The sequence below is a fragment of the Bufo bufo genome, chromosome 2 (genome assembly GCF_905171765.1).
Source record: "Bufo bufo chromosome 2, aBufBuf1.1, whole genome shotgun sequence".
In the NCBI taxonomy this organism is placed as follows: Eukaryota; Metazoa; Chordata; class Amphibia; order Anura; family Bufonidae; genus Bufo; species Bufo bufo.
In genome coordinates, this window is record NC_053390.1 from 122,671,712 (window position 1) to 122,743,800 (window position 72,089).

Below are 72,089 nucleotides of genomic sequence, written 5' to 3' on the forward strand. Positions count from 1 at the left end.
TGGTTCTCCCATGTGCTCATCTTGAAACATAAGTGGTTGGGCAACGGTGCACTCTCAATCTCTTCCACTTCTGGGGGCAGAGCTAGGTGGATGGCCCTGGGAAACCCTGCTAACAGAGTCATCAAAAAGAAGAAGAGACTGCTGCATGACTTGGGGCTCAGACTGCTTGGCTGATTTGCAAGGGGGTGAGGTGAAAGACTGATGGACATCGGCTGCAGGTGCCAACTGTGGTCTTTCAGCAGGAGACTGGGTGGGAGACAATGTGAAGGAACTGGAGGCACTGTCAGCAACCCAATCTACTGTACTTGTTCTGGCCTCACCATTCGTAGAGCCGCATTAGGCCCGACCAAATACCGCTGAAGGTACTGTCGCCTACTCGCACCTGAGAAAGGTGTTTCACTTGTGCTTGTAGCTGGCACAGATCGACCACATCCTCTCCCTGCAACAGGACCTCCACCAGCAGCACCACGACCGGGGCCACGTCCCTTATTTGATGCTCTCCTCATATTTCTCAAATTTAGGATCTTGCCCAAAATGGGTGTTTTTTTTATATAACAGAATAGAACAACAGTATCTAAAGGGTGTATCTCACAATGACATATGCTGCAAAATTAAGATTTTTGCCCTAAATGGGTTTTTTTTTTAATACCAGAATAGCACATCAGTATCTAAAGCGTGTATCGCACACGTACAGAAGTAGACAAGGCCGCAAATTAAGATTTTTGCCCCAAATGTGTGTTTTATTAATACCAGAATAGCACAGCAGTATGTAAAGGGTGTATCTCACAATGACATATGCAGCAAAGGCTGCAAAATTTTGTTTTTTGCCCTAAATTAATGTTTTTTTAATAGTAGAATAGAACAACAGTATCTAAAGGGTGTATCTCACAATGACAGATGCAGCAAAGGCTGCAAATTTAAGATTTTTGCCCTAAATGGGTGTTTTCTTAATACCAGAATAGCACAACATTATCTAAAGGGTGTATCTCACACGTACAGATGCAGACAAGGCCGCAAATTAAGATTTTTGCTCAAATTATTATTATTATTATTTTTTATACCAGAATAGCACAGCAGTATGTAAATGGTGTATCTTACAATGACATATGCAGCAAAGGCTGCAAAATTAAGTTTTTTGCCCTAAATAGGTGTTTTTTTAATACCAGAATAGAACAACAGTATCTAAAGGGTGTATCTCACACGTACAGATGCAGACAAGGCTGCAAAATTAAGATTTCTGCCCAAAATGGGTGTTTTTTTTAATACCAGAATATGACAGCAGTATATAACGCTTGAATTTCACACGTACAGATGCAGACAAGGCCGCAAATTAAGTATTTTGCCCTAAATGGGTGTTTTTTAAAACCCAGAAAATTATAGCTGTATTTCTAGCTTAAATTGCACACTGACTAATGCGGCAGAGACCCCAGATGGGGGGTATTGCCAAAAATTTGTGTTTTTTCAAAGCCAGAAAATTATTGAAGTATTTTAAGCATGTTTTTAACAATCACAGATGCAGCCAAGGCTGCAATATTAAGTATTTTGCTCAAAATGGGTGTTCTTTTTAATAACAGAATATGACAGCAGTATATAACGCTTGAATTTCACACTGACAGATGCAGACAAGGCCAAAAATTAAGTATTTTGCCCAAAATGGGTGTATTTTTACTAACAGAATATGACAGCAGTATATAATGCTTGAATTTCACACATACAGATGCAGCAAGGGCTGTAAAATTTAGTATTTTGCCCAAAAAGGGTGTTTTTTAAAACCCAGAAAATTATAGCTGTATTTCTAGCTTAAATTGCACACTGACTAATGCAGCAGAGGCCCAAGATGGAGGTTATTGCCAAAAATTTGTGTTTTTTCAAAGCCAGAAAATTATTGCAGTATTTCAAGCTTGGATTTTAATGTCACAAAAGCACAGATGCAGTGCTGGTGCACTGAGCTTGCATAAAATGGCCGCGGCCGCCCACCTAGCTAACAAACGGATAAAAGTTATTTTTCTCTGTCACTGGGCTCAGGGCAGGGTAACAAGATTGTGCACTGCACCCACAAAACAAAATCTATGTAGATCGCTGAGTTCAATTGCAGTTCTGATTAAAGTTTCTTTCTATTCTTTCCCTCACAGCAGCAGCATCCTATCCCTACACAGCAGAGTGACGTGCAGCGCTACGTGACTCCAGCTTATATAGAGGCTGGGTCACATGCTGCACTGGCCAATCACAGACATGCCATTAGTAGGCATGGCTGTGATGGCTTCTAAGGGCACAGAGTTAAACGTTTGTTGATTGGCTGCTCTGCAGCCTTTCAAAAAGTGCCATTAACTCGCCGAACACCGACCCCGAACCCAAACTTTTGCTGAAATGTTCGGGTTCGGGTCCGGGGTCCAAAAATCCTAAAGTTCGGTACGAGGACTTTACAGTTCGGGTTCGCTCAACCCTAGTTAGCATCCACAGCCTCTATGACTTGTGTTATTATATCCATTGGTGGATTCGGTCCATAGTGTGCCAATCTTATCTGAATGGCCCGGTCGAAACTCACCTCTTCGGGTGTCCTCTCTGGTTCGACAATCCTTTTGGCTCGATCCACCTCTAGCAATTTGGAAATAATATCCCTCTTTTTGCGGTTACTAGCCGGTCGACCCCGGTTCTCCAGCAAATCCTTGAGGGTAGATCACTTTAGTTGCTCATAGTGTGCCTCCATTTGCTTAGGTCGGCTTGAAGCTGTCCTTCTGGGGTGCTTGCCACCAGTTGTTATGGCACCCTGAGTAGGTAAAGGGGTTAACGCTGCCAAAGCTGTTCTTTTCCCCGAATATGAAGTCAGCTACCGAACATTCCAGAATCATACGAATTTATGAATTATACCTCCCCCCCCCCCCAAGTACGAGAGGAGGCTCTGTATTGAGGGTCAAGCAGGAACTGTTTAATGGGTTACATGTCAGCCTTTTATGCAGGTCTTCCAACAAATGTACACAAACCCCCCCTCTGCCAGTGACACAATTAGCAAACACAATGGGCTCTGCATATGATATAATTAACAAACACAATCAACTAACTTAATCACTCACAGGCAGAAAAACCATTCCCAAAATACAGAAAACCCCAAAAAACCCACATATCCCCATAAACTACACATCCCTGGATAGCTCTGATCTGGGCGAACAACCAGCAACCGCTGAACAAAGAGACGAATACAGTTTTATATAGTAATCCAAAGGCAGAGAGGTCTGCCACAGTCAGCTTCGATTCACTCATCTCTAGTTCTGTTCATTCCCCAGTTAGTGTGAATTAGTTTTTCTTGAACTGGAAGGCTGCTTTAAGTAATCTGCCTGAGGTTACACTAGCCCCATGAATACCAGTGTTCTGCCAGAAAAAGTACCATGCAGTTGCACCGTATCTCATTGTAGTATTGATTGAAAGTTGATAAAAGTCTCTTGTTGCTCTCCCTTTTTTACCCTTAGTGGCAGTAGTCTCTATCCATGGAGTCTTGTAATTCACCTTTAAGACATGCTGTCCTACTTTTTCCGCAGATGGTAAATAAATGGGATGAATAGTCTGTACTCCCTAGTCTAAGGACGGGTTCGAGAGTTACCTTTTGTTATCTGTTCAGCTTTATGTTTCCTTCATTCAGCATTCTTATGTTAGTAATTAATGCGGCTGATAAAAGGCTAAAGAGTTCACATAAACTGTGTAATCTATTTCTGCTGTCTTTGTAGCAATGTACTTGTGTGGAAATGAGCAGCCAGGATTCTCCACAGTACACTCTGACTTGGAGAAAGTACAGGGCAGAGCTGTCACTTGTCCTCATTTGCATCCTGGAGTGGCTTAGCTTGTTTCCTTGACCTAGATGACAAACCTGTATGCTGCGCTGGAAAATGATTAGTGTATCACCACGTCAATGCGATGGGAGGCGACTGCGTTTGGGCGTAATCTGATCGTAAATGTACCACTAATTATTATCACACAGGAGCTGAACAAGCAAAATAAATCATTAAAGTAGTTACACTGCTCACTAATAAAAATTCTCCTCCGGTTTCACTGGTACAGCGTGTTCGTTTAGATGGTGAAAGTACGTTCCTTTTTTTTCTGTGTAGGTGTCATGTAAATGAAAGATACCATAATGTGTTATTACATTGTAAATGATGTATATCAATGACTATTAAAGGGGTATTCCCATCTAACACATGTATGGCATATCCACAGTCTCACCTAGGGAACCCTTGACTATTGAGAGAATGGGGTTCCTGTGACCTCCTTAGCTGATTTACATTTATATATCTGTGTAATTAGTATTAATGTGTGCCCTCTATACATAGATGAGCAGCATCTCCCAGGCACCGCTGATCTCTCCTGGAGTAACCTCTGCCAGGAGGGGTAGGCAGAGGGGCTGTTTATTGTAGCAGACTGTGACTAGCTAGTAATATGGGGGCATTATAGCTGGAAATGGGAGGAATTTTGGCTAGGTTTTAAGGGCACACTGTGTATGTGACTGTACAGGTGAAACTCTAAAAATTAAAATATCGTGCAACTTTGCACGATATTCTAATTTTTTGAGTTTCACCTGTATGTGGGCCCTCACTGGCTGGAAATGTATGGGACTGGCACTAATTGGGGGACATACTGTTAGTTGCACTATGTAGAGGCAAACTGTGTCAAGCTGTACAGGGGACGCATTGTAGCTGGCACTGCATGGGAGTACACTACGATTTGCAGTCTGTGGTGTCCCACTGTGACTGACAGTAGGTTTAAAGGGAACCTGTCACCTCCAAACACCATCCCAAGCTGCCAGCAGTACCTGAGAGTACCCAGCAGCATGTTTCCGAAGATAATTTTCTTCCTGAAGGCCGATGCGGCTAAAGCTCAGAGAACGTTCTTTTATCCCCTGCCGGGGCTCTTCTCTAGACATGCTTGAAGTCAAGGGTGCAGCGGCCTCCTTGCTTCAAGTCAAGATAACTACGCCCCCTTCCCTGCCCCTTCGCTGTGACTGACAGCCGGCAGTTCGGCTGCCTTTGCCGAACTCTCTGCATTAGCCCTGTCAGTCACAGAAAAGGGGCAGGGAAGGGGGCGTAGTTATCTTGACTTGAAGCAAGGAGGTCGCTGTCCCCTTGACTTTAAGCATGACTAGAGAAGAGCGCCGGCAGGGGATAAAATAAAGTTTTCTGAGCTTTAGCTGCATCGGCCTTCAGGAAGAAAATTATCGTCGGAAACATGCTGCTGGCTACTGTCAGGTACTGCTAGTGGCTTGGGATGGTTTTTGGAGGTGACAGGTTCCCTTTAATGGCTTTTTAGGAATTAATGTATGAGAACAAAAGTAAACCAGCTCCATGACACTCCAAAACTCCGGCAGCTCAAACCCTGCTCCAGTCCATCGTGGATAAGTACAAACAATCCAATGCCAGGAATGAAAATTGAAAGCTTTTTTTTAATGCATATTAAAATGTTAAAATGTCCATGGACATTACGCGTTTCGGACGCAGTTTGCCTCCTTAATCATAGTGTGAGTACAGTCAATAAACGGACATAGAAAGCACCAACATAATCTCACACAAGGTTTTGTTTGATTAATAATGATGGTATCCATGGTGCTTTCTAATAGAGTTTTCTGTTTGATGAGCCCATATATGGTACACTATTGTACTTTTTAATATTTGTATATGCGACCATACAATTTGGTACATTTTTACATGCTGTGGTCGCTATATGTGTTTTTTAGTGATTATCACAAAATACTATTGAACCTGTAGAGGTCAGATTACTCAGTAGCCATGTTGTTTCAAGTTGAATGTACCTGAGACATTTTTCACCCTTTTGTTTGGTTTTAGATTGAATAATATGTCCCGGATCTGCCTTGTCTTGCCTAATGGTTGTACCACCCCGAAAATCAGTGGGTGGGGGAGATAATCAATATAATATATTCTAGAAGGGATTGGTGCCTACAACTTTTAATTAAATTGAAAGAACCCTGAGACTTTTATAAAGTCATCCAGGATAAGGTAGTAACAAAAAGTCTGTATCCATGCTGTCATCTTCAATGGACTAGGGATCTTCATATCTTTGATTATATTTATTAAAATAAATGTCTCACAATAATAACACGATTAAGGGTTCTCCACTTTCCTCTGCGTCTAATTTATCTGGTGAATGGGAAAAACCCAAAATGCATCATAATTGTGAGACATTTTATTTGAATAAATATAATCCCATTTCCTTTTCATTTGACATTGAGAGCACTGATAAAGATGTTCTTTTACTACCTTGGGTCTCATGCAAATGACCGTGTATATTTTGTGGTCCATAAACCGCGGATCAAAAAAACACGGATTCCAGCCATGTGCATGCCTCGTTTTCCTAATACCAGTGATAATGTTCTTTAAAATAACACTAAACCTGTTGCTACTCCCCAAAAAGGGAAACTTTTTGGACTGCTTGTTAAAAACAATAAGCCATTGCTTCTTCTGGAACCATGTGTTTATAAATACTTTCCCATTACTTAGGGTCCATTCAGAAGTCCATAGTGGCGCCGCACATCACCGGCACTTAATAGATCATTCCTATTCTTGTCCGCAGCTGTGGACAAGAATAGGAAATGCTCTATGGTTCGGGGCCGCAGACCGGAAATGCGGATGCGGACAGCACACTGTGTGCTGTCCGCATCTTTTCCGGCCCCATTGAAAATGAATAGGTCCGCACCCGTTCTGCATAATTGCAGAACGGATCTGGACCCATTCAACGGACGTCTGAATGTACCCTAATGCTGTCTTGGCATTAAAGAGCTTGAAGGGGGTTGGATACAGTCCTAGGAGACCCCAGAGTGTCATACACGACTTTTCAGGCAACTGGGGCACTTTTGATTCGGATCTAATTTATGCTGACCCATTAGAATTTGATGGCTAAATTGTATCTATCTATCTATCTATCTATCTATGTGAGAGACAATGCATTTCCATTTATGTATCATATAAAGGCAGATACGTTTCTTTAGATGGCATTAACAAATGAAACGGTTTATCTCTACATGGTGTAGGAGATGTGGTTTCATGGGTGTCAACTTGTGGTGATCTGCAGCTGCTACATAACATAGATAACTATCAAGGGTTTGGTATATTACTTGCTTTGCAATTTTATGTACTGATCCTGGGACGACTACACTGGGAGATGGTTATATTTCTATAATTATTAAACTGCACCCAAAGGGGATTATTTTTTCCCCTGAGGGTCACTTTAAATAATTGCTGGACTGCCACTGAAAAATAAGTCAGAAGACCAGATGCAGGTTGCTGAATAGTGGATGAAATGAGTCATGTTGGAAAATTTCTACAAGTGTTCTAGATAGATATTTCAAATGAGTTAATATACCTTATTTTATGTTCAATCGCTTTTTATTAATTTTCATAAAAGGAAAGTGCAAAACATGAGGCCTTGCAGGACAAATCTTAATGGAACAAAAAATCAATTACAATACAGGGCATAACAAGACACAGCCTCCCTCGCCACCACAAATCCCTTAATTATTCCTAGACAGAGTATTGCAAAAGTCATCAATCACCTATTATTACATGGTCATCAGTGGTCTATGGGTGCAAAAAGGTGGTATCATGGCCACAAAATTTCTCATATTTTATGGGTCAATCTTTAGAGAGAATGGACAGGGGGAGATCCTAACAATTAAACAACTAAGAGAAAACAGCAAAAATAAAAGAGGAGAAGAAATGCAGAAAGAAGAGAGAAGAGGAAAAAAGGGGACAGGGAATGGAAAGAGAGGAATAGAGAGATATTAAAGATAAGGGTAATAGTCCAATATTGACTTGGAGAGAAAAATACAATGAAAATTAATTATATCCTTGGGAAAATAAGGTTGGGAGGTCCAGTGAATTTTTGTAGGAATGTTTCATTGTTACCTCAAGTCTCTGCAGACAGTTCCTCAATCCAGAATAGGTGGGACATCTCTAGTTGTTATTCTGGTAGAGAGGGAATATGAGTCATACCTCGATGGCGTGGTAAGACATATTGTGCTGCGGAAAAATTTAAGTGGATCTCTTTTCTGTGCACCAATGGACCCTAGGAGTAATGACAATAACACTATTTGTGGGAAGCTATTGACTCTCTTCCGAGTAATATGACATAAGGTGGAAATAAAATCCCATCCCAGACCAGTGTTATCTCAGCACAACCCCACCATACATAGTGCATGGTACCTCTCCATGTACCATAGTGCCAGCAGGACAGAGGAGTATATCTTGTGCATACACTGCATGACTCAGTACCACTGGGTCAATATTTTATAGTTCTTTCCTGGGTGGAGCAAACTTTGTTAATCTCATGCATAAGATAAATATTTTACGCTTGTCTAAAGTGGAAATTGCTATATCTAACTCCTGTTCTCAGGAGTATGGTTTAACCCCTTAAGGACACGGCCATATTTCACCTTAAGGACCAGGCCATTTCAAATCTGACCAGTGTCACTTTATGGGGTAATAACTTATCCAGGCCCTTCTGAGATTGTTTTTCATCACATATTGTACTTCATGACACTGGTAAAATGGAGTAAAAAATAATAATTTTTATTAATAAAAAAATACCAAATTTACCAAACATTTGGAAAAATTAACACATTTCCAAATTTCAATTTCTCTACTTTTATAATAAATAGTAATACCTCCAAAAATAGTTATTATTTTACATTCCCCATATGTCTACTTCATGTTTGGATCATTTTGGGAATGCCATTTTATTTTTTGGGGACGTTACAAGGCTGAAGTCACAGTTGGGGGCTGAAGTCACTTTGTGAGGCTTACATAATAGAAACCAGCCAAAAATGACCCCATTTTACAAACTACACCCCTCAAGGTATTCAAAACTGATTTTTCAAACTTTGTTAACCCTTTAGGTGTTCCACAAGAATTAATGAAAAATAGAGATAACATGTCATAATTAAAAATTTTGGGCAGATTTTCCATTTAAATCCATTTTTTCCAGTTACAAAGCAAAGGTTAACAGCCAAACAAAACTCAATATTTATGGCCCTGATTCTGTAGTTTACAGAAACACCCCATATGTGGTCGTAAACTGCTGTATGTTTTCTTTTCTTCTTTTTATACTTTATTAATTTTATAAAAAACACTTTTTTAAAACTTTTTTTTACTTTACTTTATTTCTGACATTCACTTTTGGGGGTCTGATCCCCTCTGCAATGCATTACAATACATCTGTATTGTAATGCATTGCCTGTTAGTGTATTACACAGAGTACTACACTAACAGGTTGCCTAGGAGACACAGCCTGAGGCTGGATCTCCTCGGCTCCTGTAGAAGGCAGTTCCTGAGGTCGTGCAAGGCACGGCATCGGGCTGCCTTCTGAGACATGAAGTCCCGGCCACAGCAGCGCGGGGACACGATGCGCTCCCTCAAACACAAACCCCTTCTATGCCATGTCAGCGGCATAGAAGGGGTTAATCCGCAGCAATCGCCGATACGGGGGGATCACAGGACCCCCCTCGGCATTGACCCAGGGTGCCTACTGATTGATTTCAGCAGGCACCCAGTTCCGATGACCGCCCGCCGCGCGGCGGTGATCGGCAAATACACAGGGTGTACAGGTACGGCCTGTGTCCTTAAGTACCGGGACAGCAGGGCGTACCTGTATGCCCTGTGTCCATAAGAGGTTAAGGTTTGTTACTAGAAGGTTGTATATCAGGGCAGTCATGTGCATAGGCAGAGACTCCAAAAGGAAAGTCCCTTGAATGGTGTAGGGAGTAACTGGAGGGAGGACTGCTCCCTGCAGGAGTTAATATGTGAGCTATAGTCCAAACAGGAAGAGTTGGATGCCTGGTTCAAATCTCATTGCATGAGTACTAATTTGGATGCCTTCAAGGTTCTCATTCTTTCAAATCATAACAGTCTTTTTTTTATCGTATCAAGTGAGATCGCTAAAGTTGTATTCCAGCTTAGTACTCCTCTCGATTGGTCATTAATGTCAGATTGTTGGGGGCCCAACACCCAGCAAACATATCTATCAGCTATTTACAGAAGCCGCTGTCAACCAAAACTAAACAGTGGACGAAGCTGGAAGCAGAAGTCCCATCCATTGGTTAGTGCCAGTACTGGCTTACTGCAGCTCAGCTGCCATTCACTTGAGAATAACAAGATTAGGTCATCAGTATCTAAAAGCCGGAATACCCCCTGCAAAGGTGCATTCCCATAAGGAGTTGGTAACTGAGCAAATACAATTTGGAAAAGTCAGAAGGAATATGGACGTCCAAATATTTCATGGTAACAGACTGCCATTTAAATAGAAAATTATCAGTTGCATGTGCTATACCTCTTCTGGGGTAAGATAAATATTAAGGACCTCAGTTTTAGTATAATTAACCATAAGGTTTGTTAATCTCCCAAATGTCTCAAATTCTTGTATACAGGGGAACTCGAAAAATTAGAATATTGTGCAAAGTTCATTTATTTCAGTAATGCAACTTAAAAGGTGAAACTAACATATGAGATAGACTCATTACATGCAAAGTAAGATATGTCAAGCCTTTAGTTGTTATAATTTGGATGATTATGGCTTACAGCTTATGAAACCCCAAAGTCACAATTTTGAGGTACCATTTGCTCAAAATTCAAATTTTAAGCTGCATTAATGCAATTCCTTCTAATTTGCATTACTGAAATAAATGGACTTTTGGACGATATTATAATTTTTCGAGTTTCACCTGTGAGTTAAAAGAAATGCAAAGTTGTAAGATATATAGCAAAAGATCATTTGCATACAATAAAGATTTATAGCCTGATCTATACTCAAACCATGTATATTGGCATTCTGCTTCACTGCAGATACAAAGTGTACCATGACATATAAAAAGGGGCATACCTCCCTAATGTGGTTAGTTATTAATATGGGTGCAAAAAATGCCTTGATTTGGACGCATGCAATGGGGGATGTACAAACCGGATTCCAAAAAAGTTGGGACACTAAACAAATTGTGAATAAAAACTAAATGCAATGATGTGGAGATGTCAAATGTTAATATTTTATTTGCAATAGAACGTAGATGACAGATCAAACGTTTAATCCGAGTAAATGTATCATTTTAAAGGAAAAATACGTTGATTCAAAATTTCACGGTGTCAACAAATCCCCAAAAAGTTGGGACAAGTAGCAATAAGAGGCTGGAAAAAGTAAATTTGAGCATAACGAAGAGCTGGAAGACCAATTAACACTAATTAGGTCAATTGGCAACATGATTGGGTATAAAAAGAGCTTCTCAGAGTGGCAGTGTCTCTCAGAAGCCAAGATGGGTAGAGGATCACCAATTCCCACAATGTTGCGCAGAAAGATAGTGGAGCAATATCAGAGAGGTGTTACCCAGCGAAAAATTGCAAAGACTTTGCATCTATCATCATCAACTGTGCATAACATCATCCGAAGATTCAGAGAATCTGGAACAATCTCTGTGCGTAAGGGTCAAGGCCGTAAAACCATACTGGATGCATCAATCACAACATCATGGCTGCGTAGGTGAAGGATCCGTGTACTGAAATGGCCAATCTGCAGTCCAGATCTTTCACCTATAGAGAACATTTGGCGCATCATAAAGAGGAAGGTGCAACAAAGAAGGCCCAAGACGATTGAACAGTTAGAGGCCTGTATTAGACAAGAATGGGAGAGCATTCCTATTTCTAAACTTGAGAAACTGGTATCCTCGGTCCCCAGACGTCTGTTGAGTGTTGTAAGAAGAAGGGGAGATGCCACACAGTGGTGAAAATGGCCTTGTCCCAACTTTTTGGGGATTTGTTGACACCATGAAATTCTGATTCAACATATTTTTCCCTTAAAATGGTACATTTTCTCAGTTTAAGCTTTTGTTCCGTGATATATGTTCTATTCTGAATAAAATATTAGAAGTTGGCACCTCCACATCATTGCATTCAGTTTTTATTCACGATTTGTATAGTGTCCCAACTTTTTTGGAATCCGGTTTGTACCATATTTTATTACCCTATAAACTAGCCATAGTTACATGATCACATAGAATAGTAAATAAGCTATACTAATCCTGTCAAAGGTGTAAGGCCACATTCAAATGTGGTGGATACCTGGTGGATTTTCAGTGCTGACTGTGCATCAAATATCAGCAGTAAAGCACAGTACAATTCATGTGGATAGATTTTTTCAAACCCATGTAGTTTTACTGTGAATTCTACAATACAAGAATAAAATAGGTTCCACTGAATAGTGATAAAATACATATACAGACATATACATGTCACATACAGAGTTAAAAAAAAAAAAAAACACAAAACTTGTAATCAAAGTGTAGGCTCCTTGCCGGCCAACACCCAATTTTGAATGCAAAGAGAGAGGTAGTCACAGAAATCTTTCTTACAGACATCTTCCTTGGAGCTTAAAGCTCAGTGTCATGTATCTATCCTTAATACCATCTAGTTAGCCACTACACTACAGTAAAAAGGGAATAATTAAAGGGAAAGGAGAAAATAACAAAAAATAGTTTTTTAACACACATGTTCAAACCCTGTAGAAAAAAATAGTGTGGATTTTAAGGCTTACTATTTTGTTATCAGATTTCACTTACTGAAATGCAGTGGGTTAAATCTGCAACAAAATGGGCTGCAAAACAGGGTAACAGGGTTCTACAAAAATAAAAATGATTAAGGTGTCATGGACGCAGCCATATTGCGGCACCAAAACATTCCAGATATCAGAATGGGGCACACTGTAGCATACATTTGGCACAGTTTAGTAGACATATTAGTCTCTTATCTCTTCCTTACAGCACCTCTTGGCTTACTTGAAATGTATAAAATTGTGTACAGCATTATTAAATCTGACGCATTTTACAACTCTTCGTAGTCATGCCTCATTCTATAGACACTTAAAAAAACTGTCCAGAAAGGCATAAAATGTGTTGAAAACACAAAAGCCATGCATGCCAGTTTTTTTGGTGCAATTCTAGTCAATTCTGGCACATTTAGCTTAGTAAAACCTGCATGCAGTCTATTCTTCTAAATCAGGGATGGCCAACCTGAGGCTCTCCAGCTTTTGCAAAACTACAACACCCAGCATGCCGAGACTACCTACAGCTATCAGCCTACAGCAGTGCATGGTGTGAGTTGTAGTTTTACAACCGCTGAAGAGCCGCAGGTTGGCCATGCCTGTTCTAAATTGTTATGAGAAAAAGAAATATAATTTAGAAATGAACTTAATGACCCCATCCTGTATTACTTCTTTAAAATAGCTCCTCTCTTCCTAGGTCTTCAGGCACTTTAAGGCCCCCAACCTCTGGAATGCTGAAGCTCTTATCTTTTGCCAATTCCTATATTCATAATTAACTTTGAGTCCATTTATAAAGATGTTTTCTTATAAAAAGCATTTCACCAGAACAATTTAACCCCTCGGTAACAACGGATTTTGATTTTAGTTAAAATTATTTTAAAAGATTTTGAAAATATGAAAGCCTCCATCTTTGGAAAACATATATCATATTTTTCCTTCATTTGGCTTCTTGCCCCGTTGGTGCCATCTGCAGTGCCTAGCGTTTATCGCCTTCTTGCATCCACTATTGCTTCATTCAGTGCTGAGATGTTGGCAGTGTAGATAAAAGCAGAATAAGCTTGTGTTGTAGGAAAGGTAATCTACTTTCTATGTATTTTCTTGTTGTGGGATTCTAACAGACTAACAAGTGTTCATGATAGATGTAATTATCACAGCTTTTAAGAAGCCTCTCAGGTGAACTGAAGCAGTGCACTGAAGCCAAAAAGTACATGCATGCTGAAATCTAGCGCTTAGATGGTAAGTGCCATAGCTTAGGGCTCCTGTGAAAGGTTTATTATGCTGCCATGCTTTATTCACTTGGCTTACTCATAGAACTAAGCTACAGCTTGAAACTTATTTTTCGAGATTTGTTATGATTTCGAGGGTTACACAAATTAAAGAAAAACAGATACTTAATCCAGGGAAAATTAGAAGAAAGTTCAATTACATCTGTCAATCAACGCATTAAAAGCTTTCTTTGTGTATATTTTACATGGTGCACATTGACACCAATGTGGTGCTAAAAACCATAGTCTCTTAAAGTTTATACAGTTTAGCCACATTATATTGACAATTTCATTTCACATTGAGCGTTGAAAACACTCCATACCTCACCCATCCTTCTACCCCCTCTTCCACTACTCAACCAGGAACCTGAGGTGAAGGGTTATTGAGATCAGAGGCCCCTAATATTTTGTAGATCACAAGCCATTTTACATTTTATGGTGTTTAGCCCAACTGAATATTAAAAGTAAAAAAGTCTATGATGGTTTGAGATATGAACAAACAGTAGCAGCAATTGAAAAAAGTTGTGTAGCCACAATCAGGGAGATCTAGTGCCATATGTGGCTCTGAGTCACTGGTTGGGAAACCCTAATTAAAGACATTTTGAGCTCAATGCAGGGATTATTGCTCAGACATTGTTCAGTTCTAATTTACCAATATAAATGTTTTTTTTTTCCCATTTAAGCAGACCATGTGTTATAACAGTTATGTCATGGAAAGCAATTAAAAAGCAGACTGTAGTATCTAGTATTTAACCCCTTAACACATAATGCCACACATGCAAGGCATTACGTGCAGGGAATAGTGATCGGCCGGAACGATTCGTGAACGCGATGTCGCGAACGCTATCAAATGTTCGCGAACCACAAGTTCACGGCGGGCCCTATTCACTTTAATGGCAGGTGAACCTGAAAAACCTTCAGGTCATATTTGCAGCCACCAAATACTTACTAGAAGTGCACAAATCATCCCACAACATGGACAGTGACATACCAGAGGGAGATCAATGGCAAAAATTCCCACAAAAAATATATATTTTAATCAGGGACCATTTTTATGCATCTTAAAGGGGAACTGTCAAAAATGTGCCCTGCTGGAGCCTAGAAATTTTTTATTTTAGACCAGGGGAGTACAGGCCTCAAACATTAGGCATTCACCGGACAAAAAACATCAAGTGATTATGTGGCTGGGGGTATATTAGACGGTCAATGGATATCAATTTTACTGCAGGCCAGTGGACTACAGGCCCCAAAAATTATGCATTCACCGTACAGAAAAGAACAATTGATAATGTGGCTGGAGGTACATTAGGCGGTCACCATATAACAACTTTACTGTTGGCCAGTTAGATTACAGGCCCCAAAAATTATGCATTCACCGTACAGAAAAGATCAAGTTATTATGTAGCTGGAGGTATATTAGACGGTTGATGGATATCAATTTTACTGCAGGCCAGTGGACTACAGGCCCCAAAAAATATTAATTCACCGGAGAGAAAACATCAAGTGATTATGTGGCTGGAGGTATATTAGACAGTCATTGGATATAAATTTTACTGCAGGTCAGTGGAGTACAGGCCCCAAACATTATGCATTCACCGGACAGAAAATATCAAGTGATTATGTGGCTGGAGGTACATTAGGCGGTCACCGTATAACAATTTTACTGTTGGCCAGTCATAATACAGGCCCCAAAAATTATGTATTCAACATACATAAAAGATCAAGTGATTATGTGGCTGGAGGTATATTAGACGGTCATTGGATATCAATTTTACTGCAGGCCAGTACAAATACATGTCAAATACATACAGTGGGGGAAATAATTATTTGACCCCTCACTGATTTTGTAAGTTTGTCCAATGACAAAGAAATGAAAAGTCTCAGAACAGTATCATTTCAATGGTAGGTTTATTGTAACAGTGGCAGATAGCACATCAAAAGGAAAATCGAAAAAATAACTTTAAATAAAAGATAGCAACTGATTTGCATTTCATTGAGTGAAATAAGTATTTGAACCCCTACCAACCATTAAGAGTTCTGGCTCCCACAGAGTGGTTAGACACTTCTACTCAATTAGTCACCCTCATTAAGGACACCTGTCTTAACTAGTCACCTGTATAAAAGACACCTGTCCACAGAATCAATCAATCAAGCAGACTCCAAACTCTCCAACATGGGAAAGACCAAAGAGCTGTCCAAGGATGTCAGAGACAAAATTGTAGACCTGCACAAGGCTGGAATGGGCTACAAAACCATTAGCAAGAAGCTGGGAGAGAAGGTGACAACTGTTGGTGCGATTGTTCGAAAATGGAAGGAGCACAAAATGACCATCAATCGACCTCGCTCTGGGGCTCCACGCAAGATCTCACCTCGTGGGGTGTCAATGGTTCTGAGAAAGGTGAAAAAGCATCCTAGAACTACACGGGAGGAGTTAGTTAATGACCTCAAATTAGCAGGGACCACAGTCACCAAGAAAACCATTGGAAACACATTACACCGCAATGGATTAAAATCCTGCAGGGCTCGCAAGGTCCCCCTGCTCAGGAAGGCACATGTGCAGGCCCGTCTGAAGTTTGCCAATGAACACCTGAATGATTCAGAGAGTGACTGGGAGAAGGTGCTGTGGTCTGATGAGACCAAAATAGAGCTCTTTGGCATTAACTCAACTCGCTGTGTTTGGAGGAAGAAAAATGCTGCCTATGACCCCCAAAACACCGTCCCCACCGTCAAGCATGGGGGTGGAAACATTTTGCTTTGGGGGTGTTTTTCTGCTAAGGGCACAGGACAACTTATTCGCATAAACGGGAAAATGGACGGAGCCATGTATCGTGAAATCCTGAGCGACAACCTCCTTCCCTCTGCCAGGAAACTGAAAATGGGTCGTGGATGGGTGTTCCAGCACGACAATGACCCAAAACATACAGCAAAGGCAACAAAGGAGTGGCTCAAGAAGAAGCACATTAAGGTCATGGAGTGGCCTAGTCAGTCTCCGGACCTTAATCCAATCGAAAACCTATGGAGGGAGCTCAAGCTCAGAGTTGCACAGAGACAGCCTCGAAACCTTAGGGATTTAGAGATGATCTGCAAAGAGGAGTGGACCAACATTCCTCCTAAAATGTGCGCAAACTTGGTCATCAATTACAAGAAACGTTTGACCTCTGTGCTTGCAAACAAGGGTTTTTCCACCAAGTATTAAGTCTTTTTTTGTTAGAGGGTTCAAATACTTATTTCACTCAATGAAATGCAAATCAGTTGCTATCTTTTATTTAAAGTTATTTTTTCGATTTTCCTTTTGATGTGCTATCTGCCACTGTTACAATAAACCTACCATTGAAATGATACTGTTCTGAGACTTTTCATTTCTTTGTCATTGGACAAACTTACAAAATCAGTGAGGGGTCAAATAATTATTTCCCCCACTGTATGTTTAAAAGAACAAAAAAAATACTAAATTGGATTAACAACATGGCTAACGAAATCCCCCCTCTTGAAAAAAAAACAAATGATAATAGTTTAAATTCGATAACACATGGTTGTCACAGGTATTGAATTCCTCCGTGGCCCCAAATATTAGGCATTCACCGGACAGAAAAGGCCTTTTATGCCACTGCATTTACATAAGACAGGGACCATTATTTGTTCTGGGTTGTGGCGGATATGTGTCGGCTGGCATGAGGAAATTCAATTAAACGTGGTCATCACAGGTGTTGAATTCCTCCGAGATCCATGCCTCATTCATTTTTAGAAATGTGAGATAGTCCCCACTGTCGTGAGCTAGGCGAGTGCGCTTATCGGTCACGATCCCCCCTGCTGCGCTGAATGTCCTTTCAAACAGGACACTCGACGTGGGGCAAGGCAAGAGTTCCATGGCAAATTGTGCCACCTCTGGCAACAGGTCAAACCTGCAGACCCAGTAGTCAAGGGGTTCTTTGCTTCTCAGAGTGTCCACATCGGCCGTTAACCCGATGTAGTCGGACACCTGTCCGTCTAGGCGTTCCCTGAGGCTGGATCTGGAGAGAGGCTGTCAATGGGTTGGCTGCAAGAATGATCTCATATTCTGTGACCAACACATCTTCAAACCGCCCTCTTCTTGCATGCACTGTAGGATTGGTACCCGCAACTGTTTCTCTGTGGGTGGAAATTCCTCTGCCAGCACCTGCAACAGCAGAATGCAGCATTTCTCAAAGCAAGGCCTGAAAATGCTGCATTCTGACAGCCATCTGTGATGCTGGTAACATGTCCACAATTTTGTGTTTGTACCAGGTGTCTAAGTACGTTGCCACCCAGTACTGGTCCTTGCCCTTTAAGCTTTTTATACGGGGGTCCCTCTTCAAACACTGGAGCATGAAGGCCCCCATTTGCTCTAAATTGAGGATGGTGCCTTCTCCCCCAGGCACCATCCTCCTCTGACTCCTCTTCAGTCTCCTGCTGACTTGTCTCAGATGGAGTAGCTCTCCCTGGGAATTCATTCAGCATTGCGACATCCTCATCTTCCTGATCCTGCTCCTCAACGGCTTGATCAATGACACGACACAATGCGTGCTCCAGGAAGAGAGCCTAAGGTACGATGTCACTGATGGCGCCCTGACTGCGACATCAAATGGGCGCAGAAGTCTGCATGCGTCGCTCATGAGCAGCCACTGGCGTGGGGAAAAAAAAACAATCTCCCCAGAACCTGTCCTGCCGCAGAGTTAACGGCACGTTTCTGCTGGAGCAGCCTACCCTGTTTCCCCGAAAATAAGACAGTGTCTCATATTAATTTTTGCTTCAAAAGATGCGCTAGGTCTTATTTTCAGGGGATGTCTTATTTTTCCATGAAGAAAAATACGGTACACATTTATTGTTGAACAAATAAAAAGGAAATCAGGGTGGGGAGGGGGATCACTTAAAATGGCACAGGGTGATCAGAGAAGGGAATAAAAATGTCACAGGGGTATCAGGGTGGGGAGGGGGATCACTTAAAATGACACAGGGGGACTCAAAATGGTACAGGAGAATCAGAGGGGTGGGATTACTATAGCATTTTAGTACCCCCTTCTGATCCTCCTGTTTTCATTTTGATTCCCCCCTCTGATCACCCTGTGTCATTTTAATTACCGTTTTTAGTCTCCCCCCCCATCTTCACCAGACATCCCCCACCTTCCATCAGATATTCCCCCCCTACCTGTCACCCCGTCCCCTGTGTGTCCGTGCCAGCCAAGTTGTGAGACTCCATCAGGGCAGAGCGAGCAGCGGGCGGAAGAAGGCGGCAGCTTGTCCTGGCTGCGGCCAATCAGTGAGCTCCTTACATTCTGGGGTGGCTTGCTTTATAATCGGGGAGGCATTATGTCCGGCCGATGTTTTATAATCGGGGAGTCATTATGTTCGGCGGATGCTTTATAATCGGGGAGGCATTACGGTATGTTCGGCGGATGCTTTATAATCTGGGAGGCATTACGGTATGTTCGGCCGATGCTTTATAATCGGGGAGGCCTTATTTTCGGGGGATGCTTTATTATCGGGGAGGCCTTATTTTCGGGGGGATGCCTTATATTTATAGCGATAGGCAAAACTAGAGGTAGGTCTTATTTTCGGGGGATGTCTTATTTTCGGGGAAACACGGTATCAAGTATATACAAGGTGGAGTTCCAGCGCATCGGGCAGTCACAAATCAGACGTCTGAGGGGCAGGTTGTGTCGCCTCTGAACGTCAGCAAGGCGAGCAATGGCTGTGTAAGATCTTCTAAAATGGGCAGAGATTTTCCTGGACTCCGGGTATCACGGTCGGCGTGGCTATCACATACATGACACAGAGGGAGGGAACGAGGAAGGCCCTGCCCAAGTGAGATGGAAGATGGTGACCCCTGACTCACCTGGCGGCTGGCACCTGGCTGCCCGGACGTCCCTAGACGGGTTCCTCACCCGTACGCCGATCACGTGCCTAAAGCCCTGGCTTTCCCTGAGCTGAGCCCTAGGTAGTGAACAGGGCGATGGGAACACTAGTCCGCACCACTAACTCTAAGGGAAAACACCAAGGGGAGGACAGACAACACAGACTCAACATATATTCCCAGGTGGGCGACAACAAGAGACAACAATAAGCCAAACAGGGATCCGGAGGGAAGCACACAGGAACAACAACCAGGATTAACCACTCCAGTGGGTCAGTATAGATGTCCAGGCAGGAAGCTCTATAACTGGCAACTAAAGAAGTGTGAGGGGAGAATATAAGGAGGTAGGGAGTGGCAGACAAGAAACTACGGATCCCTGAGAGAGACAAAAAGGATAGCAAGGCAAACACAGAAAACAATAACTAAGAAACACTGTGATCTTTAGATATAGAGCGCGCAGCCACCTGCTGCGACTTCCTGACCCCGGGTATAACGGAGTCAGACGTGGCTCTTGATACCCTCGTGACAGTACCCCCCCTTTCACGAGGGGCCTCCGGACACTCAGGACCAGGTCTCTCCGGATGAGAGGCATGGAAAGTCTGAATTAACCTGTTGGCGTTTACCTCTGACGCTGGAACCCACATTCTTTCCTCGGGACCGTAACCCCTCCAATGCACCAGATACTGAAGAGAGCGGCGGACCCGACGAGAATCAACAATTCTGGCTATTTGAAACTCCAGATTACCATCCACAATAACAGGAGGAGGTGGCAGCAGTAATGGTTCTAGAGGTGGAACATACTTCTTGAGTAACGATTTATGGAAGACGTTATGGATCTTAAAAGTCTGAGGTAGCTCCAGGCGAAAAGCCACAGGGTTAATGACGGCTACTATTTTATAGGGACCAATGAACCTAGGACCCAGTTTCCAAGAGGGAACCTTCAACTTAATATTCCTAGTAGACAACCACACATAGTCATTCACTCCTAGGTCCGGACCTGGCGACCGTTTCTTATCGGCCATGCATTTATATTTACCACTCATCTTTTTCAAGTTAACTTGCACCTTCTGCCATACCGATGAAAGAGATGAAGAAAACCTTTCCTCTTCGGGAACCCCAGAAGACCCCCCCTCTTTGAAAGTACAAAATTGGGGATGAAAACCGTATGCACCAAGGAATAGTGACTTGCCAGTGGACTCCTGATAATGATTATTTATGGCAAACTCAGCTAACGGTAAATATGATGACCACAACTCTTGGTTTTCAGACACAAAACACCTTAAATATGTTTCTAGGTTTTGGTTGGTACGCTCAGTCTGTCCATTCGACTGAGGATGGAAAGCTGAGGAAAAGGACAAGTGAACCCCCAAACGGGAACAAAAAGCTTTCCAAAACTTAGAAATAAACTGGGTTCCCCGATCCGAAACCACATCGGAAGGGACCCCGTGAAGCTTCACGATTTCACTGATAAACACCTGAGCGAGAGTTTTAGCATTAGGAAGTGCGGGTAGCGCAATAAAGTGTACCATTTTGCTAAACCTGTCTACTACTACCAAGATAACTGTTTTACCCGCCGACAACGGTAAGTCAGTGATGAAATCCATTGACAGATGTGTGCATGGCCTATTGGGGATGAAAAGTGGCAATAAAGACCCTGCTGGACGTGTATGAGAGACTTTCGCGCGTGCACAAGTAGAACAAGTAGACACGAAATCCATTACATCCTGACGCAACCTTGGCCACCAAAAACGACGAGATAAAAGCTCCAAGGTTGCTTTACTACCCGGGTGTCCAGCAAGTGCCGAATTATGATGTTCTTTTAATAATTCAAGACGCAGGTTTAACGGTACAAACAATTTCTCTGAGGGGCAAGAGGCCGGGGCGTCCCCCTGAGCCTCTAACACCTTTCCCTCTAGAACAGAGTGTACAGCAGAGACAACCACTCCTCTTTGTAAAATAGGTACCGGATCACAAACATTACCCCCTCCAGGGAAACTACGAGATAATGCGTCTGCCTTGGTATTTTTTGCCCCAGGACGATAGGTGATTACAAAGTTAAATCTGGTAAAGAATAGCGACCACCTAGCTTGTCTAGGGGTGAGACGTTTAGCCGATTCTAGGTACAGAAGGTTCTTGTGATCCGTAATCACCGTGACGGGGTGGATTGCTCCCTCTAAGAAGGTACGCCACTCTTCAAGCGCCAGTTTAATCGCCAACAGTTCCCTATTTCCAATATCATAATTCTTCTCCGCAGAAGATAATTTTTTGGAAAAGAAAGCGCAAGGACGCCATTTGCCAGGAGACGGACCCTGAGACAATACAGCTCCCACTCCCACCTCTGACTCATCTACCTCGACAATAAAAGGCTGGGAGACATCAGGTTGAATTAGAACAGGTGCCGAGGTAAACCTCTCCTTTAGAGAGGAAAATGCATCTTTAGCGGCGTCAGACCATTTGGAAAAATCCGTCCCCTTCCTAGTCATGTCGGTAAGAGGTTTAACGATCACTGAATCATTTTTAATGAACTTTCTATAGAAATTAGCGAAACCCAAAAACCGTTGTAGGGCTTTAAGGTTCTCAGGAAGATCCCAATCTAAAATTGCCTGGACCTTCCCAGGATCCATGCGGAAACCTGACGCAGATAATAGATATCCCAGGAACTGTAATTCCTGAACAGCGAAGACACATTTTTCAATTTTCGCATATATTTTATTCGTCCGTAGGACCTGCAGTACTTGCCTGACATGCACCTCATGTGTTTTCAGATCAGCCGAATAAATTAAGATATCATCTAGGTATATGACTACAAACCTGCCGATGAGATGACTAAAAATATCATTCACGAAATGTTGGAAGACAGCAGGGGCATTGGTCAGACCGAAAGGCATAACTAGATTTTCATAATGCCCCTCAGGGGTGTTAAAAGCTGTCTTCCACTCATCCCCTTCCCTGATACGAATCAGATTGTAGGCCCCCCTAAGATCAAGTTTGGAGAACCACTTAGCACCCGCAATCTGATTAAAAAGGTCAGGAATGAGAGGAAGAGGGTATGGGTCACGGATGGTTATCTGGTTTAACTCACGGAAATCTAAGCAAGGACGCAGGCCCCCATCTTTCTTTTTAACAAAGAAAAACCCTGCAGCCACGGGTGAAGAAGAGGGTCTGATGTGTCCCTTAGCCAGACTCTCGGAGATATAATCTTTCATGGCTTGTCTCTCGGGACCCGAAAGATTATACAACCTGGACTTGGGTAATTTTGCCCCGGGAATCAGGTTAACCGGGCAATCATAAGGACGATGAGGTGGTAGTTTCTGACAACCCTCTTCAGAAAAAACGTCCTCAAAGTCCGAAATAAATGTAGGTAGGGAAGCTATGGAGGCGATTAAGCAATTGTTATTTAAGCAATTCACTCTGCAATGCTCACTCCACTCCAATATCTCCCTGGCCTGCCAATCCACCACTGGATTGTGCGCTACCAACCAGGGAAGACCCAATACCACCGGAGAGGGAAGGCCCTCCAGAACGTAACATGCAAGACACTCATTATGGTGGTCCCCTACCCGAAGGTGTAAATTACGAACAATGTGGGTGAGGTTTCTCTGAGACAGAGGAGCAGAATCTATAGCGAATACGGGAATAGGTCTCTGCAGCGTACAGAGAGACAAACCCATAGTGCGGGCAAAATGGGCATCAATCAAGTTTACCCCTGCTCCACTGTCTAGAAAAACAGAAATAGACTCCGTCTTAACACCAAAAACAATGACCGCTGGTAACACAAATTGAGATGTTCGTATGGAGGAAACGTATACCCCCCGGCTGACATCCTCCGCACAGCCCGGGGTTAGTAGTTCCGACGGTCTTTTGTTTTTGAGAAAGGAGGGACAGACATTAATGAAATGACCCCTCCCCCCACAGAAAAAACAAGCCCCCCCCCCTACGGCGAACCTCGGGAGGACGGACCTGACGAGAAGTTCCGCCTAGCTGCATAGGCTCATCTAAGTCAGTACAGGCTGACTGTTGCTTGGGAGAGGTAACCAATTGCTCCGGAATTTTCGATCTCTCCCTAAGACGTCTATCTATTCTGATAGAGAGGGACATAACAGCATTAAGGGAAAGGGGGGTCTCATACAGCGCCAGTGCATCCTTAACCCTTTCAGATAACCCAGAGCAGAACTGACTCCTGAGAGCCGGGTCGTTCCACTGAGTATCCGTAGCCCACCTACGGAACTCTGAGCAATATTCCTCTGCTGACCGATCTCCCTGTAGGAGTCTCCGTAACTTCGACTCAGCCAGGGCGACTCGGTCAGGGTCATCATATATGAGACCCAAAGCCCCAAAAAATCCCTCCACTGACCGAAGAGCCTGAGAACCAGGGGGTAACGAGAACGCCCAGGATTGCGGATCCCCCTGAAGCAGGGAAATGACAATCCCTACCCGCTGTTCTTCATGACCTGAGGAGTAAGGGCGCAACTTAAAATATAATTTGCAGGCCTCACGGAACGTCACAAATTTGTCCCTTCCCCCAGAAAATCTGTCGGGAAGAGCAACCTTGGGTTCAGTGACAACCTGGTTACCCATAGCAACCGCTGGGGGTGCGGTCTGCTGCATTTGCTGCTGTTGTTGGAGAACAGACGCCTTCAATCCTGCCACCTCCAAAGACAGGCTTTGAAGCTGTTCTGCCAAGGCATCAATAGGATCCATATTGGATTCTAAGTAGAGAGAGAGAAAAAAAAAAACAATTAAAAAAAAAAAAAATTTTATTTTTTTATTTTTATTTTTTTCTCAAAAAGTAAGGGCCAGTTATAATATCACGGTCGGCGTGGCTATCACATACGTGACACAGAGGGAGGGAACGAGGAAGGCCCTGACCAAGTGAGAGGGAAGATGGTGACCCCTGACTCACCTGGCGGCTGGCACCTGGCTGCCCTGACGTCCCTAGACGGGTTCCTCACCCGTACGCCGATCACGTGCCTAAAGCCCTGGCTTTCCCTGAGCTGAGCCCTAGGTAGTGAACAGGGCGATGGGAACACTAGTCCGCACCACTAACTCTAAGGGAAAACACCAAGGGGAGGACAGACAACACAGACTCAACATATATTCCCAGGTGGGCGACAACAAGAGACAACAATAAGCCAAACAGGGATCCGGAGGGAAGCACACAGGAACAACAACCAGGATTAACCACTCCCGTGGGTCAGTATAGATGTCCAGGCAGGAAGCTCTATAACTGGCAACTAAAGAAGTGTGAGGGGAGAATATAAGGAGGTAGGGAGTGGCAGACAAGAAACAGCTGAGGAGGAGAAGCTACGGATCCCTGAGAGAGACAAAAAGGATAGCAAGGCAAACACAGAAAACAATAACTAAGAAACACCGTGATCTTTAGATATAGAGCGCGCAGCCACCCGCTGCGACTTCCTGACCCCGGGTATAACGGAGTCAGACGTGGCTCTTGATACCCTCGTGACACCGGGTTATTTGGACCCCGGGGTATTTGGCAAGACATCCGCAAGACATCCTGGACCCGGGGTATTTGGCAACAAATCGCTGCACGACTAAGTTCAGGACGTGTGTCATTTTGCCCTGCTTCAGCGCGCTCAGCAGATTGGCACTGTTGTCACACACCACTTTACCAACTGTCAAATTGAGTGGGGTTAGTCACTGATTTGCCTGTGACCACAGAGCTGAAAGCAGTGCAAGACTGGTGTGGCTCTTGGCTTCCAGGCACAACAGTCGCAGCACAGCATGGCAACGTCTCACCTGGCACGTCGAATAGGTTCTGGGGACCTGGGGGGTGCAGTGGAAGAGGCGGTAGCAGTGGAAAAGGAGGAGTCAGCTGAGGAGGAGACGGATGATGGAGTAGGAGGAGGAGAAGAAGAAGAGGCAGGCCTGTATGCAATCCGTGGCGGTAACACCAAATGTACACTGGTGCCACAGGTTGCATGTTTGATAGCCGTCAGAAGGTTCACCCAGTGGGCAGTAAAAGTTATGAACCTGTCCTGCCCGTGTTTGCTAGACCATGTGTCTGTGGTCAGATGTATCTTGGCACCGACACTGTGTGCCAGAGATACATTCACTTGCTGCTGAACATGACCATATAGCTCTGGGATGCCCTTCTGGGAGAAATATTTCCCTCCGGGGACCTTCCATTGCGGTGTGCCAATGGCCACCAATTTTCTAAAGGCCTCTGAGTCCACCAGTTTATATGGCAGTAGTTGGCGGGCTAGCAGTTCCGACAAGCCGGCGGTCAGCCTTTGGGCAAGAGGGTTATCCGGCGTCATCAACTTTTTAAGTTCGAACATTTGGGCAACGGAAGCCTGCCTTTTGCCAGATGAACAGGACAATGGCACGGTGGAAGGTGGAGTGTTGGACAAATGGGAGGAGAGAGGAAAAGGAGAAGAGGCAGGACGTGGAGCACCGGGAGTGTGGCTTTGTGGGTTCTGACGGTGTTGCTCCCACTGGACTCTGTGATGGGAGGCCAGGTGCCTTCTTAAGGCGGTCATCCCTAGGTGAGTGTTGGGCTTATCGCAACTTATGCGTTGACAGCACAGGCTGCAGATGGCAACACTATTGTCAGCAGCGGACACGTTAAAAAAAGCCCACACTGCGGAGCCATGTGTCGGCATCCAGGGAGCGCCAGATGTGACCGTGCATGGTGGATAGCTCGCTCCAGATACATTAGCAGTCTGCTTTTTGCCTCCTGTGCACTGCGAGTTCTGCCTGCTTCTCCTCCTTCTCCTCCCTATCTGCCTCTCTAGCTCTCCCTCTGAACTCCCCTCCTCTTCCTCTCTTGTGGGCACCCACGAGACGTCCATTGACACGTCATCATCGTCACCTTCACCACCACTGACATTAGAGATCTCGGAGTAGGCAGTAACAGCGGGGACCACCCTCCTTGGGCTGATCTGGGTACTGTCGTGGGACCGCTGGATGGCGGCCGTTGATACCTCCTCTTCCTAATCCGTTGCCAAGAATGGATGTGCATCGGTAGGGTCTGGGAATGGATGGGAAAATAATTCATCTGACTAGAGTGGAGAGGCTATGGTGGTGGTGGTGGAGTCTTTGGGGTGCACACAGCTGAGAGTGAGGAGGGTGCTGATACAGAGGATGAAGATGGTGCAGAAGCGGAAGGCTGAGTGAGCCACTCAACCAACTCTGGTGCAGTCTTTGACGTAATTACACGCACCTTCTCCAACTTCCCACTTAGGCTCCGGCCTTGATTCACCTGCCCGACCCCTACCACCCCTGCAGAATGGCCTGCCTCTTCATCTGCCTGTCATTTTCAAAATGACCCTGTGGCAAAGTCCCTATAGAAGAGCAGTATTTGTGGAAGCAGGTATATCGCAGGCCTCAATCAATATTTTGTGGAAGCCGGTATATCAATCCACTCTATCAGTATTTTGTGGAAAAAGGTATATAGAACCCAATAATGAGTATTTGCTGGAAGCTGGCAAATCAAACCCCTTAATAAATATTTGGTGGAAGCTGGTGTATCGCAGGCCTCAATCAATATTTGGTGGAAGCCGGTATATCAATACCCTATATCAGTATTTTGTAGAAACAGGTATATAGAACCCAATAATGAAGTACTTGCTGGAAGTCGGTAAATCAAACCCCTTAATTGATATTTGGTGCAAGCTGGTGTATCGCAGGCCTTAATCAATATTTTGTGGAAGCCGGTATATCAATACCCTGTATTAGTATTTTGTGGAAACAGGTATATAGAACCCAATAATGAGTATTTGCTGGAAGCTGGTAAATCAAACCCCTTAATAGATATTTGGTGGAATCTGGTGTATCGCAGGCCTCAATCAATATTTGGTGGAAGCTGGTGTATCGCAGGGCTCAATCAATATTTGGTGGAAGCCAGTATATCAATACTCTGTATCAGTATTTTGTGGAAACAGGTATACAGAACCCAATAATGAGAATTTGCTGGAAGTCGCCAAATCAAACACCTTAATCAATATTTGGTGGAAGCTGGTGTATCGCAGGCCTCAATCTATATTTGGTGGAAGCCGGTGTATCACACCCCTCAATCAGTATTTTGGGGAAGCAGGTATATCGCACCCCTTAATCAGTTTTTTTGGGGGAAACAGGTATATCACACCAGTTGCAATTAGTTATTCGAATAACGTTTGTCCCTCTATATAGCTGCGGTATCTCAGCAGAACCGCACACAACTGCTGCACAATACAAATGCATTATAATATACTTTCTATGTTAGAAGGTATATTATAGGTATATTACACCCCTCAATCAGGTTTTTTTGGGGAGGCAACAGGTATATAACACCAGTTGCAATCAGTTATTCCAATAGCGTTTGTCCCTCTATCTAGCTGTGGTATCTCAGCAGAACCGCACACAACTGCTGCACAATACAAATGCACTATAATATACTTTCTATGTTAGAAGGTATATTATAGGTATATCGCACCCCTTAATCAGTTTTTTTGGGGGCAACAGGTATATCACACCAGTTGCAATTACTTATTCCAATAGCGTTTGTCCCTCTATCTAGCTGCAGTATCTCAGCAGAACCGCACACAACTGCTGCACATTACAAATGCACTATAATATACTTTCTATGTTAGAAGGTATATTATAAGTATATCACACCCCTCTATCAGTTTTTTTTTCTGGGGCAACAGATATATCACACCAGTTGCAATTAGTTATTCGAATAGCATTTGTCCCTCTATATAACTGCTGTATCTCAGCAGAACCGCACACAACTACTGCACAATACAAATGCACTAAAATATACTTTCTATGTTAGAAGGTATATTATAGGTATATCACACCCCACAATCAGTTTTTTTGGGGGGGCAACAGGTATATCACACCAGTAGAAATTAGTTATTCGAATAGCATTTGTCCCTCTATCTAGCTGCTGTATCGCAGCAGAACCGCACACAACCGCTGCACAATACAAATGCACTATAATACACTTTCTATGTTAGAAAGTATATTATATGTATATCACACCTCTCTGTATGTCACACCTATTGATAGCACACCTATACTAGTCCTTAAAAGGACTTTTGTGGCCCTATTGGCTAACGTTTGGTGTCCCTAAAAGTCTATCTCTGCTCTATCGGGTTTATTTATAGGGTAGGGGGTGTGTCTATGTGCTGAAACGTCTCAATTGGCTGTCCTGCCGCACCTGATGGATGTGTCATGGATCAAAGTTCTTCACAATGCTAAGAATATGGCGCCGGCAGATATGGCCATATGTTCGCCTGTTCGGCGAACCGCGAACGAGCAAAGTTCGCTGCAAAACGACCACCAGGCAAACCGGAAGGCCATCTCTTGCAGGGAATTATATGGAGCGAGTTGCTGAGCTGAGCTTGCCCCATATGCGGCAGGTGACAGTTGCATAATACAGCAGGCACTCGACTGTAATGACTAGCATCAGCGATGATGCAGAAACTGGCCAATTAACACCTCAGATGCCACATTCAACAGAGATAGTGGCATCTTTGAGGTTAGGCAGAGGGATGCAGCGCTCTCTGCCTTCCGATCGGAGCCGCTGCAGTAAAATCATGGGGCTCTGATCCGTTACCATGACAGCCTGGGGCCTGCTGGAGGATCCCAGGCCTGCCATGGTAAAATGCCTGCTATGCATGGCATGAGGCACAACTCAGCAGGCAGAAAGTCAAAATGTAATTTACCCGAATAGATCTTTATTAGGGTGAATGGGACAAGGGATCAAAAGATCCCAGGTTCTAGGCTGAGTTCACATCACTGTGCAGCTTTCCATTCTCCTGATCAATCAGAAGAAGAGAGAGAGAGGAAAAAAAAACAGTATCCTTTAAAAAAACGGATCCTGTTGCATCAGTTGTGTGCATCCGTGTCCGTTGTTCCGTTTTCCGTGATTTTTTTGACGGACAACGGTTCACGGACCCATTCAAGTCAATGGGTCCGTGAAAAAACACGGATGCACACAAGATTGTCATCCGCGTCCGTGATCCGTGTCCGTGGCGGCTACTTTCTCACAGATGGATCCGCAGATCCGTCTGCATAAAAGCTTTTTCAGATCTGAGTTTTCACTTCGTGAAAACACAGATCCGACAGTATATTCTAACACAGAGGCGTTCCCATAGTGATGGGGACGCTTCAAGTTAGAATATACTATGAACTGTGTACATGACTTCCCCCGCTGCCTGGCAGCACCCGATCTCTCACAGGGGGCTGTGATCAGCACAATTAACCCCTGCAGAAGAAGCATTATACTTACTGCAGTAGCGTCCTGGTTGCCATGGTTACCGATCGGAGTCCCAGTGAATAAACTGGGACTCCGATCGGAACTCTCCGCTGCCACCAATGATGGGGGGGGATTTTAATTAGGAGGGGGGGAGAGGGGAGGCCGCACTGGCCACCAATGAATTAAATACTGGGGAGGGAGGGGGGGCCGCACTGGCCACCAATGAATGTAATACAGGGGAGGGAGGGGGGGCCGCACTGGCCACCAATGAATGTAATACAGGGGAGGGAGGGGGGCCAGCACCTGATCTCTTACAAGAGGCTATGATACGCACAATTAACCCCTCAGGTGCGGCACCTGAGGGTTTAATTGTGCGGATCACAGCCCCCTGTAAGAGATCAGGTGCTGCCAGGCAGCAGGGGGCAGTCATGTACACAGTTCTTAGTATATTCTAACTTGAAACGTCCCCATCACTATGGGAACGCCTCTGTGTTAGAATATACTGTCGGATCTGAGTTTTCACGATATAACTCAAATCTGATGGTATATTTTAACATAGAGGCTTTCCCATGGTGATGGGGACGCTTCAAGTTAAAATATACCATCAGATTGGAGAAAACTCTGATCCGATGGTATAATAGGGACTCCTGACTTTACATTGAAAGTCAATGGGGGACGGATCCGTTTGCAATTTCACCATATTGTGTCAATGTCAAACGGATCCGTCCCCATTGACTTGCATTGTAAGTCAAGACGGATCCGTTTGGCTCCACACGGCCAGGCGGACACCAAAACGACTTTTTTTTTTACTTTCCTTCATGTTCGTGGATCCTCCAAAAATCAAGGAAGACCCACGGAACAAAAAACGGACACGGATCACGGAACTACAGAACCCGTTTTTGCGGACCGCAAAAAAAAATCGGTCGTGTGCATGAGGCCTCATGCATAGGATCCTTTTTTTACAGGATCCAGTGAAAATGGATCCTATTGCATCAGTTGTCATCCGTTTGAGCCATTTCCGTCTGAGATCAATTTTTTGGGGACGGAAACAAAACTACTGCATGCAGGAGTTTTATTCACGTCTAAAAAACGGATCTCACACGGAAATGGCTTAAACCAGGGATGCCCAACCTGTGGCCCTCCAGCTGTTGCTAAACTACAACTCCCAGCATGCTTGGACAGCCTACAGCTATCAGCCTACAGCAGGGCATGGTGGGAGTTGTAGTTTTACAACAGCTGGAGGGCCACAGGTTGAGCATCCCTGGCTTAAACAGATGACAACTGATGCAACAGGATTAGAGTTGACTGAACACCTGGATGTTCGGGTTCGAGAAGTTCGGCCGAACTTCCCGGAAATGTTCGGGTTCGGGATCCGAACTCGACCCGAACTTCCCCCCGAACCCGAACCCCATTGAAGTAAATGGGGACCCGAACTTTTCGGCACTAAAAAGGCTGTAAAATAGCCCAGGAAAGGGCTAGAGGGCTGCAAAAGGCAGCAACATGTAGGTAAATCCCCTGAAAACAAATGTGGATAGGGAAATGAATAAAAATAAAAATAAAATAAATTAAAATTAACCAATATCAATTGGAGAGAGGTCTCATGGCAGAGAATCAGGCTTCATGTCATAGCAGAGAATCAGGCTTCACGTCACACACCACTGGAACAGGCCATTGTCAGATATTTAGGCCCCGGCACCCAGACAGAGGAGAGAGGTCCCATAGCAGAGAATCAGGCTTCATGTCATAGCAGAGAATCAGGCTTCAAGTCATAGCAGAGAATCAGGCTTCATGTCATAGCAGAGAATCAGGCTTCACGTCACCCACCACTGGAACAGGCCATTGTCAGATATTTAGGCCCCGGCACCCAGACAGAGGAGAGAGGTCCCATTGCAGAGAATCAGGCTTCATGGCATAGCAGAGAATCAGGCTTCACGTCACCCACCACTGGAACAGGCCTCTGTCAGATATTTTTAGGCCCCGGTACACAGATAGAGGAGAGAGGTCCCATAGCAGAGATTCAGGCTTCATGGCATAGCAGAGAATCAGGCTTCATGTCATAGCAGAGAATCAGACTTCATGTCATAGCAGAGAATCAGGCTTCATGTCATAGCAGAGAATCAGGCTTCAAGTCATAGCAGAGAATCAGGCTTCATGTCATAGCAGAGAATCAGGCTTCACGTCACCCACCACTGGAACAGGCCATTGTCAGATATTTAGGCCCCGGCACCCAGACAGAGGAGAGAGGTCCCATTGCAGAGAATCAGGCTGCATGGCATAGCAGAGAATCAGGCTTCACATCACCCACCACTGGAACAGGCCACTGTCAGATTTTTTTAGGCCCCGGCACACAGACAGAGGAGAGAGGTCCCATAGCAGAGATTCAGGCTTCATTTCATAGCAGAGAATCAGGCTTCATGTCATAGCAGAGAATCAGGCTTCATGTCATAGCAGAGAATCAGGCTTCACGTCACCCACCACTGGAACAGGCCACTGTCACATATTTAGGCCCTGGCACCCAGACAGAGGAGAAAGGTCCCATAGCAGAGAATCAGGCTTCATGTCATAGCAGAGAATCAGGCTTCATGTCATAGCAGAGAATCAGGCTTCATGTCATAGCAGAGAATCAGGCTCCAAGTCATAGCAGAGAATCAGGCTCCAAGTCATAGCAGAGAATCATATATAAGTAAATTTGAGGCACACAATTTTTTGAGTTGCAAAACTGGGGCATTTATTCATTAGCATATAATGCTGTCATCCATAGGCCCAATCTTTTTCAAATTATACACATATTGGCAGAAACCGTACGTTTCGGTCGCGCAGGACCTTCATCTGCGGTTTTATCTATAATACAATAATGGACATGAGCTGGATAGTGGCAAATATAGCAGTAGAATTAAATGCATATAATAATATTTTTTTATAAAAAGTCATAGAAAAAATCAAACAAAAAGGGTTTTCTTTAGAGAAGAATCATACATTGCACACGGGGTGTGTGGGACACACTGTGCACATTAAATACATCAAGTAACAGCTATATAGATAAATAGCATGTCATAGCCATATATTAGCTAAGTGGACCATGTCATAGTGAAAACCAGTATCAAAATTGAAGTATTGATGTGTCTCAATGTGCTCCATTCACCCATGCCCTGCAATAATATAACATACATAAGGTCACCACCTGGACCAAAGGATGACCACATATAATCATAGCCCCTCATAATATATAGCCTGGCACATTAAGTATGGTAACTTAGTCGATAGTCGTCCGGATATTGCGGAAGGACATGCCGGTATAGCCGCCTGTGCTGAGGTCTTGTATAACGGGCCAGTATATAAATAAATAGAAGAGGAGAAAGCTGAAAAGAAAGACATCTTGTTAGAGTTATATTCACAACAGACTGTACCTGCTCAGACGGATGTGTGTGAGTGGGGCGCTGGATGCATGGTTTGTGTACCGAGCGGCCGTTCTTAAATATGTATGGGCTGCCTGGAGGTTCCGGTCATGTGAGCGGATATCATGTGGTCATGGGGGCGGGCCTATGCGTTCCACTCTGTTGTATGCGTTCCACTGGGAGGTTGCTGAAAGTTACGGTCATGTGACCACAGGTCACATGATCGCTATGGAAGATGTGTATGCCTTCTAGCTGAATTTATATGCAAACGCTACGTTTCATTACATTTCTAAGTGGTTAGCCATAAATAGGGATCATTAATGAATATAGAACTATATGAAAATATAGGAACTTAGTAATACTATGTTGCTTCTATAGTCTAATTTATGGCGGAGACAGATGACATGGAAAATATAATGTGGTACAAAGTCAAGTTGTGTTCGATGTATTAAATAGGAAATATAGTCATAAATATAAGGAGCTAAAACTATAGTCAAGGGTAGGTGGTAGGTAAAAAGTAATGGGGAAAGAGGGAGGGCAGGGAGAAAAAAGGGGGGAGGGAGGGAGGGGAAGGTCAGTCTCACCCACACCCGTTGTAGACAAAAAACAATTTTCAGCGAGTCTGTGGAAAAAAGAAAGATATTTAGAACATCTCCAAATACAATAATAGATAATAGATACGACATGGTCATCAGATATTAATGAGAGGACATGAGGACCAATTAAGTATTGTCTCAAGTATTAATGAAAAAGTCACATTCCCGATTCAAGCCGTTTGGTGAAAGTGTTCCTAATTTATGGATCCAGAAGGCCTCCTTTTGCTTAAGGAGGATGGTCCGATTGCCGCCCCTCCTGGGTCGGTCCACTTGTTCCAAAATTTGGAACCGAAGTTGCGATATTTGATGTTTCTTCTCGAGGAAATGGTGGGGAATTGGCAAAATTTTCTGTTGGAGTCTGATGGTGGACTTATGTTTACTTATCCTATCTCGCACGTGTTGGGTAGTCTCCCCAACATATGCGAGGCCGCATGGACATTTTATTAAATATACCACGTAACTGGATTCGCAAGTGTAAAACCTCTGAATGGCAAATGTCTGTCCAGTACGTGGATGTGTAACATATTCTCCTTTGGTCACATTGGAACACTGTGCACAGTGCAAGCAAGGATATGTGCCATTGCGCTTACTCCGTAGGTAAGTCTGAGTTGATGGTCTGGTGAGGCTCCCTATGTCTGCTCTGACTAATTTATCCCGAATGTTGGGGGGTCTCTTGTAGCAGGTCAAAAGGGGTTGTTGAAATTCCTCAATTTTTGGATAGGATTTAGCTAATACAGACCAATTTTGTTTGAAAGCCTGCTGAATTTTTGGCATGAGTGGATGGTATGTGGTTATGCATGCTATCCTCTTTTGATTTGTGGGGCGTGGTTTGCGAGTCTCACCAAGGCTATTGAGGGCTTTCTTTAGAATGGTATCGGGGTAACCCCTGTTGTGAAATTTTTGGGTCATAGTCTCAAAGCATTTAGCCTTAGTTGCTTCTTTAGTGACAATTCGGTTGACTCTTGTATATTGAGATCGCGGTAGGGAATCTTTTGTGGCTCGTGGGTGACAACTATCATAATGTAACAAGCTGTTACGGTCGGTTGCTTTGCTATAGAGGTCTATGGTTAGTGTTCCTGCCAGGTCTATTTGGACAAGTGTGTCCAAGAAGCTAATTTCCTCTTTGCTGGTATGAGAAGTGAAGCCTAGCTCACTGTATATCTGGTTCAGGTTCTCCAGAAAATTATTTATGGTAGATATTGGTCCTCTCCAGATACAGAAAACATCGTCTATAAAGCGATACCATAAGTCTGCAAATTGGCAGAAGAGGGGATATGTGTATACAAAATCTTCTTCAAATGCCGCCATGAAGGCGTTGGCATAGGGGGGGGCCACATTGGACCCCATAGCGGTCCCCCTCTTCTGACCGTAGTAGGTGTCGCCAAACAGAAAAAAATTATTTTTAAGTATGATCTCAAGTAGTGTTAAACAGAATTCCTGTTGTTGAATAGTTAAACTGGAATTATTTTCTAAAAGTCTAGCTGTGGCTTTTATGCCTTTATCATGTACTATAGACGTATAGAGGCTGTTTACATCTAAAGTTAATAAGGTACTATCTGGTGTGAGTGTTACGCCCTTCAGCTTTTTGATGAAATCAGATGTATCTAGTATGAAGGATCTTGATGTTTTAATGAGTGGGGTCAGAATTTTTTCCAGATAAATGGCCAGGGGGGAGAATACTGAGTTAGTTGAAGCAACTATTGGACGTCCTGGAGGGTTATTAAGGCTTTTATGTATCTTCGGTAGTATATAAAATACTGGTGTGATGGGGTTGTATTCGACTAAAAAACTAGCTGTTTTATTGTCTATGATCCCTGTTTTGGAATTTGACTCTATGATATTGGTAATTAGTGTCTGTATTTGCAAAGTGGGGTCTCTTGGTAGTATCACATATGTCTCGCTATCTGCCAGCTGTCTCATGATCTCCGTCATGTAGTCTCTTTTGTCCATAACGACAAGAGCTCCACCCTTATCTGCAGGTTTGACGATGATATCTTTGTTACATTGGAGGGCCTCAATTGCTAATTTTTCTTCGTGGGACAAATTATTTGTGTGTTTAAACTGGCCCTGTTTGTTCTCCACTAGTATCTTCTCTCTGGCCCGTTATACAAGACCGCAGCACAGGCGGCTATACCGGCATGTCCTTCCGCAATATCCGGACGACTATCGACTAAGTTACCATACTTAATGTGCCAGGCTATATATTATGAGGGGCTATGATTATATGTGGTCATCCTTTGGTCCAGGTGGTGACCTTATGTATGTTATATTATTGCAGGGCATGGGTGAATGGAGCACATTGAGACACATCAATACTTCAACTTTGATACTGGTTTTCACTATGACATGGTCCACTTAGCTAATATATGGCTATGACATGCTATTTATCTATATAGCTGTTACTTGATGTATTTGATGTGCACAGTGTGCCCCACACACCCAGTATGCAATGTATGATTCTTCTCTAAAGAAAACCCTTTTTGTTTGATTTTTTCTATGACACTATGATTTTTTCTATGACTTTTTATAAAAAAATATTATTATATGCATTTAATTCTACTGCTATATTTGCCACTATCCAGCTCATGTCCATTATTGTATTATAGATAAAACCGCAGATGAAGGTCCTGCGCGACCGAAACGTACGGTTTCTGCCAATATGTGTATAATTTGAAAAAGATTGGGCCTATGGATGACAGCATTATATGCTAATGAATAAATGCCCCAGTTTTGCAACTCAAAAAATTGTGTGCCTCAAATTTACTTATATATTTACTGGCTATCTATAGCCCTTGATTGGCACCTAAACGGAACGAATAGAGTGTGGTTCTCAATTTCTTCAAACAATAGCAGAGAATCAGGCTTCATGTCATAGCAGAGAATCAGGCTTCACATCACCCACCACTGGAACAGGCCATTGTCAGATATTTAGGCCCCGGCACCCAGACAGAGGAGAGAGGTTCCATAGCAGAGAATCAGGCTTCATGGCATAGCAGAGAATCAGGCTTCACGTCACCCACCACTGGAACAGGCCATTGTCAGATATTTAGGCCCCGACACCCAGACAGAGGAGAGAGGTCCCATAGCAGAGAATCAGGCTTCATGGCATAGCAGAGAATCAGGCTTCACGTCACCCACCACTGGAACAGGCCATTGTCAGATATTTTTAGGCCCCGGCACCCAGACAGAGGAGAGGTTCATTCAACTTTGGGTTGCCCCGCAATATAATGGTAAAATGAAAATAAAAAAAGGATTGAATGAGGAAGTGCCCTGGAGTACAATAATATATGGTTAAGGGGAGGTAGTTATAAATGTCTAATCTGCACAAGGGATGGACAGGTCCTGTGGGATCCATGCTTGGTTCATTTTTATGAACGTCAGCTTGTCCACATTGGCTGTAGACAGGTGGCTGTGTTTGTCTGTAATGACGCCCCCTGCCGTGCTGAATACACGTTCAGACAAAACGCTGGCCGCCGGGCAGGCCAGCACCTCCAAGGCATAAAAGGCTAGCTCTGGCCACGTGGACAATTTGGAGACCCAGAAGTTGAATGGGGCCGAACCATCAGTCAGTACGTGGAGGGGTGTGCACAACATGTTAGTGAAATGTTGCCTCCTGCTAACACGTTCCGTATCAGGTGGTGGTGCAGTTAGCTGTGGCGTGGTGACAAAACTTTTCCACATTTCTGCCATGCTAACCCTGCCCTCAGAGGAGCTGGCCGTCACACAGCTGCGTTGGCGACCTCTTGCTCCTCCTCTGCCTTCGCGTTGGGCTTCCACTTGTTCCCCTGTGACATTTGGGAATGCTCTCAGTAGCGCGTCTACCAATGTGCGCTTGTACTCGCGCATCTTCCTATCACGCTCCAGTGCAGGAAGTAAGGTGGCAACCCAGTAGTCCGCACACGTTAAAATGTGGGCAACTCTGCTGTCGTTGCGCAGGCACTGCAGCATGTAGTCGCTCATGTGTGCCAGGCTGCCCAGAGGTAAGGACAAGCTGTCCTCTGTGGGAGGCGTATCGTCATCGTCCTGCGTTTCCCCCCAGCCACGCACCAGTGATGGGCCCGAGCTGCGTTGGGTGCCAGCCCGCTGTGAACCTGCTTCATCCTCATCCTCCTCCACCTCATCCTCGTCCTCCAGTAGTGGGCCCTGTCTGGCCACATTTGTACCTGGCCTCTGCTGTTGCAAAAAACCTCCCTCTGAGTCACTTCGAAGAGACTGGCCTGAAAGTGCTAAAAATGACCCCTCTTCCTCCTCCTCCTCCTCCTCCTGGGCCACCTCCTCTTCCATCATCGCCCTGTGTTTTCTCAAGGAGACATAGAAGTGGTATTGTAACGCTGATAATGGCGTCATCGCCACTGGCCATGTTGGTGGAGTACTCGAAACAGCGCAACAGGGCACACAGGTCTCGCATGGAGGCCCAGTCATTGGTGGTGAAGTGGTGCTGTTCCGCAGTGCGACTGACCCATGTGTGCTGCAGCTGAAACTCCACTATGGCCTGCTGCTGCTCGCACAGTCTGTCCAGCATGTGCAAGGTGGAGTTCCACCTGGTGGGCACGTCGCATATGAGGCGGTGAGCGGGAAGGCAGAAGTTACGCTGTAGCGCAGACAGGCGAGCAGCGGCAGGATGTGAACGCCGGAAGCGCGAACAGACGGCCCGCACTTTATGCAGCAGCTCTGACATGTCGGGGTAGTTGCGAATGAACTTCTGCACCACCAAATTCAGCAGATGCGCCAGGCAAGGGATGTGCGTCAAACCAGCTAGTCCCAGAGCTGCAACGAGATTTCGCCCACTATCGCACACCACCAGGCCGGGCTTGAGGCTCACCGGCAGCAACCACTCGTCGGTCTGTTGTTCTATACCCCAAACATACGAGTTTCAGAATGGCCTGCTGACGTTTACCCCGGGCTGTGCTGAAGTTGGTGGTGAAGGTGTGTGGCTGACTGGATGAGCAGGTGGAAGAAGAGGAGGAGGAAGCTGAGTAGGAGGAGGAGGCAACAGGAGGCAAAGAATGCTGCCCTGCGATCCTTGGCGGCGGAAGGACGTGCGCCAAACAGCTCTCCGCCTGGGGCCCAGCCGCCACTACATTTACCGAGTGTGCAGTTAGGGAGATATAGCGTCCCTGGCCGTGCTTACTGGTCCACGTATCTGTGGTTAGGTGGACCTTGCCACAGATGGCGTTGCGCAGTGCACACTGGATTTTATCGGATACTTGGTTGTGCAGGGAAGGCACGGCTCTCTTGGAGAAGTAGTGCCGGCTGGGAACAACATACTGTGGGACAGCAAGCGACATGAGCTGTTTGAAGCTGTCTGTGTCCACCAGCCTGAATGACAGCATTTCATAGGCCAGTAGTTTAGAAATGCTGGCATTCAGGGCCAGGGATCGAGGGTGGCTAGGTGGGAATTTACACTTTCTCTCAAATGTTTGTGAGATGGAGAGCTGAACGCTGCCGTGTGACATGGTTGAGATGCTTGGTGACGCAGGTGGTGGTGTTGGTGGTACATCCCATGTTTGCTGGGCGGCAGGTGCCAACGTTCCTCCAGAGGCGGAGGAAGAGGCCAAGGCGGCAGCAGCAGAAGAGGCTGAGGCGGCAGCAGCAGAAGAGGTAGCAGGGGGAGCCTGAGTGACTTCCTTGTTTTTAAGGTGTTTACTCAACTGCAGTTCATGCTTTGCATGCAGGTGCCTGGTCATGCAGGTTGTGCTAAGGTTCAGAACGTTAATGCCTCGCTTCAGGCTCTGATGGCACAGCGTGCAAACCACTCGGGTCTTGTCGTCAGCACATTGTTTGAAGAAGTGCCATGCCAGGGAACTCCTTGAAGCTGCCTTTGGGGTGCTCGGTCCCAGATGGCGGCGGTCAGTAGCAGGCTGAGTCTCTTGGCGGCGGGTGTTCTGCTTTTGCCCACTGCTCCCTCTTTGTCTTTTGCTACGCTGTTGGCTCGGTCTCAACACTGCCTCTTCCTCCGAACTGTGAAAGTCAGTGGCACGACCTTTATTCCATGTGGGGTCTAGAACCTCATCGTCCCCTGCATCGTCTTCCACCCAGTCTTGATCCCTGACCTCCTGTTCAGTCTGCACACTGCAGAAAGACGCAGCAGTTGGCACCTGTGTTTCGTCATCATCAACAGAGACGTGCTGAGGTGGTATTCCCATGTCCTCATCATCAGGAAACATAAGTGGTTGTGCGTTAGTGCATTCTATGTCTTCCACTGCTGGGGAAGGGCTAGGTAGATGCCCTTGGGAAACCCTGCCAGCAGAGTCTTCAAACAGCATAAGAGACTGCTGCATAACTTGAGGCTCAGACAGTTTCCCTGATATGCATGGGGGTGATGTGACAGACTGATGGGCTTGGTTTTCAGGTGCCATCTGTGCGCTTTCTGCAGAAGACTGGGTGGGAGATAATGTGAACGTGCTGGATCCACTGTCGGCCACCCAATTGACTAATGCCTGTACCTGCTCAGGCCTTACCATCCTTAGAACGGCATTGGGCCCCACCAAATATCCCTGTAAATTCTGGCGGCTACTGGGACCTGAGGTAGTTGGTACACTAGGACGTGTGGCTGTGGCAGAACGGCCACGTCCTCTCCCAGCACCAGAGGGTCCACTAACACCACCACGACCATGTCCGCGTCCCTTACTAGATGTTTTCCTCATTGTTACCGTTCACCACAATAAGAAAAATATTATTTGGCCCAATGTATTGAATTCCAATTCAGGCCTTTTTTTACAGACACCTAACACTATCTGGCTATCTATTTAGGTACCGTATTACACTAATACAGGCACAGCAGTAATGACAGATTTAGCTGAATATAAATTTGAGGCCTATTATTTAGGCGCTGGGTGACAGGTATACGTTTACGGACAGAATTAGACTTGGATATGCACAGTAGCGTGTGTGTGAAGTTATTGAGAATGACCCTATCAGCACCTTGAATCTAATATACCCTTTTAGGGATAGATTTAAAGTAGGCCTGATACAGCAGAAACCACTAATTTAGAAAATTGCTAGGTTGGGAATTGTATTTCAACCCAGAACAAAAACTGTGCTTTGACGGACACAAAATAACTTGAGCAGCTACAGCAATAGCCACAGATTTAGCTGAATATAAATTTGAGGCCTATTATTTAGGCGCTGGGTGACAGGTATACGTTTACGGACAGAATTAGACTTGGATATGCACAGTAGCGTGTGTGTGAAGTTATTGAGAATGACCCTATCAGCACCTTGAATCTAATATACCCTTTTAGGGATAGATTTAAATAACCACACTATTGATGGTTAAATGGACTTGGTGGCAGCTTGCCCCTGATGTAGGATATAGCCAAAAAATAACCACACTATTGATGGTTAAATGAACTTGGTGGCAGCTTGCCCCTGATGTAGGATATAGCCAAAAAATAACCACACTATTGATGGTTAAATGGACTTGGTGACAGCTTGCCCCTGATGTAGGATATAGCAAAAAATAACCACACTATTGATGGTTAAATGGACTTGGTGGCAGCTTGTGCTGGCGCACCACAAGCCACAAAATGGCCGCCGATCACCCCAGAAAAAAGTGACTGAAAAACGCTCTGGGCAGCCTAAAAACAGTGAGCAATTGAATAGCAGCAGTTCAATGATCCACAGCTGTAGATCGATCACTGTCTTAAGTGTTTTGGAGGAGTTAATCACTGCTTAATCTCGCCCTAACGTCGCAGCTGCAACCTCTCCCTACACTTGAAACAGCAGAGTGACGTGCAGCGCTACGTGACCCAAGCTTATATAGAGGCTGGGTCATGCTGCACTGGCCAATCACAGCCATGCCAATAGTAGGCATGGCTGTGATGGCCTCTTGGGGCAAGTAGTATGACGCTTGTTGATTGGCTGCTTTGCAGCCTTTCAAAAAGCACCAAGAAAGCGCCGAACACCGAACCCGGACTTTTACGAAAATGTTCGGGTTCATAGAAACATAGAAACATAGAATGTGTCGGCAGATAAGAACCATTTGGCCCATCTAGTCTGCCCAATATACTGAATACTATGGATAGCCCCTGGCCCTATCTTATATAAAGGATGGCCTTATGCCTATCCCATGCATGCTTAAACCCCTTCACTGTATTTGCAGCTACCACTTCTGCAGGAAGGCTATTCCATGCATCCACCACTCTCTCAGTAAAGTAATACTTCCTTATATTACTTTTAAACCTTTGCCCCTCTAATTTAAAACTGTGTCCTCTTGTGGTAGTTTTTCTTCTTTTAAATATGCTCTCTTCCTTTACCGAGTTGATTCCCTTTATGTATTTAAAAGTTTCTATCATATCCCATCTGTCTCTTCTTTCTTCCAAGCTATACATATTAAGGTCCTTTAACCTTTCCTGGTAAGTTTTATCCTGCAATCCATGTACTAGTTTAGTAGCTCTTCTCTGAACTCTCTCTAGAGTATCTATATCCTTCTGGAGATATGGCCTCCAGTACTGCGCACAATACTCCAAGTGAGGTCTCACCAGTGTTCTGTACAGCGGCATAAGCACTTCACTCTTTCTACTGCTTATACCTCTCCCTATACATCCAAGCATTCTGCTGGCATTTCGTGCTGCTCTATTACATTGTCTTCCCACCTTTAAGTCTTCTGAAATAATTACTCCTAAATCCCTTTCCTCAGATACTGAGGTCAGGACTGTGTCAAATATTCTATATTCTGCCCTTGGGTTTTTACGCCCCAGGTGCATTATCTTGCACTTATCCACATTAAATTTCAGTTTCCAGAGTTCTGACCATTCTTCTAGTTTTCCTAAATCCTTTTCCATTTGGCGTTTCCCTCCAGGAACATCAACCCTGTTACATATCTTTGTGTCATCAGCAAAAAGACAAACCTTACCAGCGAGGCCTTTTGCAATATCACTTATGAAGATATTAAACAAAATCGGTCCCAGTACAGATCCCTGTGGAACCCCACTGGTAACATTACCTTGTTTTGAATGTTCTCCATTGACTACAACCCTCTGTTGTCTGTCACTCAGCCACTGCCTAATCCACTCAACAATATGGGAGTCCATGCTCAATGACTGCAGTTTATTGATAAGTCTTCTATGTGGGACAGTGTCAAAAGCCTTACTAAAATCTAGATATGCGATGTCTACTGCACCTCCACCGTCTATTATTTTATTCACCCAGTCAAAAAAATCTATAAGATTTGTTTGACATGATCTCCCTGAAGTAAACCCATGTTGTTTTTCATCTTGCAATCCATGGGATTTTAGATGTTCCACAATCCTATCCTTTAATAGGGTTTCCATTAATTTGCCTACTATTGATGTCAGACTCACTGGTCTATAGTTGCTCGATGCCTCCCTACTACCTTTCTTGTGAATGGGCACGACATTTGCCAATTTCCAATCTTCCGGGACGACTCCTGTTACTAATGATTGGTTAAATAAATCTGTTAACGGTTTTGCCAGCTCACCACTAAGCTCTTTTAATAATTTTGGGTGTATCTCATCAGGCCCCTGTGACTTATCTGTCTTCACCTTAGACAGCAAACTTAGAACATCTTCCTCTGTAAAGATACATGCATCAAACGATTTAATAGTCATTCTTTCTAGTGGAGGTCCTTCTCCTTTTTCTTTTGTAAAAACTGAACAGAAGTATTCATTAAGGCAGTCGGCTAGCCCTTTATTCTCTTCTACATACCTTCCGTCCTTTGTTTTTAATTTAGTTATTCCTTGTTTTAATTTCCTTTTTTCATTTATATATCTGAAGAATGTCTTATCCCCTTTTTTCATAGACTGAGCTAGTTTTTCTTCTGCCTGCGCTTTAGAAGTTCTTATAACTTGCTTGGCCTCTCTCTGCCTAATCTTGTAGATTTCCTTATCTTCATTGCTCTGGGTTTTTTTATAATTACAAAATGCTAGCTTTTTATTTTTAATGATTTGGGCCACTTCTGCTGAGTACCACATTGGTCTCCTCCTTTTTTTGTTTTTACTGACGAGTCTAATGCAATTTTCTGTTGCCTTCAATAATGCACCTTTTAAGTAGTCCCATTTCTCCTGGACTCCATGTAATCCGTTCCAGTCTGATAAGGACTCATTTATGACTAATTTCATTTTTGAAAAGTCTGTTTTTCTAAAATCTAAAACTTTTGTTTTTGTGTGGTGGGACTCTTTCACAGTTCTTATATTAAACCACACTGACTGGTGATCACTAGATCCCAAGGTTTCGCCTACAATGACATCATATACCGAATCCCCGTTTGTGAATACCAAATCCAAAATGGCCTCCCTCCGGGTTGGCTCCTCAACCACTTGTTGTAGAGATAACCCCAGTAGGGAATTTAGAATATCTGTACTCCTGGTAGAACTTGCTATTTTGGTTTTCCAGTTTATATCTGGAAGATTGAAATCTCCCATAATGATAACTTCTCCTTTCATTGTCATTTTAGCTATTTCTTCAACTAGTAGATTATCTAGTTCTTTAACTTGACCAGGTGGTCTATATATCACACCTACACGAGTTACTGCATGGTTAGCAAACTGCAACGTAACCCAAACTGACTCTATGTTGGCCTCACCAACTTGTATTAGGTTAGATTTAATGCTATCTTTCACATACAGGGCCACTCCTCCTCCTTTCTTGCCTTCTCTGTCTCTTCTGTATAAAGAGTACCCTGGTATGGTTATGTCCCAGTCATTTCTTTCATTAAACCATGTCTCCGTAACAGCCACTAAATCTACATTCTCAGATGCCATTATTGACCCAAGTTCATTGATTTTTTTACCTAAACTGCGAGCATTTGTAGACAGGACTCTGAGCTTATCATTTCTTAACCTCTGTGCTTCTGACCTGTTCTGGCATTGTTTCGGGGGGCAATTGGACTCTTTTATTTTCACTCTTTTGCCCCCCCTTCCTAGTTTAAATACTCTTTCGCAAATTCTTGGAGCTGTTCACTAAGTACATTTGTTCCTTTGAGAGAAAGATGCAAACCATCTTTTTTGTACAGTTCCTTTCTATTCCAAGTAGAGCTATCATGAGAAACAAAGCCAAATCCTTGCTCTTGACACCATTTACCAAGCCATATGTTGAACTCCTTTATGCGCCTCTGCCTATCATTCTAAACATTATGCACAGGCAGAACTTCAGAAAATGAAATGGTAGATGCAAAATCCTGTACGTCATTACCAAGTGTGATAAAAGATTTTTTCACCTCTGACACTTCATTGCAAGCCAGGTCATTTGTCCCTAGATGGACAAGAACATCCACGTCCCCTTCCTGCTTTGCTTGCTTAACAATATTAATAATACGTCTTCTATCTCTTCTAGCAGTAGCCCCAGGGAGACATCTCACAAAAGCATTTTCTTTAAGCTCCACACTTCTTATGATTGAATCACCCAGCAACAGCTGCATCCTTTGAGACTTCACTTTATCTTTTTTGTTGCATACATTAGACATAGGAGTCGATGGTTTCTCACCCTCTGTGCTTGAGTCCATATCCATGTTGTCCTTACATTCTGAGAGTGCTGCAAATGAATTATGGAGAACCACCGACTGTGGGACATGTCTTCTATCCACCACTCTAAGACTTCCAGAACCTACATTAACCCATCTGCCATTTCTGGGGGTCCTCTGTGGCAGTGGCATTGCAGCAGTCCTAGCTGGAGTTTGTTTAACAGATAATTTAAATATTTCAGCTTTCAAAAATGCAATTTCCTGCTGCAGTAAGGAGAACTGTCTACAGATCTGACAGCATCCGAATCTCCAAAGAGTGGAACATGAAATAAATGCACAACAATTCCTGCACTGAACCAAGTCTGCCATTTTAAAGAGGAGAAAAAAAAAAAAAAAAAAAATTTGTAACTTTAAATCAAACAAATCTTACCTTTTTTTTTTTTTTGTATTGTTTCCACCTTCCAGCCTACCTCCTGACTATCTCCTGCAATATCTCTTTACTAGTACTTAATGTAGTACTTGAAGCTAGTACTTTCAGCTAATGAATTAGGCCAGCTAATGAGTCTGTCTCTATATATACACACACTCCTTCGCAAACTCCTCCCCCAGCAACAAATGTAACACCTTAGTGAGCTAGGCTCATTAGCAAACGCACAATAGCAAACAGCTGACCGAATTCCTTACCTCTTAAGCAATGATCAGCAAAAACAACACAGATGAGCCAGTTGGAGACTCTAAGCCAATCTCTTGCAGTATCTCTTGAATCTCTTCAGTCTGCTGCAATATCTCTTTACTAGTACTTAATTCGGTACGAACCCGAACTATACAGTTCGGGTTCGCTCATCCCTAATTTTAAGCCTTTATTTGTTCTAATTTGGATGATTATGGCTTCCAGCTTTTGAAACCCCAAAGTCACAATTTTGAGGTACCCTTTGTTCAGGGGATATGGATTAATTAGCTGACTAGAGTGTGACACTTTGAGCCTAGAATATTGAACCTTTTCACAAAATTCAAATTTTAAGCCGCATTAATGCAATTCCTCTTAATTTGCATTATTGAAATAAATAGACTTTTGCACGATATTAAAATTTTTCGAGTTTCACCTGTATGCACTAAAATGGTGCTACGATTCAGGTTTGTCTGCCGTCTAAAAAATAGCAAAGTTCAGACCGAACTCATTTTGGTCTGAACTGGTTCATTTATCCTTAGCCCTTAGGTAAGACTACTTCCAACCTCGCGGTAAGCTTTTCCGGCAGGCTGTTCCGGCAGGGGAACAGCCTGCCCAATCCATACTACTGTTTGCACACGTGTGCTGCCGGAAGTCCACCTGGCCCCATGCACTATAACAGCAGCGTGCAGCGGTTTTTGTCAGGACCCCTCTCGGCATGTTTGCCATGCTGCGGCCGGATCTTCAGCTGGTCCTCTTTATAGTGAATGGGGACAGGCGGACTTCCGGCAACACATGTGTGCAAACAGTAGTATGGATCCGGCAGGCTGTTCCCCTGCCGCAACAGCCTGCCGGAAAAGCTTGCTAACGCTGCCCCCCTCAAATAGGAAAACTTCTTTAATAATAACTATTTAACACATTAACAATTTAAAAAAAAATTCTATAGCAATTATTATATAAACATTGTAGAAAATATAATATTAGAAGGTTTCTTTAGACATGCACATTTTACTGTGTATAGCCAAATTAGCCATTTTAAAAGTGCTATTGTAAATTATCACAATATTCTTTATGAACAAACACAATTTAAAGTGTGTTTAGCTTTTTAAAGTACTACTTATAACATTGTCATGTAGCTTATATCCTGGTTTCATATTCTAAATCAGGCTTACCTTTTTATAATTTCAAAAAAATAAAAAGTTAAATAATAAAATCATTTTCAGCAATGGAAAGCAAATTAAATTTAGAATTTTGTAAATGTGAGTCATGCATTAAGTATTTCTTAAAGTGTTCTACATCCTTTATTTCTAAGGAGGAGTTTCTCAGAAAATCCCAAATTGTATTTTCAGTAGGATTGTTGGGTAGTCTTCTATACTGAAACCAGCTGTAAAATTGATGGGTTTCAAAATGTAAAAGCAAACTGAACTAATACAGTAAGTTAAGTTAAATGGTCACATATTGATGTGGAAAACTAACACCATAAAGAACTCCTATATCAATGCAGGAGGAAAAAGTATAAGAGACACATGATATGTGTCTCTAATGTATCGAATATAATGTAATGTTAGTAATAGGCATTATCGGTTACCTAAACAAGACAGGAAAAAGCAGGGGAACCATACTGTAGATGGTGTCATCAGCCTTCCAAAGTCAGCAGATCCTTTAAAATGAAAGAGATGCAATAAGTGCTAACACAAGTATCTTATTAGTCATAGGCTTTAGACTCTGTCCACATATGCACTGTGCATTATGTTCATAATGGAAGTCATGCTGCTGTGCCGGATCACCGTTGGATGCCGGATCATGGATCACTTCATATCACTGATCTCAATGGTGCCCAACAGATTCCATTGACTTATTTTGTCAGGTTTCCATTGTGGCATCTGTCATTCAAATGGCAAGAAAAGTGCTGCATGTATTGCCTACGCCCTGGAGGCAATAAATGCAGCACTTTTCTTGCCATTTGAATGCAAATAAAACCTGTAAATGCAAATAAAACCTTACAGCTAACAAGACCTTGGACATAGCATAATACATTATATAATTTGGTTATAGGTTATAGGACGTTTTATCAGTTTTACCAACTAAAGAATGACAATAAACACATCAATTAGTTTATTTTATTATTTTAATGTTTATGAACATTAAAAATACAAGCAGTGTTGAACAAATTTCCTCAAATTTGTTTTTGTTCAGATTCTATGTAGTCTCTGTAGAAATTGTGCCATGAAAACCCTTGTGTATGACACTCTGAGGTCTCCTAAGACTGTATCCAAACCCTTTAAAGCTTTTTAACACCTAAAGACAACATTAGTAATCACGAAGGGAGAGAGACTTATATGACTATGGGTAAACAGACAGTAGCTGGTGGTAACAAGTACCGCGTTTAATAACACACTGCAATTAAAAAACTGTCCAAAATGTATCCCTTTCTAGTGGAAGAAGCTTTCTTCTCTGTCTTCTGAACTGTAAACTAGTGGCTACCAGTTTGTAATGGGCGAATGCCAAAAAATCAGAGACTAGAGTTTTTTTTAAATTTTTTATTAAATTAAATAATTTACAATTAATTCGCTCATTCTAAATTCAAGTGAAAAGAATAAGATGCAAAGTACACAAATATAATGTATAAAACAGCCCACTAAAGGGCACAAAATCTGTAGTGCCACAAGTGTAAAACCATTACAATAATCAATAGTATAATAGACTAGAGAATAAATGGAAGTAAAAGACACTTAGGAAAATAATTACGAAGAAAGAAATAGGAGAAAGAGAGAGGGAATAGAAAAATAAACGCCTACAGGGAGAGAGGGATTAATAGAACAATGAAAAGGAAGAAGTTGTCATGTTGTATGATGATGACCACAACTTAGGAGGTAACCAATAGGAAAGATCACTATCATCCTTGAACTGAATCAGTGTTGTTGTCACGACCATGGTTTGGCCGTGACTCCTGAACCGCATGCAGTTGCCTGTGGTCTGGAGTTGTCAATCATAGGTGAGGGCTGAAGTATTTTGCCTCACCTGTGGTTGCCGCTGGCAACATTAGGTTTGTGGCAGTAGAGCAGCTGGAGCTGGTTGCTAGGCTGCTCGCTGTCATTGCATGCGGTTGCACCTGGCAACCTGTCTATTAGGTGTGCCTTGTGTTTGTTTGTTGTGCACAAGGTTTTTGTATGTGTGCACGTCCCCTTTAAGTGGCTGTCTTCCCTTCCCTGGTGTGGGAAGGGTTAATTCCCTTCCTAGTGTGTGTGCACTGGGTGTGTCTGTGTGGGTGTGGCTACTTGGGCTATTTAGCCTCAGTTGTGAGCAGAGGTCTGAGGGGTACTTCAGCCATGGTTAGCTGGAGTCTTCCTCCTGGTTTATATTCCATCTGCCAGTGAGGGCCACCCTTGTGGTCATAAATGTTGCTATGTGATGTTAAGTTTATGTTATGTTACATGGTGTTATGAAGGTGTGTGTTTGGTCTTTCTGTTATTGCAGCTTATGGTCCTGGGTTCCTGAGTGAGGTGTGGTGTGTGCTGTGTCCGTTTGAGTTCTTGTGGACAGCAGCACTTATACATAGGTTCCAGGCTCTGTGTCTGTGGCAGGTAGGTGTTGTCTTGTTGCATTTACCTGCCATTGCCATAAGCTGTTCATGTTCCCCTTTCTTTGTAGTTTGGCCAGTGAGACTCCTGTTCCTCCACATCTAGCAGGAACAGGTCGTCTTACCCTGCTCCTTGTTCCAGGGCAATCCTGAGGGCTAGCAGGGATTATTAGGTTCCAGTGTATGAGCCCTCCCACCATCAGGGTTGGCTCATATGGTTAGGAGTCAGGGTCAGATTAGGGATGCGTTAGGAGGTGACCTGCTCCCTAATTCTGTCGTCCTGGCCGAGCAGCCACTACATCTTCTGACATCGCACGGCTGAGGGTTTCCCCCATCCTCAGCCGTGACAGTTGTCCAAGGGCAGAAAAAGACACCTGTTCTCTCAGTATCATCAACTTCATCCTCAATATAATAATTAACTTGAACGACCCATACATGCTGAAGCATGTTTTAGCAAATAAAGACTCAAGGATAATAGGAAAAAGTCCCATGGATGGGGGAGCTATCAAGCGAAAGCTAAGAAGTAAATTATGGAGCTCAAATAATGGAAAAAGTTAGAACACCACCAAATTGTTTAAATTGAATTCCAATACATTTAATAAAAACAGACTCAATACCAGTGGAGGTCTATGCACTGACATTAGCATTAGGGGGTGCTGTAGGCACATTTAGTAGTTTGATCATAGCATACCAACCACAAGGCTGTCAATTTTGCCATTACTAAAATTACAGTTGAGAAAGCAGCCTTGAAAGGTTAAAATTTGTTCTGGTCATTAGGAGGGCAATGTCTAGTCATGAAGAGGTTAAAAGCATTTTATGATTATTTTCCCACAGATAATTCAGGGCTGATTATGAATAAATATCAAGTAGCCAAAAATAGAGAATGGATGTTAGAACAAGTTGAATGACATAAATGTTATAGCATTTGTTTCTTCCCATGTTTCATAGAGATATGTTATTTTACTTCCTTTAGTCTTTGGTTTTAGCTTTTAGCTTGTCCGGAAACCTATGATTCTAGAATAGACGGAGCTGAGAAGAAATGTTAACACTAAAATATTTCAAGACACTAAGTCATGTTAAATGGGAAGTTAGTTTTCCTTCTGTCAAACAAAGACTTCTTAATGTTGATACTTTGAGATCCAGATGCGATATGGCTTATTCTAAAATATGACAAAGTGCTGCAATTTTCCAATTGTTCTCGGTGTACACTTCTATGCTGATCGTGAGAGGATCTATATCTATCTAGCATATGTGACACATTCCTCTGGTTGCCTGTGTAGGATTATATCCCCTGGATTCTTCATAACCAGAGCTGCCGTTAGCACTAGGCGAACCTGGACAGATGCCAAGAACTACTAGGCTTGATGAGACCATTATAATGTGGGAAAGCATACTTAAACTTTATCAATGCAAGGGTGGAGTAGACACCCAAGGGCATACATACACCTGGCGCTGGCCCTGTTTGTAACCTGTATATTTATGAGCAGTAAGCAATGGGCTGCAGTATATAACACCTGTCATGTACGGTCTACTAGTGTTTATATAGTGTTTATATGCTGTTAATATTACTACACTGCTCAAAAAAATAAAGGGAACACAAAAATAACACATCCTAGATCTGAATTAATTAAATATTCTTCTGAAATACTTTGTTCTTTACATAGTTGAATGTGCTGACAACAAAATCACACAAAAGAAAAAAATAGAAATCAAATTTTTTAACCCATGGAGGTCTGGATTTGGAGTCACCCTCAAAATTAAAGTGGAAAAACACACTACAGGCTGATCCAACTTTGATGTAATGTCCTTAAAACAAGTCAAAATGAGGCTCAGTAGTGTGTGTGGCCTCCACGTGCCTGTTTGACCTCCCTACAACGCCTGTGCATGCTCCTGATGAGGTGGCGGACGGTCTCCTGAGGGATCTCCTCCCAGACCTGGACTAAAGCATCTGCCAACTCCTGGACAGTCTGTGGTGCAACGTGACGTTGGTGGATAGAGCGAGACATGATGTCCCAGATGTGCTCAATTGGATTCAGGTCTGGGGAACGGGCGGGCCAGTCCATAGCATCAATGCCTTCGTCTTGCAGGAACTGCTGACACACTCCAGCCACATGAGATCTAGCATTGTCTTGCATTAGGAGGAACCTAGGGCCAACCGCACCAGCATATGGTCTCACAAGGAGTCTGAGGATCTCATCTCGGTACCTAATGGCAGTCAGGCTACCTCTGGCAAGCACATGGAGGGCTGTGCGGCCCTTCAAAGAAATGCCACCCCACACCATTACTGACCTAATGCCAAATCGGTCATGCTGGAGGATGTTGCAGGCAGCAGAACGTTCTCCACTGCGTCTCCAGACTCTGTCACATCTGTCACATGTGCTCAGTGTGAACCTGCTTTCATCTGTGAAGAGCACAGGGCGCCTGCGGCGAATTTGCCAATCTTGGTGTTTTCTGGCAAATGCCAAACGTCCTGCACGGTGTTGGGCTGTAAGCACAACCCCCACCTGTGGACGTCGGGCCCTCATATCACCCTCATGGAGTCTGTTTCTGACCGTTTGAGCAGACACATGCACATTTGTGGCCTGCTGGAGATCATTTTGCAGGGCTCTGGCAGTGCTCCTCCTGTTCCTCCTTGCACAAAGGCGGAGGTAGCGGTCCTGCTGCTGGGTTGTTGCCCTCCTACGGCCTCCTCCACGTCTCCTGATGTACTGGCCTGTCTCCTGGTAGCGCCTCCATGCTCTGGACACTACGCTGACAGACACAGCAAACCTTCTTGCCACAGCTCGCATTGATGTGCCATCCTGGATAAGCTGCACTACCTGAGCCACTTGTGTGGGTTGTAGACTCCGTCTCATGCTACCACTAGAGTGAAAGCACCGCCAGCATTCAAAAGTGACCAAAACATCAGCCAGGAAGCATAGGAACTGAGAATTGGTCAGGTCACCACCTGCTGAACCACTCCTTTATTGGGGGTGTCTTGCTAATTGCCTATAATTTCCACCTGTTGTCTATCCCATTTGCACAACAGCATGTGAAATTGATTGTCACTCAGTGTTGCTTCCTAAGTGGACAGTTTGATTTCACATTAGTGTGATTGACTTGGAGTTACATTGTGTTGTTTAAGTGTTCCCTTTATTTTTTTGAGCAGTGTATATTAATAGTATCTACATCCTCTGGACTGTTATTTTAGGGTGTGTTCACAACACGGTTGTTGTCCGACTTTAATTATTTACACATGACATATACTTTAAAGGGATGCTTCCAATGGATGCAGTCACTATAGGGTTCCATTGTAAAAAAAAAGTATCCATTTAACATACACGTTTCTTTTTTGCTGCACTACGCTTTTGAGTCCTTTATTCCCCAACTTAGATTTAAGCAAACCCTTATTTTTACAATGTGTTTGGCCAGTATTTTAGTGTCCCAGTCTCTAGCATACAGTATTCCAATGCACATTTTTTTGTCCTAGCTCTCATGCCATGCTGGGAGCTGTAGCTCGCTCTGTAATATACAGTATGTAGTGCTACAGGTTGGAGATCATTGTACTACGGATGGATGGATTGAAGACTTCTGGCTTAAAAGACTATTCATTATGAATTTTACAAACATTTTTCTGGCAAACAAATCCAAATATTTTTGACTTATAAAAATAGCGCCCAGCATAATTTTACTGTGAATATTGGAGGGGAAAACCATGAGGGAGGAAGAAGGTTGAGGTTCACATAACACTGGGAAGAAGTTAGGGGGAGGGATTGCCCTCATTGGCTCAGAGACTGACAGACAGCCTGATTAGCCAATCAGGAGCAGATTTCAGGAAGATTCTTTACTAAGAATGTCACTGAATGGATGTCATTTGGCAGTGTCTGACAAAAAGCTATACAGACACAAGCCAATAATGTGGTCTGATAGGAACACTATAGGGAGAGAATAGGGATATATAATTGGGTGGATTTTAGGGAATTTATCAGGAAAAGCTTTAAGGGAGTAAGGGACTGGTCACCCAGTTGCATGTTTAATTCATGATAATGAATAGGACATATTCTATTTTTTTGTGGAATGGAAATATGGAAACGGAATGCACATGGAGTACCTGCAGACCGTATACGGAACCATTCATTTCAATGGGTCCGCAAAAAAACGGAAGTTACTCCGTGTGCATTCCGTAAAAACAGAATGGACACGGAATAAAAATACGTTCGTGTGCAAGAGGCCTTACTCAACTTTTTTGAGGGGACAAAGTGAAAAAAAAAAGGCAAATCGTGTGGTTTTATTGTTTTTTTCCGTTGACCTCACTGGCCAGGAAAAAAGTGTTAATACTTTAATAGTGCAGACATTTTCAAATGTGATTATTCCTGATATGTTTATTTTTTATTTACAGCAGTTTGTTTAAAGTTTATTTTTGTTATTTTGCAGCATTGTTATATCAGTGTTATTAAACTCGATGCATCATAGCAAAAGCATTTTAGGGCAATCACTTCATGACAGTGGTAAATTTGAGTTGATATATTTCCCTTTTACTTATAAAATAATCTAACATTTACAAAAAATTGGGAAAAATTCACAATTTTCTAAATTTGAATTTCTCTTCTTTTAAGACAAATAGTAATACCTCATAAAATGGTTATCAATCAACATTCCCCATATGTCTGCTTTATGTTGGCATCATTTTGTAAATGTCACTTTATTTTTTTAGGACGTTTAGAAGTTTAGAAGCTACTTTTGAAATTTTCAACTAAATTTACAAAACCATTTTTTTAAGCACCAATTCAGATATAATGTGATTTTGAGGGGCTTAAGTAATGAAAAACACCTATAAATAACCCCATTTTAGAAACTACACCCCTCAAGTTATTTAAAACTGCTGTTACAAACTTTGTGAAACCCTTGAGGTGTTCCACAAGAATTAAAGGAAAATGGAGGTGAAATTTCAAAATTTTACTTTTTTGGTAGATTTTTTTATGTTAATCAAATTTTCTTTCAACACAGCAAGGGTTAACAACAAAATAAGCCTCAATATACATTACTCTGATTCTGCAGTTTACAGAAATACCCCATATGTGGCGGTAAAGTGCTCTATGGGCATGTGGCAGTGGTCAGAAGGAAAGGAGCGACATATGGATTTTGGAGGCAGATTTTGCTAAAATGGTTTTTAGGCACCATTCTGTATTTGAAGAGACCCTGACGTACCCCTACAGTGGAAACCCTCAAAAAGTGATCCCATTTTGGAGACGACACCCTTCAAAGAATATATTAAAGGGGTACTGACCAATTTGACCCCCTAAGCATTTTACGGAAGTTGGAAACACTTGGCTGTGAAAATGAAAAGTTTAGTTTCTTCCAAGAAAATGTTGCTTTAGCCCCACATTTTTCATTTTCACAAGGGGTAACAGGAGAAAAAGCACCCCATAGTTTGTTACCCATTTTCTCCTGAATATGGCAACACCCCATATGTGGTGGTAAACTGCTGTGGGGGCACATGTCAGGATTCAGAATGGACCGAACGCCATATGGCTTTTGCAGCACAGATTTTGATGGATTTGTTTACGGGTACCATTGGTTTTTATTTTTTAAGTGATTATCTTATGTGTGGGCTCTTTTTTTGTGGGATGAGGTGACGGTTTGATTGGTACAATTTTGGGGTACATAACACTTTTTGATCGCTTGGTTTAAACTTTTTGTGAGGCAAGATGAAAAAATTGGCTGTTTTGGCATTGTTTTAAAAATTTTTTTTTACAGCATTCACCTGAGGGGGCATATAATGTGATATTTTTCTAGAGCAGGTTGTTATGGATGTGGCGATAACAAAAATAAAAATGATAGACATATTAGGTAAGTTTTACACAGTGAAAGCATTGGTAAACAGAATAAAATCTTGTTTTTGTGTTGTCGTTTTCTCCGAGCCCTATGTTTTTATTTTTTGGGTGATTGTCTTAGGTAGGGGCTAATTTTTTACGGAATGAGATGAAAGTTTGATTGGTACCATTTTGGGGTACATAAAACTTTTTGATCGCTTGGTATTACACTTTTTTTGAGGCAAGGTGAAAAAAATTGCTGTTTTGGCATAGCATTTAGTGATGAGCGAGCATGCTCGGCTGAGCTGCTGCTCGGCTCAAGCATCACTATGCTCGGCAGATCCGAGTGTTCAGCCGAATACTTCAGGTGCTCGAGTGCAATTTAATACAATGAAAGTCAATGGGAGACCCACGCATCAAACCAGGCAACCCCTGCTCTGAAGAAGAGAGGGTGTCTGGTTCACAAAAAAAGGTTAGAAATTGATGGAAACCCCATCAAAATGATTTAGAAACAGCATTAAAAGGATGGCTGGATGCATCTTGGACTCCCGTTATCTACGACATACAATAGACAACCACACAATGGCTATATGCCAAAAGCCAGGTATATGCAAGCCATCAATCTATCCATGAGACAGATGACAGGCTTAGTCAGCATACCTTACAATGGCAGCCTTGTTCACTATGTGACATTCCAAACTAGCTCTCCTCTGACTGAGAACCAGTAAACCTCAAAGTTACTTCACATCTGTTGGATGGCTTGGGTGGACCTGCGCACCTAGATCAATATCATTAGGGAGACAAAAAGTTTTCTGATTGTCCTAACATAATATTCAATAACCTTTCTATACAGTTTTGGCATGTAAAAACTTATTTGCATAAACATGGGCTTATGGGAAAGACATGCAAATGAGCAGAATTTGCCTTGCTTTCCAGCTGTCATAAGACTATGAAAACCAATAGATGGCGCTATTGAGTTATGAACAGCGCCATCTATTGGTTTCACAGTCTTATGACAACAGACTAATAGTTTTGTCAGAAGACTATGAGACCAATAGATGATGCCGTTTATAACTCAATAGCGCCATCTATTGGTTTCATAGTCTTCTGACAAGAATATTAGACTATGAGTCTTATGACAAGCTTATTAGTGTAGCCTTTTGCATGGAAAATTCGCAATAAACATTTGCGATTAGAATATGCAAAATAACTTTGATGTTTACTGGTTCTCAGTCAGATGAGAGCTGGTTTGGAATATCTCATAGTGTACAAGGCTGCCATTGTAAGGTATGCTGGCTGTTATCTGTTTCATTGATTGATTGACGGCTTGCACATACCTGGCTTTTGGCATATAACCTTTGTGTGGTTGTCTATTGTATGTCGTACATAATAGGAGTCTAAGATGCATCCAGCTATCCTTTTAATGCTGTTTTAAACCATTTGGATGGGGTTTCCATTAATTTCTAGCCTTTTTTTATGAACCAGACACACTCTTCTCTTCCGAGCAGGGGGTGCCGGGGTTCTCCCATTGATTTCCATTGTGCTCGTTAGAACACACAAGCATACCGATGTGTTTGGCCAAGCACCCGAGCACACAAGCTCAACACTGGTGCTCGCTCAACACTAATATTTTTATTTATATTTTTTACAACATTCAACTGAGGGGGCATATAATGTGATATTGTTATGGAGCAGGTTGTTATGGACGCGGCAATACCTAATATGTCTAGCATTTTTATTTTTGTTAAGTTTTATACAGTGAAAGCATTGTTGAACAGAGCATGCGTTAGGGTATTCCGTTATAGGTACCGTTATAATGGAATACAACGGAATTTATGGACGGAATGCAAAACAGATACCTTTAGAGGCATTCCGTTTTGATCTGTCATAATAGAAGTATATGTGCAAACATAACGGATCCGTCTGGAGAATGGAAAACAAAGTCCTGTTGACACTTGCAATTTTACTAGTGCCGTTAAATAATCTGTCTTCCAAACCTGTGACTTTTCATTCATAGGAAACCCATGACTTTTTATTTGTAGGCCTTATAATAAAATGTCTGGAAAATGAAAGACCTAGGCCTTGTCATTTGACAGCAAAGTGCACTCAGGGCAAATATAGAGCAGGGAATTGGGAAGGGGGCCAAGAAGCCCACAACAACATATCACAATCTGATAAAAGTGTCAGGGATGGTGAGGACTATGAAAAGGTGATATTGGAGGAGGAGGGCAGTGGCCATGGCAGACTTTTCGCCAAAACCACCCCAAAAAACGGGCAGCCAGATCTCCTTCTAATTTAGTCAGTTTGGGAACTGGTGATGCTGCTGATACTGTGGGCGCAGGATCAAACCATGCCAGACAAAGGCCAAGCTTGGCTGCCTATAGCTCTGTGCAAGCAACTCCTGTATGGCGTTTTTTGGCCACAGCCGTGTGCAAGATCTGCAACATTAAAATAAGCCATGGGCATTCAAACACAAACATAAACATGGGTACTAGGGCTCTACTCCAGCATATGAGGTGACATTACTGCATCCCATTCCATATTCCAAATCAGAACAACTCTGTCCTCCTTCTCCTGGTCTTCTTTGTGGCAGCCATCCTGAATCTCCAAGCAGTACAGTGTTGTTGTCATCACAATTAGCTGCTTTCTCTCCTGCTCAGGCTCCTTTTCCTCCTTGTTCTCTTATCCATCATGAGACATCCATAACAGGATGTTTGTCCATGAAAAAAACTCTTCACAACCAGCGATTAGCTTGTGTGGAAGCTGAACTCCCACCTGGCCAAGCTACTGGTAGTGCAGTTGCTGCAGTATCGTTGTGGCACAGTTCTACACCTTCCCCAAAACTTTATTCTTCTGTAAAATGTAATTCTTCTGTATTTCATCAACCGCAGTTTTTGTCATATTCCATCAGTTGGACCTTTGGCCAGGTGGCCATATTGGCTCAGCTCCGCACCTTCATCAAAACGGAGTCCTTTTCTAAAATGTAATTCTTTGCTATGTCATCAGCCGCAGTATTTGTCATATCTTGTCAGACTCTTGGCCAGGTATACGTAGTGGTGCAGTTCTGTGCCTTCCCCAAAATGTAATTCTGCTGTATGATATTCAGACTTTTGCCTGGCTGTCATTTTTTTTTATTGTTTAAAATAGTTGCGTTTTCTAAATGACTGTGTCATATGGACTTCTGAGGAGACTGGAACAGTGGCCAGAACTGGCCCAGTTTGCTTTCTCTATATTGTCTTCTCCAGCCTCTAGTGCCATCTCAGAGAGAGTTTTCAGCCCAGTGGGAGGTGTCACATACAAACGGACAAACTTGTCCTCCTCCAGATTACAAAACATCACTATTGTCAAAATAAATCCGGCATGGGTCCGGATTTTCACACACCTCCGGCTGAGGCTGATGAATAGATTTGCCATTGCTTACGGTGCCCCATCATGCCACTGCTGCTGTCGGCCTGCCTACCATCATGTTCTGTACTGTATGGCTGCTGCTGCCACTGCTGAAGCTGCTACTCCCTGCTGCTAATCCCCCTACTGCCATTTTCACTACTGCCACTACTATTACTAGTACACAGCTGCCACTACTGCTACGACTACTCCAACATAGCCACACACATCTACTGCCTTGTCTGTTCCATGCTGTTCTGCTACTGAAGCCGCTACTATTGTGGCCACATGTCACTATTACCCTACCCATTCACATCCAGACTGAACTGCTGCTGCTCCTACTTAAAGAGAGATTTTTTCCAGGCTCATTCAAAACAAGCCACTGTTTCTTCTGACCATTAAAACTTGTGCGTGTAAAAATATGGGCAGGCCTTCTGCCCCGTTAAGGCATAGTTTCTTCTGACATTAATATTTGTGTAAAAACAGGGGCAGGGATCTCTCCCATTGAGGCATAATTTTTTGACTCTTTGGCCTAACAAGCCACAGCTGTTTTTTTTTTTAACACCATCAACCTTGTGTTTACCCATAGCTATATATGCATACAAGAGCTTAAAGTGGTGAAATAGAAAAATTCTAATTTCATTAAACATAATTAAAAGAGAGAACGGCAAAATATAAAAAAAATCTCAGTCCTTAAAGAACTTTAAGTGTCGTATACTCATTTTAGGCCAATTGGAGCATATTTTATTTATATAGTAATGATTTGGATATCAAATTTTTCTGAAAAAATTCTATGATTTGGGACACAATGAAGACATTAGTTCATCTCTAGTAAGCGCCCTCTGACTGAATATACTGTGCATACCCCTTAAAGGTCTTGATTGGAAATACGCTATAAGTTTCATTGTGGCCCTTGAGAAGGATATGATTTGACAAGGTGGCCCTCGGATCAGAAAAGTAATATAAGGTCCTATCATACTGTGTATATTTTACACTGGCTGATCTCTTTGACTTGATGTGTCGTTTCAGCCATGTCCCAATAAATCCTACTCTATACTTAGTGATCTGCAGCCCTTAATAATCAGTTAATGAAGTCCTTCTACTTACAAAAAATATCTACATTATTATGTGTTCCAGTTACACCCGCTGAGACACCTTCTCAATGCATCACAGCAGTCATTAGAAATGTGTGGGATTAAATGCTAATGTATATAAGCAGGACTCATTTATTTAATTCTGGAATAAATCTTTCAGTAAAAATACCTCTGTGACATTTTGCAACATGAAAACGCTAAAACTGAATCTTTGTGAGCAAACAGGAATACAATGTAACACAAGAGCATGCTAACATTTCCAAATATACAGGTAGAAAAATGGGTCAAGTTAACTACTTCTGCACTCCCACTTAATTTATCGGCAATTAGTATTAATCTGTCCTTTAAATACATATGAATTGGTGCCATTTAAAAATACCAGCTTGACGGAACATGTGACATTCAACAGCCTCCACCAACAAAAAGTGCCAGGAGAAGGTTGGCACCACACTATACAATGCTGTGGGTTGATTGTCATAATACAGCCTGCGCTTCATAATGTTTCTGACACCACTAGAAAATGTTGCTTCCAAGAGCTAGATTGGCATCTACTAGATCTTCACCTGCCAACATGACGAAATCAATTTCCATTCCTCCAGGCAGTCAGTGTTAAATGAGGGGGATCTACCAAAATAATAATTAAAGTAAATGTCAGGAAATTAGAGCTTGCCTGCCCATCAGTTTCCAATACACATGCAATTTACTAGACAGGAATAAATTTCAACGGAAGGTTTCTTGTTATTCCTTTAAAGGGATTCTATCAGCCCGGTTTTCGATCCTGAGATTTTGGTATCATCATATTAGTCTCTATTATCTCATAAAAAATATACTAGTTTTATCCCCACCTGTCATTTTTGTTAAAAATAGGTTTTATGTATATGGTAATTTCCTTCTTAACGTACCCAAGGGGCTGTCCGGGACATGTGTGACATCGTCGCATGCACGGGATTATGGCGCACTGAGAAAAAAAAAAAAGCCCGGAGAGGAGTGAATAAATTAACAGCGAGGCTCAGAGATCAGGGGCGCGCCTGGGCACAAACGGCCGAAGGGACAGCCCCTTGGGCACGTTAAGAAGGTAATTACCATATACATAAAAGATAAAACCTATTTTTATCAAAAATGACAGGTGGGGATAAAACTAGTATATTTTTAATGAGATAATGGAGACTAATATGATGATACCAAAATCTCAGTATCAAAAATCAGGCTGACAGAATCCCTTTAAGAGGAGCCACATTCCAAATGAATTTATTGGTGTGCAAACTCTCTCTTGCAAAGTTTTTTTTATTTTTTTATTTTCCAATTCTAATAACAACATCATGACAAAATAATATATATAAGAAGCTAGATAATGAAAACTAAGTAAAGGAAAAAGGATGCTACCCAGGGGTGGACTGAGAACTTAAAGTGGCCCTGGAAAAAAAAAAAAAAAAATGGCCTAATATTGTAGGTGGGTCCAAACTAACAGAAAGCAGGACCAGCTGGCTGAGCCAGCAATACCGTAGCGCAGGACAAAATAGCACCCCAGCAGAGCAAGATACCACAGTGCAGCACTAAATACTGCATCAGCAAAACCAAATACCAAAGTGCAGCATAAAATGCTTACGCCTGCCCCACAGTATGAAGCTGTATCATCGTCCTGAGGACGGCAATATTATTGAATTCAGGAGGGTAGATCTAATCTTTATGTACCTTGCTGACAGCCATGAGGAGGATTAAGTGGCCCCTGGGCATTGGCCCACCAGGAAATTTCCCTGTATAACCCATGTCCAATCTGCCCATGAGACTACCCATAAAAGTTTGCAATCTAAAGTTTGCTGTTTTTTTTTATTTTTATGTCACTGGAAATTACTAAAGTATAAATCAAAGCAAAGTAATCCATTGTGTATCCCACTGGGATAAAAAAAAAAAACAGAAAAACAAATAAAAACTTTATTTCTGTTCAATTAACCACTTCCAGACAGGGCCATTTGCCCCTATCCTGACCAGGCCTAATTTAGCAAATCTGACATGTGTCACTATGTGGTAATAACTTTGGAACACTTTTACTTATCCAAGCCATTTTGAGATTATTTTTTCTTGACATTGTATGTCATGTTAATATAGTAAATTTGAGTCAATATGTTTTACCATTATTCATAAAATAAAATCCCAAATTTACAGAAAATTTTGAAAAATTCACCATTTTCTAAATTTGAATTTCTCTGCTTTTAAGACAGATAGTGATAGCTGATACAATAGTTATTGACATTCACCATATGTCTACTTTAATTGGCATCATTCAAGTAACGTTATTTTTTTTTTTTAGGACGTTAGGAGGAAATCAACTTTGTTATAGACCAATTAAGTTCTGAAGTCACTTTGAGGAGCTGACATAATAGAAACACAGATAAATTACCCCATTTTAGAAACTACACCCCTCAAACTATTCAAAACTAATTTTAGAAATATTGTTAACCCTTTAGGTATTTCACAAGAATTAAATCAACATTTTTGCAGATTTTCCATTTTAATCTATTTTTTTCCCTGTAACACATCAAGGGATAACAACACAACAAACCTTAATAGTCATTACTCTGATTCTGCAGTTTACATAAATACCCCACATATAGTCGTAAAATGCTGTATGGGAACACGCTAGCACTCAGAAGGCAAGGATAGCCATATGTTTTTTGGATGGCAGATTTTGCTGGAATGGTTTTTGGGCACAATGTTGCATTTGAAGAGACCTTGGGGTACCCCATAAGTGGAAACACCCAAAAAGTGACCACATTTTGGAAAGTATACCACCCAAGGAATGTTTAAGGGGTGTAGTAAGCAGTTTGAACCAACAGGCCTTTCATAGAATTTATAACTCTTGGCTGTGAAAAAGAAAAATTAAGTTTTTTTTTACAAGAAAATTGTGCTTTAGGCCAAAACTTTCTTTTTCACAAGGGATAACAAGAGAGTAACACCCCATTTGTGGTTGTAAACTGCTGTTTGGGTATATGACAGGGCTCAGAAGGGAATGAACGGCATCTGGACTTTCTAACAGGATTTGCTGAAATAGTTTTTAAGAGCCATACATTTTTTTTTTTTGTGTTAGGGCTTATTTTTTGCAGGACAAGCTATAGTTTTTATTGCTACCATTTTGGGGTACATTTAGCCTTCTGATTGCTTTTTATCAAATTTTTTGGGAGGTGGACAAAAATTGAAATTCTGTCTGTTTTTTTTTTTTATGAGGTTCACCATGTGGTATATATTATATGATTACTTTATTTAGCATTTTTGCATTTTGATTGATACAATTATGAAGACGATTTTTGTTTTTGAAGCCCTTGTCTCAGATGCCGTCTGATGGTTATGGGGCTGCAGTCAGCACCAGTAAGGGCCTTAATTTGGGTCGAGGATTGTTGTGGAAATTTTATTAGGATGTGTATTTAATATATTGTGTATTGTCATCATGTCTCTCAGTGTCAGGGTAAACCATTGGAGTGGATATCTTCCTGAGTATGTCCTGTCACAGCTGCTGGGCGCAGAGGTCTCCATCGGCGAATGGTCCATGTGCTAAGCGCCGGGCTGTGGGCCGGGGGAGACTGATGTGTTCAGCAGAGCAGTGTTTTGTTGGCTGATGTATGGACGCCGGCTAGGGCCCCCGCGCAAGACGTGGATTTATTGGCTTGGCGTGGTTGCATTTGTTAAGAGAACAATATATAAAAGGAACGTGCGTTTGTTGTCTCTAGTGCGCCTGATCAGCCGCTGGAGATAATGACGTTGTCCTGTAAATAAATATGCATGAGGATCATAGTAATTTTATCTGGCATTGATCACTGAGCAAGGCTAGATAAAGTTCTCTCCAGTGGTTATTGTATACATGTGTTTGTGAGCTGGATATGTTCTTGTCTTCCTATGTCATCACTTCCTTTATGTCATCACTTCCTGTATCCTTGTCTTGGGCCAGCCCCTTTTACACCTTTTGTTAGTAAATAAAAGTGAACAGACTGAGCAGGGCGGGAGGGGTTGCTCAGCAAGAATTCAATCAAGATGGTAGCACCTGGGTCTGTCTCTGACTGCGATTGAGGGAAGAGAAATTTACCTATTTCTTTACACAAAGTTTGATGCGAGCGGATTACAACTATTAATATTTCTACAACAGTATGGCGAGCTAGGAAGGATTCAACTGATATTTTCTCTGCACCGCAGGTAAAAGGGAGGGGAGAGTAAACTGTAGTTTTGTCTGCTGTGTCAGAGAAAATTTCTGCTTGTTAAAAGAACATTTTTCGCTCTATTTGTGTAAGGATAAGGTAAGAGTTTTTCCGTTGTGTAGTTTTTGGTGGATCTGAGTTGATTGTACATAGATTGTGATGTGTGTGCTGAGTAGTACAGGGTATTGTGTTTTTTTTGTAACTTCTTAACTTTTATGTTACTGTGATTTTGTAAGAGGCGATTTTATAGAGGTTTATAGAGGCAGCAATTGGTTTTAGTGTTTGTACATTAGAGACAGCATTTAGAGAGTATTTTTATATTGTTAACCTGTAAATCACTCACAGAGGGGAGGTTTTGCTCTGGTTTCGGGGGTAGGGAACAGGAAATATAGAAACTGTTTCTATGGCTGGATTTTGTAGACACTATCTTGATTTCCTTTGTGTGATGACCATGTACTTGTCGGCCATCTTTAAGACCATGTGCTTGTCGGCCATCTTTAAGACCATGTGCTATGTCGGCCATCTTTAATTTGCTATGGAAGGTGATTTGATTGTTTTTGCCTGAAATGTTAGTTTTGTCCAGAATAGTTATCTTGTCTTTTTGTAACCTTTCTATGTACAGTTTGATTTTGTTTTGATAAGTTTTATGCTGGATATCAGTTGAGTGTTCGGTTATGGTATATCGCAGTGACCAGTCTAATACAGGAATCATTGTGTGAGCATTAGTGGCAGTTTAGCAGTGAAATCGTCCTATAGTTGATGATTCTGCATAATGTTTTTATATCTGTGGCTTTTACACTGAATTGTAGACTTGTTTGGCATAATTAATACAGGTATTACAGTGAAGAAAGGAGGTGCTTGGTACCAGTGTTTTGTTTTCTTGTGCAATGGAAAGTATTTTTAAAGAAGTAGCAAAGTTGAAGGACACGGCGGCCATTCTTCAAGCTATGCAGGGATCTACTGATCCATGGCTGCAGGCTCAGAATTGTGTAGCAAACCTGATCGGTACCAAAAAATGTCGCAAAAGGAAAGGTAAGTATGCTCTAATTTTTGCTGCTGGGTGGATAGCGGATAAATATCAGGAGTCTTGTAGGCTGAAGCTGAGTTTGGAAGGAGAAGTGGAAGATTTAAAAGTGGAAATTGTTAAATTGAGAACTCTTGTCCAGCAGGCAGCTGAAGCTAGCGCTAATTATGAATGTACTGTGAGGTGTAATACTGAGCTGCGCAAGGAAAATGAATGTTTATCTGAAAGCCTGACGCATGCACAGGGTGCTGTAAGGGAATTGCCAGAGTTATTGAAACAACCGTTGGAGAGTAATGTGTCTGGGATTAGAGGAAATGTATGGGCTGTAAGCATGGAGAAGTCTGAGGATTGTGATTCAGATAGTGGAACCGACTCAGGAATGGAGATGGACAATGTGTCTGACCCTGGAGTTGGAAGTATTAACACAAGGCCAGAAGATTCCTCAGATAAGTCCGTGGTAAGTGGACTCAATACAGATAGTAGTCTGGGATCTAGTCATGCTAGGATGGTTAATATTTTGCGCCAAGTCAAATCACCATGTGCCCAGACAAGGTATTGTGCAAGGAGGCAAGCTATCCGCTGTTTTGCATGCAGGGAATACGGGCACATTGCACAATATTGTAACGTTGCTAATGGCAACAGACACAGGTATGTTAAGTACCCCAGAACCACACCTAGAAGTAAAGTGGTTTATTCAGCAAGGTGGGGTAATGGTCCCAGACATGGCTCTTTGCAAAGGCAGAGAACCCAGGGAAAGCCAAGGTCTTTGATCAATGAAGCGGATTTTAAATCACAATATGAACGGTTAAAATGTGAAAATGTGAAGCTCAGATAGGAAAGAGATCGGTTCTTGGAATTCAGTAGAGTTTCTAATTTTTGTGTGCCATAGAAGGGTACATTAAGGTCTTTGTCAACCATTTTAACTCTTAAGACCTAATTTGAATAGAATTCCTTCCCCTAGGAAAAAACGGTTTTGGGACCTTGTAATGTTAAATCCTGCTTCACTGGTAAAATGAATCTGAAGCTGTTTGGGGCTGGGCAAATTAACATTTCAATGACTGGGTGGGTAAAAATTCTCCTGTATGGTTTCAGGTGAACCCTCCAAGACATTGATTTGTTAATTCAGTCCTATACAGTTGAATGTGTTCCAGAGGGTTTTTGTTTTTGTATTTGGGTTTTAAGTTAAAATTAACTTTTTACTGAATCTCAATGTATATAACAAGACTGTCTGTAACTGAAGTTTACTATGTTTGTTTTTCTCTCCTGTTTACAGGTCTTCTTCTACTAATCCATTTTTATTTTTTAGGTTTTTATTGAAGTTTCTTTCAGTTTTTTTTTTTATCTATCATAAATCTTTTCCTTTTTCATATTTTGGCATCTTTTTCGGTTTAATTGTCATTTTTGTCTATTTTTGTTTGGGTATTTCTTTGATTAATTTACATTTACATTTTTCTTCTTTTACTAATCCCTTTTTATTTTTTAGTCTATAAATTTTTTTTCCCTTTTTCATATTTTGGCTCTTTTCTCTTTTTCTTTCTTTTTCTCTTTCTTCCCCTCTCTCTTCTCTGTAGATTCGGTTAGGAGTACTGGGGGTCTCATGATATTGTGTGGGAACTACTGTCTGAATTCAAGGGTTGCTGCTGAGTGAGAGGTTTTTGATCAGTCACTGCAAAAAGTGCTTCGTGTGCTGTTCAGCTTGACTATATAGAATAATATAGGCAAAGGAAAGTGAGTTGATGAGCTTTTTTTAAGGAGACAAGGTGATATATATCACCTGGGCATACCAATAGCTGTGTGAGTAACCCCATTCCCCACAGGAGTACTGTGTGTTTGTTTGCTGTGCACCCCTCGTCCCCACAGAAGGTAATGTGTGTTCTCTGTGCACTCCTTTTTCCACTCCAGGTCAATTGGAAGCCCTATCCTGTGGTCAGGTCATTATTCAGAGCCAAAACCGAGGCTGGTATATCTCATTAGGAGACTCAGAGGGCCGCCGTGTGTCGGCGAGAGCCCTTTTCCTCACACTGATTACTCCTTTTCCTGAGGTCTAACTAGGGTGAACGGAGTCCGTGTGTCGGTGCCAGAAACCCTAGGGCAACTCAGAGGCGAACGAAGGGGAGTAACAGCGTGTGTCGCAGGGCAGTCCTAGCGTAGGTCGCGGGACAATTCCTTGCGTAGGTCGCGGGAAACTGTATGATGGACACATCTACTTTTAGAAGGCTCGAGCATGAGTTTAGGGCAATTTAGGGAACAGAAGGATACCAAATCTGACTATAGGACAGCCAAGCAGTACATGAAATCCATCTATGGAGGAGGAGTTGTTAAGCCCCTCAAAGATTGACACCAAGGGACTGTAGGTTCAGAGTGGACCACCCCAAAGAAGGGACCTTTGGGGTCTGGATTGGGAAAAAGTTTGTCCGTAAATTCCCCACTAGACTCCAAAGCCATGGTTCCCTCCAGAAAGCAGAACTGTGGCTGCACGAATCCATCGATCTCCAGCAACAGGGCATTCAAAAGTCCCAGATAGTGCGAACTAACACTGTCATGTACTCCCGTCCCGCTAAGACTGCAGAGTCCAAGAGAAGCGCTTTTCTCTTTCTGCTTTTCCTTTTCTTTTTCTATTTCTCCCTCTCATCCCTCCCTCATCTCTCCATCTAACCTTGAGACGATGCACCATGTTTAATCCAGCTTCTTTTCGTCCTGGTTTTAAGGACGATGAAAAGGGGGGAAAGTGGTGAAGAAAACAACGATCTTCAAACTTTCTAACTTCTCAAATGTCAATCAATTTCTAACTTAGTAGGGAATTACGTCGAGAACCATCACGACTGCCTTTTCTTTGACGGTACTTGGGTCAGATTTTTGCAAAGAAGGTTAAAATCACGGCCGATCCATGGCCTGAATGTTCCCCTGTAACCCTTTTATTCCATCAGGTATGCCCCCAGGCAGCCCCACGGGTTATCACCCGATGTCCACCACCGGGTTCGGGAGTTTCTCCTGAACCCAGACTCAATAACCAGTGTTCATTCTAGTCAACCAGGTGATTGGGTCGTGCTAAAGAAACATCCGAGGACGGGACTAGAGACGATAAATCTTGGGCCATTCCAGGTGCTGCTGCTGACGCCAACCTCTCTGAAGTTCGAGGGATGAGACAACTGGATCCACACCGGTCACTGCAAGAAGCTGCTCAACTAAGTCAAAGACTGCAGAGTATCACTTTTGTTTATTTGTTACAAGGAGGCATTTGTTGATAGCACATAACGATACATTCCTAGAGGGTAATATTAATATTAGCTCTGGCTGCTGCTCCTCGCTTGTTAATCCTGTATTGGTGTCCGGGCAGCTAGGTAAAGGGCATAAGTTTGTGGGATCCTCCAGTTGTGAGGAAGGTATACGGTTATGCCTGGCTAGCAGACACCATTGACAAGGGTCAGGCCAATACTGACAGGAGCAGGGCAGAGGTGGAGCAATGACTAGTGAGGGTCAGAATCCTTTTTAAAGCTTTGGCAGGTCTTGGGGCTCACTAGTTTTCCATTGGATCCGGGCGAAAGGAAATAGGACATGTACTTATGTTTTTTTGTTTCCATTCCTTCTATACGCCGGAGTGAGATGTTCCTGATGTTTAATCGACTGAGTTACCGAAGCCGAACAGACAAGACGCCCTGAAGACCAAACCATGGACCAGATGCAGAGGATCCCAAACCAGCCGGCGACCAACGCGAAACGCCACCTCCTAAGTCGCCTCCCGAAGAAAAGAAGCTACGTGTCACGATTGACTTTCTGTTTTATATCATCTGTTTTGTTTTATGGATTCAGGACTTTTCGTAGACAAGACAGTTTTTTTCAAAGAAGAAGATCGAGATTCTTTGAGGGACACTGGGGAGCATATGACAAAGAGGAGGGACTGTTGTGGAAATTTTATTAGGATGTGTATTTAATATATTGTGTATTGTTATCATGTCTCTCAGTGTCAGGGTAAACCATTGGAGTGGATATCTTCCCATGTATGTCCTGTCACAGCTGCTGGGCGCAGAGGTCTCCGTCGGCGAATGGTCCATGTGCTAAGCGCTGGGCTGTGGGCCGGGGAAGACTGATGTGTTCAGCAGAGCAGTGTTTTGTTGGCTGATGTATGGACGCCGGCTAGGGCCCCCGCGCAAGACGCAGATTTATTGGCTTGGCGTGGATGCATTTGTTAAGAGAACAATATATGAAAGGAACGTGCGTTTGTTGTCTCTAGTGCGCCTGATCAGCCGCTGGAGATAATGACATTGTCCTGTAAATAAACATGCATTAGGATCATAGTAATTTTATCTGGCATTGATCACTGAGCAAGGCTAGATAAAGTTCGCTCCAGTGGTTATTGTATACATGTGTTTGTGAGCTGGCTATGTTCTTGTCTTCCTATGTCATCACTTCCTGTATGTCATCACTTCCTGTATCCTTGTCTTGGGCCAGCCCCTTTTACACCTTTTGTTAGTAAATAAAAGTGAACAGACTGAGCAGGGTGGGAGGGGTTGCTCAGCAAGAATTCAATCAAGATGGTAGCACCTGGGTCTGTCTCTGACTGCGATTGAGGGAAGAGAGATTTACCTATTTCTTTACACAAAGTTTGATGCGAGCGGATTACAACTATTAATATTTCTACAACAGGATCGTCCAGTGTCTTGACGGACAGCCAATTGGATCCTCCGGCTCAGTGCTGATGAAATATTTTTGGGTCTTCCACTTGACTTTTTTGTTCCATAACCCTCAGGATCATTTAAGAAATTCCAAATGACTGTCTTACTGCGTCCCACCTCAGCAGCGATGGCCCGCTGTGAGAGACCCTGCTTATGCAGTTCAACAACCCGACCACGTTCAAAAAGGGAGAGTTTTTTTGGCTTTGCCATCACAACATATTACTGCCTGACAGAAAATGACAATAAATCCACATCTTTGCACAGATTTGGCCTTTTAAAGGCATGTGGTCCCAAAATTTTGATCAGCTGGAAAACAGCCTGTTTCAGTTTAATCGTTATTTTCAATTAATTGAATGCTCAAAAAATGTTTTGTCTCACTCTCATTTCTTCTTGTTGCAGCTCTACTTGGAACCTTAAGATCCAACAATGTAAAATATGATTTTTTGCCATTTTTCAAGTGGTCTTAAATTTTTGATCAGGACTGTATTATGTTTTTTGGGAGACAAGGTGACAAAAAAATATGCTGTTTTGGCAATATTTTTTTTTTACGACATTCAACTGATGGGGTAGATCATCAGATATTTTTATAGAGCTGGTCGTTATGGATCCGACAATACCAAATATGTTTATTGAAAAAAAAAATTTAAGTTTTATACAATAAGAGCATTTTTGAAAAAAATCATGTTTTTGTGTTGCCAGTTTCCTAGTGCCATATATATATTTTTAAATTTTCTGGCTATGGTCTTGAATGAGGACTTGTTTTTTGCGGGTTGAGGTGATGTTTTTAGTGGTACCATTTTGGGTACATACAACCTTTTGATTGCTTGATATTTTTTTGGGGAGGTGAGGTGACTACAAAATATGTAGCTCTTTTGCATCATAATTTTTATAATTTTTTTTACACCGTTCACCTGATGGGATAGATCATGTGATATTTTTACAGATCCGGTTGCTCCGAACGCTTTATTTTTAATTTTTATAAAATGTCCCCTCTGGGGGACATTTAACATCACTTTTTTTTCCTATTGATTTGTCCTGTAATTGGGGCTGACATAGCAGCCCCCGATACAGGGAACACACTCCCCAGAAAGGCTGTACAGCAATATACAGCACTGTGCAACTACACTGCATGGCTGATCAAGGTCTAAGGAAGACCCAACAGCTCCTGCACTCCCCTGGTCCCAGCGGTCACATGAATGCTAGGCCAGAACAGGTGTCATATCACTTCCTTAGCTGAATACACAGCACTCTTTCAGCACTGTGTATTCAGCAATCTAGAAGGCAGAGACATGCAGGAACGGTCACTGCCTTTTTTATGGGGTGCCCTGCTGTCACGGACAGCAGGCCCCCCGCTGAGCAGCTGCACAATTAGTGTGCAGCTGCGATCTCTGAATGGACATTCTAAAACGTCCATTCAGAGATCCCAGATTGCAGAGATCGCAGAAAGGAGCATGCATTGAAGGGGATAGGAGACAGGATAGGAGGTATCTGATTTTGCAGGTTCCAACTGCTGGGGCCCCTATAGATCATCAGAACAGTTCTATTCTGTTCCCTTGAATGGAGTGGCAGGTTGAGCATGCATGACTCCTCCCCAGTCTCTTTCTATTGGCTTTCCAGAAATAGCTTACCGTTATACTCAGCTGTCTCCTAGAACCTGAATGCACACATGCTGGATCGCTCTATTCATTCAGATGCACGGGATCCCCAGTCTTATGAATAATGGGGGTCCTAGTAGTCGGACCCACAAGAATCAGGTTTTTATCCCCCATCCTGTGAATAGGGGACATGTTTCTATTGTGGGAAATTTTTGGGATGTTTAAGGGCATTTTCACTAGGCAGTACTTTAAAAATTTTTGTAAGTAAAAACCAGGATTAGGGGCTACACAGAAGAGGTACAAATCTTTCCATTATATGCTCTAACTGTAAGAGAATCTATAAGCACCCATTAATTTTGTCACAATTTCTGGCATTTTCTCTTATTCCACATAATAAATGTACCCTAAACAGTGTCCCCTGCTTTGAGAACACGCCTGCTTTACTTGTCATTGCCAATTTTGCTGAGCAACAAGAAAAGCTGCAGAATATAATGGTACATACTATTCAATAAATATAGGTCTGTATTCCTGAACAGCCATGCCATTGGAATGTATAGTCAGATTTGACTTAAGTTATGTAAATATAAAATATTATTATCTACTGTTCTTAAAATATGCCAATCTTATCCTCAACATTGAAATTGCAACACCAAGAAGGACAAGGTGTAAGGTTATACAGATGATGAAATTTTTAAGCACCTAGCTCCAATCTATGGCATGTGGGAGGGGCATAAAACCCAGACTGCAAGTAAAATTTTTAGCCACAGGAAAC

At 42.7% G+C, this 72,089-nt stretch overlaps 1 long non-coding RNA gene across 1 annotated transcript; it reads right to left on the bottom strand.

The window, feature by feature from the left end:
• Positions 1–5,031: 5,031 nt before the first annotated feature.
• On the bottom strand, positions 5,032–28,257 carry LOC120991365. The gene is made up of 3 exons (XR_005776642.1): positions 28,246–28,257; positions 15,671–15,676; positions 5,032–5,173 (listed from the first exon to the last, which is right to left on the bottom strand). It is a non-coding gene; the product is annotated as an uncharacterized LOC120991365 (long non-coding RNA).
• Positions 28,258–72,089: the final 43,832 nt, after the last annotated feature.